Below are 72,089 nucleotides of genomic sequence, written 5' to 3' on the forward strand. Positions count from 1 at the left end.
TCCTAAACAAAGGCATGATGTAAGAAATGTTTACACCAACTCAAAGACAACTGTTGCGAGCGAGTTTCTTCAGGGGTGTTCTTTACTGTCGCCATTGCTAAAATAACTCCACAGAGGCCACCAAGTCACCTTTTATTTATACATGAACAGTCCTTGATTTTAATACTGCCTCTTCAATGTCAGCTATCAGCTTGCCAGAATCTCTGACACTCTTTACCTTTCAGCCAGGGCCCCCTGATTACAACAGATTCCTATTCAGGGAACTCATATTCAAAGATGTCCAGCTGGCTGACCTCATCACAATCACTACAGTTACATTAAGCTTCCTGATTATCTGCTGCACCTGTGTGCTAGCTTTCTGTGATTCGTGCACACATACACTCAAGTGCCTTTGTGTTGCAGCTTTCTGAAGTTTTTCTCCATTTAAATAACACTGTTCTTCTGTTTCTCTTCCGAAATGAACAAATTCACATCATTCCATATTATACTCCATATGCTAACTTTTTGCCCATGTACTTAACCTATCAATATGTCTCTGTAAGCTGTTTATGTCCCTCTCACATTAGCTTTCTACCTATTTTTATGTCTGCAAATTTGGCTACAGTATATTTGTTTCCTTCCTCCAAGTCATTAATATATATTGTAAATATTTACAGTCCCAGCACTGATCTCTGTAGAACCTCACTGGTTACAGTTGCCAAACTGAAAAGAACGCCTTACTCCCACTAGCTGTTTCCTGCCCACTAACCAATTCTCTACCCATGCTAATATACTACCTCTGAAAACATAGGCTATTATCTTATGACTTAAGCCTTTATGAGGAACCTTGTTGAATGCCTTCTGGAAGTATAAATACAACATATCTACTGGTTCCCCACCAGCTATTTTGGCTGAGACTTCCTTGAAAAGCTAAATAAATTAGTCAAACACAATTTCCCTCTTGTTATGCCATGCTGATTCAGCTTGATTATATTATGATTTTCCAAATGTGCTGCAGATGTAGAATGGAAAAGAAAATAAGGATGAATTAGTGTCAAATTACATCTGAAAAATAAACAGAGAGGGAGAAAGAGTATGGATTGAGGGAGAGAGGAAAGGAGCAAGAAAGGAAATGTTAACAAAATTTTAATTTTAAATTTAAAAAGCTTCTTACAATGACTTACTACAGGAATGAAATTCTACTTTTACAATTGTTCTTTTTCTGGTCTTCTAAGATTGAATGGCTTTGTAGGAATTTCCTGAAACTCATGGAGAGATTGAGACCAAGATCCCATTTTTTCAAGACCAACAATAAAGCAGAACCATTCAGAAATAGATGATGATTTGTAATTCATAACATGTCTCTTTCTTCCCACAGACTGCTGCAATTTTTTAATGTATCAATAATAGAATATGCCTTTAAGTAAGCATCATTTTGTTAGCATCTTCTGAATTCAATAGGCAATGTTTATTATAAATTACAAGCTTTTATCTAACTGCTTGTAGTGCAGTGAATTACTTCTTGTTACTACAATGAAACTACAATAATAGAGCATACTGTTCTTCTACCTCCTGCATCCAAATCTTAATTCAGTTTGGACTGATAAAGGTTCTGCTCTGAAGATTGCCAAAATGCTACATGAAACAAGTTTGGGCAATCTCAATCTAGTTTCAGTTGAACAGAAGATCAACATACCTCACACCTATGCGTTCGAACAAAAGAACAAGAAAATAATAACAGCACACAATTTTATGATGTAAAAGCAAACCAAATGTGTTACAGTGATAAAAGGAAAATTGAAACAGATCGGGCAAAGTTAACAGTTTAGGACTGTTCACGTTAAGCAATTGTGAACTTAATGTGGACACCACCACAATGATTAACAAGTCTTATCTCGTAACTGAAATGAAACTGTACCCTTACATAGGATTAATCAATGTGTAAACAAATTTTTATCTGTGGTACTTGTACAGATTGCATTTATCTACTAACACATCTACTTTCAAAATTAAATAAATATTTCAATGAATCACAAATTTTGAAAAAGTATGTATTGAGGTCATTTGCAGAATTTTGTTGTTGATAATTACAACAGCACCCCCCTGTGGATTGAAAAGATAACCATGTTACCTAAAAGCAATTAGTAAAATACAACAAGTGGAACTTTTAAAACAAACACATAAAAAGCTGGAAATGCTCGGCCAGTCAGCCAACATTTTTGGAGAAATAGAAGTTAGTTGGAATGCTTCAGGTTTAAGATCCTTCCTCTTGGAGTTCATTTTCAATCTCATCTACTGAAAGGACATAAAAAGTAATGTTACCTGATATCCTTACATTCTACCAACACCCTCCCAGGCAATGAAGAAATATTAAGCATTTTCTCGTATCGAGGATCAGAACAGCACAAGTGTTAAGAGATAAATTTAAATACATTGAAACCAAAAATAATCATAAGTCTAAGTTTATCATGAGACTAAGTATTTTAATTTTGTTTTCAATAAAATATAGGAGCATATGAATCAGGTGTAGGTAAATAAGCTTCTTGACCCTGTTCCACAATTTCATAAGGCCAAGACTAGTGTCTACAATCCTGTCTATCCCTTACCCTTTGGCTCCCTTGTCAATCAAAATTCTATTCAACTCAGTCTTAAAAATATTCAATAACCCTGCCTCCACTGCTTCTCTGGGGAAGAGAATTCCACAGACTTACGACTTGCTGTGAGAGAAAAAAGAATTTTGCATCTCTGTCTTATCTGAGAGCTAGTATTTTAAATCGTGTCCCCTCATTCTAGACTGTCTCACAAGGGTAAACATTTTTTCAACATCCACTCCAAAAAGTTCCCTCAGCACCTTGTTACTGGGAAGAGTGTGTCAATAACTGGACTCCAATATTCCACAAGCCATCATAAACACTCAATTTAAACAATAAAAATAAGTAATTTGCCTCACTGGCTGCTATTTGGGATAAAAGCATCACAAAAGGTTAAATCATTAACAGGAAAATTATTAAATTTATTATAAACACATTTATTCTCTAACTGACAGCAGAGAAAGAAGAATGGATTACTGGTCTACTCCAATGTGACTTAAACTATACCCCTTTAAAACCCAGAATACACACAAACTCATTCACAAATAAGAGGGACAAAAGACATGCAGTTTGACACACGTTATGGGTGGTAAAAGTACTGTCAGGGAAAACAAAATTCTGAAAATAAGAAGTGCAGACCACAAGGTGGGGAATAACCTCTCAGGGTTATTTTAGTTTTAGCAATGATCACACACTATTGCCTGTAGACAATGAGTGTTCTTTAGTTCAATAGTTGCTTGGTTGGACTTAGGTGTTTTCTTATAGTAAAATTCTTTCTTTTAATATCTTGTTTTGTTTTTTGCCTTTTCACTCACAGAAACAGAAGGGACAGAGTGTTTCTGTTTGCTGGGTCTGGATGGTTGTCCCCCTCCAAACCCTTTTCCCTTAATTTCTGTGGACAGACCAACTGAGACCCATTCCCTGAGCGATATAACTGGTCAAGCCATGGACAAAAAGTGACCAGACCCATAAGTGATGCTAGTACTTCTCCCCGACCCATTAGTTGTATCCCCTGAACTGGCCACTAAGGAGCTACAGTACTGGCCATGACCTACTCCCCAGATTGCAAGGACACATTCAACTGTACCCTGCACATTGAGCAGTCATGAGAATGGCGTAGTACAATATCATAAGCAAGATGTATGCATCCTTGAATGAGGACTGCTGACCAACAAGGCAAGTTGGCTGGTTGTTTGACTGCACTATTAGACATGACAAAGCAAGGTAGGGCATTGATACTGCAAACATGCAGGTAAATGCTAAGCGAGTGATCACTAAGAGAGATAACGAACAGCCATGACATGCAGTCTGGTGCAGTCTGCGAGCTGCGTGCTTGTTCATATGTGCAAAGTGTCCTTGCAGCAGCCTTTGAATACTAGTTTCGCCCTGCAATACAATTCTGTGCTTCCTAAGTAGCCTGCAAGTGAATCAGAAGGTATCAGGAGGACGACGAGATGTTGGCAAATATGAATGTGGCGAAGGTCTTTTGGACTGACATGAGAAGTTTATTCACCCTGAGAGTGGTAAGTCTATGAATGTTTTCAAGAGGGTATTAGATACAATTCTTAGGGCTAAAGGGTATGCAGAGAAAGCAGGAACAAGGGGGTGGATTATCAGATATGATCATACTGAATGGCACAGCAGGCTTGAAAGACTGTATTGCCCACTCTTGCTCCTATTTTCTATGTTTTTATGACAATGTTCGTGGATGAAGGTTGCATATGGCTCATGACCATGCATCATGCCCTGGAGTGCTGTTTGGTGCTGAACAAAATAAAAGCTCCTTGTTGCCACTTGCTCTGACATCTAGCCAGCTCAAGATATATGGTAATACAGGAAGCTGAATATTATAGGGTGAGTTGTGGCCATAACAAGGTATTTAACAAGTTATAATGCCCCTTAATTGGCAACCTACAAACGTCTATGAAAAGTTTGCCTCACCACTTGGCAAATGCATGAAAATGTCATGAGTTGCTCTCAACATTGAGATAGACCTTGCTGCACTTCTTATCTGATTTTGCCACAAATCGCGCTATAGCCCAGGTCATTCAGGTCACTACAAGATTCCACCCAAAATATCTGTTCATTGCTTCTGCTCTTTCTTTATTTCCCATTATTAATTCTTAGAATCTCACTCCAATGGACAGAGACTTTTCTTATTCTGTAGAAACTTACTTTCTTTTTATACTTATAGCTAACTTTCTCTTGAATTTTAATTTATTTTCCTTTTTAGCCTTTTTTTTTCTACTTTATATATTATGTCCAATCTTCTGACCTGCCAATATTCTTCATGCAACTGTATTCTTTGTCTTCTAATTTGATATTCGCTTGAAATTTCTTAACAATTCATCCTTTTCCTGGAGTCCTTCTTTCTCACTGGAATGTTACAAAATATCTTTAAAATGTCTTCTATTGCATCTCTTTTGACCTATCCCTAACCTAATCTTTCAGTTCACTTTAAACAGCTCTCTTCATACGCTCATAAATGTCTTCATTTAAGTTTAAGGCATTAGTCATCCACTTGGTCCTCTCTCCCTTGAACTGAAGATGAAAGTAAATTATGTTATGATCACTGTTACTTTTGTGGTGCCTTCAATATAAGGTCATTAATTACTTCTATTTCATAACACTTATCCAGTTCTAGAATGCGCTGCTCTCTAGGGTTAGGCACATGGGAGATTGGGAGTGGAGTAGACATGGAGAGATTCAAAAACAAAGGTGTTTTTTGTTTGCTTAAAGCATGTGAACATTACTGGCTAGGCCAGTATTTACTGCCCATCCCTAATTACCCTTAAGAAATTGTGGTGAGCTGCCTTCTTGAACCATTGCAGCCCTCAGGATATAAGTTTATACTTTTGCGAATGATCGAGGCTAGACTGATTGGGCAGTAATTGGCTGGGTTGGAATTTGTCCCACTTCTTGTCAATAGACCATACCCAAACAATTTTCCACATTGTCATGTTTATGTCAATGTTGTAGCTGTGTTGGAACAACTTGGTTAGGGGCGCAGCTCGTCCTGGAGCCCATGTCTTCAGTACCATTGCCTGAATGTTGTCACTGCCCATAGCTTTTGCAGTATCTAGTGGTTTTAATAATTTCTTGATGTCATATGGAATGAAGTGAATTGGCATTCGTAATACTGGACTTCCCAGTAGGAGGCCAAGATGAATCATTCACTCAACAACTCTGACTGAAAATGGTGCAAAGACTTCTTTTGCACCTATGTACTGGTTCTTCTATCATTGTGGATGGGAATATTTGTGCAATCTCTCCTCGTCCTGGTGATTGGTCACAAAGAAATCCTGCCTGTGTAGTTTTACCAATGGGGCAGTGCCATACTATAGGATGCTGAAGGTGATGCTCTATCTGAAGAAAGTTCTCATGTGCTTTCCTTTTCATTTCTTTTATTTTTTTCTCTCTCTTTTTCTGTTTTATCTTCTACTTCTTGTTGTGGTGACAGCATCGGTGGCAGCAAATGGGTCCTGCACAGACTCTTGGCATCAGAGGCAAGTTTGGGTTCCCAATGGATTCTGCATTGACAAGGCGGTTCTAATGCTGACTCATAGCTGCTGCGGCAGAAGCGAGTTTGTGTTCTGGGCAGTGTCAGCAGCTAGTGCAGATTCATGAAGGTGGCAGTGGAGGTGAGTTTGGGCCCAGTACAAGACCTAGTGGCATTGGCAGCAGATGCATCAGTGTAGTGGGCCTGAAACAGACTCATGGTGGCAGCTGAGTTGAGTTTGGCCTGTGTGGTACCCAGTGGCATCGGCAACACCTGCATAGGGGAGGTCCAGTAAGGACTCACAGTGATGAGGGCTTCGCTGGAAACGAAATGGCGCCAAAGATTGGTGACTTTTGTTCCAGTGGCAGTGGCACAGCAAAAGATACTCAAAGGAAAAAGAACTGCAGATGCTGGAGTCAGAGTTGATACAGTGTGGAGCTGAGGAATACAGCAGATCAGGCAGCATCAGAGGAGCAGGAGAGTTGACATTTCAGGCCTCAACCCTTCATCAGGACTCCCACTGAGGTCTTTCCAGAGGGAGGAGGACAACTTCTTCAAGGTGGCCATCCCTGGAAGAGGCTTCGCAGTGGGGTTATAAGTCATTCGGAGAGAGCAAGAACTGCAGACGCTGGAGTCAGAGTCGATGCAATGTGGAGCTGGAGAAACACAGCAGATCACGCAGCATCAGGGGAGCAAGAAGTCGACCTTTCGGGCCAAGAACCTTCATCAGGACTGGATAGGATACTCATGCCTGGCCACCAGGACCACGCCAGAGCACTTAACAAGAAGGACTGTAAAGTCAAACACTTCTTCTTTATTTCTTTATTTTTCTGCTTTTATATTCTACGTTTTGGCTTATTTTTCTGTGTTTTAAGATGGCGCCAGACAGTGGTGACACAATGCAACACTTTTCACTTTTGTAACAAAATACACGTGACAATAGATAAATCAAATCATATCAAATCACTGTATGTAACAATCATAGTCATACAGTTATACAGCGTGGAAGCAGTCACTTCGATCCAACTAGTCCACGCCGACCTCATTCCCAAACTTCAAAAATGGTTTCATGTTCGCCATATATCTGGCTTTATAATTCAGATTTATTATGTGAATTTAAATTTCACCATATGCAATGGATTTGAACCTATGTTCCCAGAGCAATAGCCTTGGTCACTGGATTATCAGTCTAATGGATTTACTACAATCCACCAGCAGGTTAAGTAGAGCTAGTGAAAGTCAGCAAGGCCAGGGTGATTAAAGAATGGATTCAGTGAAAGTAAGTACAAGGGCAGCAGCATTTTGGATTACCTTTTTGGATGATGGAGGTCATTGTGGAGGGCAAATCACGGTCCATCAGCTGAGAGTGTACTAGAACTATCAAGTCTAGAGTTAATGAAAGCATTGTTGAGTGTTTCAGGTGCAGATGAGCTGAGGCAGAGGTAGAACTAGAGGAATGTTACAGAGCTGGAAATAGGCACTCCTGGTGCAAAGAAGAAGAAAAAGAATCCCTACAGTGTGGAAACAGGCCATTCAGCTCAACAACTCCACACCACCCTTTGGAAGAGCATTCCACCCAGACCTATTCCCCTACCCTGCATTTCCCCATGTCTAACCCACCTAACCTAAACATCCCTGGACACTATGGGCAATTTAGCATGGCCAATCCACATACCCTGCACATCTTAGGACCGTGGGATGAAGCCCATGCAGACACAGGGAGAATGTGCAAACTCAACACAGACAGTCGCCCAAGGCTGGAATCAAACCCGGGTCCCTGGCGTTGTGAAATAGCGGTGCCAACCACTGAGCTACCGTGCCGCAAGCTCATTCATCATAAGGTCAAACATTGTGCCAAATTATGTAGTCTAACGTAAAGTTACAGGGTTCAACTGATTATCTTAAATTGTTTGTCAGTACAGCTATTGGTACACACAACAATGTTCAGTTAGTGCTGCCCAATTATGGAATCACATCTAATAGCAAGTTCCTATTGATAAATTACATAGCCAGCTTGATTTATAAAGATATCAGTCATGGCATAATTTAATTTGAACCTAGAATTCAGGTAATTTAAAAAACAGCAACAATTATATATTTTGCATCTTTCAGTAAAGGCTACAAGTTGTAGCCACATCGGGAGCAGTGGATGCAGTCGACCACATTAGCGGATGTGCAGATGAACATCTGTCTGATGTGGAAGGCTTTTTGGTTCCTTGGATGGAGGTGAGGGGGTAGGTGTAGGGGCAGGTGTAGCACTTCCTGCGGTTGCAGGGAAAGGTGCCAGGGGTGGTGGGGCTAGTGGGAAGTGTGGAGTCGCAGAGAGCACAGTCCCGACGGAAGGCAGATAGGGGTGGGGAGGAAAATATATCTTTGGTTGTGGGGTCAGATTGCAGGTGCGGAATGGCAGAGAATGATACGTTGAATCCGGAGGTTTATGGGGTGATACATGAGGACAAGAGCGATTCTGTCTTTGTTTTTGTTGCGGGGAGGGGATGTGAGCGCAGAGGTGCGGTCGAGAGCATTTTCGACCACTGAAGTGGGGAAGTTGTGGTCCTTGAAATAAGAGGATATTTGGGATGTTCAGGAGTGGATCGCCCCATCTTGCGAGCAGACGTGGCGGAGGCAGAGGAATTGGGTTGCCTTCCACAGTTGATCAGCCTACCAATTATCATCTCGACTAACAAATGAAGAATTACCATTTTGATGAAGCATTGACAGCTATTTGCACTCTAAAAAGAATAGGGCACAACACCAAAAGAAGATTTTATTTCCAGATATTACCTAAAGAGATCTCACATGAAGTCACGAGTATGGTCTGTATTCAGCCTACCACAAACAACTGAAAGTACATGTTGTTTGATTCAATCAGCCAATTGTCACATACTGGCTTCCCAACCGGAACTACATTGGCACTAAAACTCATGCACAACATTGCTCAGTAGTGTGTAGGCAGAATTTCTTAACAGTACCCTACTAATAGAAATTACCACTCAAAAATACCAATACACAGTAGCAACATGGTATACTTGTGTAACCTATCGTTCAATTTTTGAGATATTTTGCCTTTCCAGAGTAACTTGAGCTTTGGTTGGCACAATAGCTCAGTGGTTAGCACTACTGCCTCAGACTGATGAGGCCCAAGTTCAAATCCACCTTTGGGCAGCTGTCTGTTTAGAGATTGTATGTTGTCCTTGTGTCTACATGGGTTTCCAGTAGGTGCTCTGGTTTCCCCCCACAGACCTAAGATGTGCAGGTTGGGTGGATTGGTCCTGCTAAATTGCCCCATTGTGTCCAGGGATGTGTAGGTTAGGTGCATTAACCATGGGAAATGCAGTGTTAGGGTAGGGGGTGGGTCTGGATGGGATGATCTTTGGAGGGTTGGTTTGGATTCCACACTGTAGGGATTCTATGAAAAGCCCAGTTACTGGTTAGAGAAATCAATAATAATCAAATTCCTCCTCTAATTTACTTGTTGAATTGCTCTCCACTTATAATATTCAATTATGTAAAATGTGAAAGTTACTCATCTAGAGTTTTCAAAAGGTCAAACCTGTAAATTCCATTTCAACAAAATCCAGAAGAATAAACAATTGTTTGTTACCCAAATTATTTCACTAGCATATTTCAAATCTTGATCTGAGGAAAAAATATTACTTTTGAACCTAAAGTTCAGGTAATTTAAAAATCAGCAACAGTTATACATTTTGCACCTTTCTGTAAAGGCTACCTGGTTATGCACCGGTTCAAATCTCAAAACTGGTCATGTTAAATGTTTCTACTTGCACCAGAAATTAATTTCAGCAAGGATTTCTATTGAAAAATTACATAGACAGCTTGACTTATAAAGATATCAGTTTTGATATTTTGACAAAGCATTGATCGTTATTCACACTCTCGGAAGAATAGGGCATAACACCAAAGAAGATTTTATTTCCAAGTGTTACTTAAAAAGATCTCACATGCAGTCACAAGTGTGGAAGAGACTGAGCCCAGCATGGAGGAGATTGAACCCTTTAGTGGAGAGTGTGAGTCCAACATGGCTAAGCACTTAAGCTCTGTAATGTTGAACTTCTAACATTATTTCTTTATTTTTCTACTTTACACTAAAAATGACTTTATTGTTAAACTTTTAAGTTTATTTCCTTATTTTTCTACTATTTTTCTACCTAAGTTTTTGTACCTACATACCATTGTATCTAAGATGGTGCTAGAAGTGGTGACTTTGTACACTTTTCACTATTCCTGTATCCTGTACTTGAGTACACGTGACAATAAAATCTAATATTAATTCTAAAGATTTCTAATTCTAAAACATTTTCTCTGATATCTCAGCATTGAATCAAGGCATTAAAGCAGTTGGACCAATCAATGTGGTACTTTTGTTTCAAGTTCCTTACATAAAACACACTTACATACAAATGCTCTGGTGGAAGGACATTCTCAGTATACAAATAATTTATATTATAAATAAGGGCTGGGATTAAATTTCCAGAATATTGAAGTTTTTGCCGTTTAAAATGAAAGACCTTAGATGATTTTTGGGGATTTACTTTTTTCAATCTCCTAATCTAAACAGTCTTTTTAAAATAAATATTCTGAAGATAGTCAAATACAATGTCCACATTCATACCTGGAGTTGCTTTTCATGATTTCTGTGAAGAAACTGCTGGTTATGTACCGGTTCAAAGCTCATGTTAGTTGTCATGTTAGTTGTTTCCCAAAGTTCAATTCAATAGCATGTCAGATCAATATGTTAGTGGCCATATCTGTAATGCAAGTATGACAGAAATTTGACTGCTTTTTTTTTGTCCCCAGTGATACATACAACAAGGTTTACAGCGCAGGAGCACAGTACAGCATTCAGAATTGATGATTACAATGAAACGAGTTTAAGTAGTACCCCAATGCTGATAAAGTCTTAGTAAGTAATGGTGTAAATTATGTCACTTAATTTTTTTTAAAGAGGAGAACCTCCAGATTAAACTTTTTTAGCTACTTTCTTCCAATTTCTCACCTGAATTACAGATGACCAGCAAAGGGAAAACTGGTGGGGACTGCTTACTGATTCAGTTGCAGTGAAATTCAGTACACGTGACAATAAAATCTAATATTAATTCTAAAAATTTCTAATTCTAAAACATTTTCTCTGATATCTCAGCATTGAATCAAGGCATTAAAGCAGTTGGACCAATCATTGTGGTACTTTGCTTCAAGTTCCTTACAAAAAACGCACTTACATACAAATGCTCTGGTGAAATTACTGAATTTTCAGGCAGGTCTTCAAATAGAATTTTTAAAATTCAGTCATGGGATATGGACATCATGGCTGAACCACAATTTATTTATTCACAAAAGTATAATTACAGTTCTACTTTCCATATCTACTTGAAAATTGCGATGGTCTTTTGCGGTACAGATTTGGTGATACAGAAGATTTAGCTAATGGATCAGCAAAATGTGGAGGGTAGAGGGGAAGGGGTTTCTATCATAGCAGTGAAAGCAAGTTCACCCAAACATATTTTCTGTATCAGTTTTAAATTGAAAACTTACATCTTCGATACACAAATCGCCATGCCAAGAAATGCGCGGGTCATTTTGCATATGACAAACTGACCGGTTCTGTTTAGAGTAAACATTGAGCGAAGCCGTGAGTCCGTTAATAAGCGCGAGCGTGGTTGCCATGACGACGGAACACGCTCGCGCGAATTCTGTAAACGAACATATGGGAGGAATCAGCTATTCGGGCAGCAAGAGCTCGGCTGGATAAATGTAAACAGTTTTCCCTCGAGAGAAAAATCAGATGGAAAAATGCACAGATATTAATCAGAGACGGAGAACGTTACTGAACGACCGAAGAGTTCGGGGGAATCCGGCAGCGCAGCAAAAGCAGGTATACACGAGTTCCCGGAAATGGAATAGTTCGCACGCGACTCCAATCCTTCGTATTTAATCCCCATTCTCAATAAAAATTGGTAGTTTTCCTACTTGCCAGCACTTTAGTCTTGTATGTTGACTTGCATTGATATAGTGCCTTTCACCATCTTGGACTGGGCGTGGTCACACACAAACTACACTATAATGAAGTGGAAGCCTTTGTAATCTCCCCTGTTCGTGTGAGGGAATAATGTGTGGATAGCTGTCCACACCAATGGCAAAGATGTGCTCACTCCTAATTCTCTATGAATATAAAGAGAAGGTGCCATGGTTCTGGCACACTGAACCTCCATCATCTTTTGGCTAGTGCGATCAATGACAAAATTGTGAAATGTTTTGACGAAAGTAGGATGGTTCTGTGACCACCTCTGGCGAATCACAAGTGTCTCAAACGTTGCTCCTAGCTGAGGCAGCGGTATGAGACATGCTTCCTGAAGCCCTTTGATGGATAGGGCCTTCAAGGAAAGCCTGCTTCCTCCTCCCTCTCCACAAAAGCTCCCATTTCTGTAGCCTCAGCTACAGAAATCTTATTGTGGTATTGCAGACCCAGGTCCCTCAACTATAGCAGCCTCAGTGAGGACAGGTCACAAAATTCCTCTGACCTCCAATCAGGATGCAGCAACACAACCATCTAAAACCAACCAAGCACCAATACTCCTTCAATTCACATCACAGTACTTCCCCAGACTTTGCAAGAGCTAAAAAGAAAGTCAAAAGCACCCTTTACCTATCATTTCAATGGGTAACCATATCAATGGTGTGAATCCTTCCTGAGACTGAATGCACATTCCCCTTTGAGTGACTTGGAGAGGTTGTTAAGTGCATTTGTGTGAGCTAGGTTTGCAGAATATATATCAAATCAACCTGAAAGGTTGTTGACACCATGAACAACGAACTCAGTATATTCCTCATGCAAGCACAACATGGCATGCTAGCATCCTGCCAAACGTAAACAACAGTGTAGGTCATGAAGTTAATTTCTAATTTTAAAATCAAACACCTTCATTACTTTAGGATACGAGCATCTTTGGGAAATTCCCAATCGGTTTGAATTAACTTTTATTTTTTATTTCAAAAGGGTAATGAAAAATAACAAATCTTCATGGCCCCGAAAGGTGGTGATGTTCCTATACATCTGCTGCTCGGCCTTCTAGGTGGTGGATGTTGTGAAATTGATATTTGCAATTGAAGAAGGCTTGATACGTTGTCACAGCGTATCTTATATTATGATTTCAGCTTATGGTAATATTGGACAAGTCATATCTCAGAGTGAGACCTGGCTTATTCCATCATACGTTTTATTTTTGCAGTTTGGTTACTATGGTTGTCAGTTTCTGAACATATTTATATGATACTGCAAATCTCGTCTTAACAAAAGAACAGTAGTTTATTACAGAAAAGAAATATATATATAATATATAGTACATATAAAAGACAATTTGGAAAGAAAAATAATCTTTTCCTAGTAATATCCTTTAATACAATCCCAGTGAAGAAGCTTGATAAGAATCCAGGACAAATTTTTTTTTGTTATTCATTTGTGGGATGTGGGCATCACTGGCTGGCCAGCATTTCTTGCCCATCCCTAGTTGCCCTTGAGATGGTGGTGGTGAGCAGCCTTCTTGAACCGCTGCAGTCCTCCAGCTGTGGGTTGACCCACAATGCTATTAGGGAGGGAATTCCAGGATTTTGACCCAGCGACAATGAAGGAACAGCGATATATTACCAAGTCAGGATGGTGAGTGACTTGGAGGAGAACTTGGAGGTGGTGGTGTTCCCAAATATCTGCCGACCTTGTCCTTCTAGATGGACAGGTGTCGTCTAGCATCTTTGGTGAATTTCTGCACTGCATCTTGTAGATAGTACACACTGCTGCTACTGAGAGTCAGTAGTGGAGGGAGTGAATGCTTGTGGATGTGGTGCCAATCAAGCGGGCTGCTTTGTCCTGGATGGTGTCAAGATTCTTGAGTGTTGTTGGGGCTGCACTCATCCAGGCAAGTGGGGAGTATTCCATCACACTCCTGACTTGTGCCTTGTAGATGGTGGACAGTCTTTGAGGAGTCAGGAGGTGAGTTACTCGCCACAGTATTCCCAGTTTTTTGCCTGATCTTGTAGCCACTCTGTTAATGTGGTGAGTCCAGTGGAGTTTCTGGTCAATGGTAACCACCAGGATGTTGATAGTGGGGGATTCAGTGATGGTAACACCATTGAATGTCAAGGGGCGGTGGTTAGATTGTCTCTTATTGGTGATGGTCATAGCCTGGCATTTGTGTGGCATGAATGTCACTTGCCACTTGTCAGCCCAAGCCTGGATATTGTCCAGATCTTGGTGCATGTGAACATGGACTGCTTCAGTACCTGAGGAGTCATGAATGGTGCTGAACATTGTGCAATCATCGGCGAACATCACCACTTCTGACCTTCTGATGGAGGGAAGGTCATTGATGAAGCAGCTGAAGATGGTTGGACCTAGGACACTACTCTGAGGAACTCCTGCACAGATGTTCTGGAGCTGAGATGATTGACATCCCACAACCATGACCATCTTCCTATGTATCAGGTATGACTCCAACCACCAGAGCATTTGCCCCCTGATACCCATTGATTCCAGTTTTGCTAGGGCTCCTTGATGCCACACTCGGTCAAATCCAAATAGGCAGTATCGTGGAGAGTGAGGAAGGCTATCAGAAATTGCAGCAGGATCTTGATCAGCTGGGGAAGTGGGCCAAGAAATGGCAAATGGAGTTTTATACAGATAAGTGTGAGGTGTTGCATTTTGGAAAGTCAAATCAAGGTAGGAGTTTCACGGTGAATGGTAAGGCCTTAAGGAGTGGAACGGAGGGACCTTGGAGTTCAGGTGCATGGTTCTCTGAAAGTGAAATCACAGGTAGACAGGGCAGTGAAGAAGGCTTTTGGCACATCGGCCTTCATCAGTCATGGCATTGAATACAGAAGTTGGGAAGTTGTGTTGCAGTTGTACAGGACATTGGTGAGGCCGCACTTGGAGTATTGTGTTCAGTTTTGGTCTTGCTATAGGAAGGATATTATTAAACTGGAAAGAGTGAAGAAGTTTACAAGAATTTTGCCAGGACTCAAGGGACTGAGTTACAGAGAGAGGTTGGACCACCTAGGACTTTTTTCTTTAGAGCATAGGAGACTGAGGGGGTATCTTATAGAAGTGTATTAGATCATGAGAGGCATGGATAGGGTGAATGCACTCAGTCTTTTTCCCAGGGTTCGGGAATCGAGGGCTAGAGGACATCAGTTTAAGGTAAGAGGGTAAAGAATGCATAGGAACCTGAGGGGCAACTTTTTTACACAAAGGGTAGTAGGCATTTGGAAGGTGTTGCCAGCAGAAGTGATTGAGGCAGGTACATTAACAACATTTAAAGGCATTTGGACAAATACACAGATCGGAAAGGTTTAGAAGGATGTGGGCCAAGTGCAGGGAAATGGGAAAAGCGTGGATGGACACTTTGGTCGGCATGGACCAGTTTGGGCCAAAGGGCCAAATCACGGAAAGGAAATGCTTGCAACTTTGTCAGTTAAGTAAGAAATTAAAAAGAGTTAAGATAGGAGTGATACATTTTTTCTTTATTCATAGGATATGGGATTGCTGGCTCAGCCAGCATTTATTGCTGATACTCAGTTAGAAAACACAAAGAGGATGGTGATAGATTTCCAAATCAGGGTGGTGAGTGCTTGGAGGGAAATTGCTAGTGGTGGAGTTCCCATATATCTTCCTTATCCTTCTAGATGGTAGTACCTCAGGGTTAAAAGGTGCTGTCTAAAAGCTGGGTGATTTTCTGCACTGCATTTTGTTTATCTTCTACATGCTGCTGCCAATGTGATCGGTAGTGAAAGGAATCAATGCTTGTGAATGTGGTGCCAATTAAGAGAGCTATTTTGTCATAGAGTCATAGAGTCCTACAGTCCTACAGCACAAAGACTGGCCCTTTGGCCCAAACTGGTCCATGCCGACCAAAATGTCCATCCACGCTAATCCCATTTCCCTGCACTTGGCCCGTATCCTTCTAAACCTTGCCTATCTGTGTATTCGTCCAAATACCTTATAAATGTTGTTAATGTACCTGCCTGAACCACTTCCTCTGGCAGCTCATTCCGTATGTGTACCACCCTCTGTGTAAAAAAGTTTAAGCCACATGCTTTCTTGGAAATGAGATTTGAACTTACTGTTCAAAAATAGCCTTCTCTTTTAAAAAGAAGAAATCACTTTCACAGAATTAAGGCCAAAATCTATTATTATAGCTTTTTAGTTCATTTATCTCCACATAAATATTACTTGTTCAATTGAATGGCCACATGAAATATCAACAGTTGGTTCATTTTCTCCTCAAATACCGCAATCTACCGTGATATTCGAGTCGTCAGGTGAAGGTGAGATTGAGAAGGCTCTCTGCCGGTAAGTTTTATTTAAGGCAAAGTTACATTATTATTTAAGTAGTTTATGTTGCAAATAAAGTGTAACAGTGATGTATGTACCCCCGAATTACATTTCTATTACTTAGTGTGTGTTTTTACATTGATTATGTGGACCTCTTGATTATCCAGAATATTTGATCAACTGGCAAACTCCTGGTCCCACAGGTGCCGATTAATAAAACATTTGCTATAATATGTTATAACCCTTTATCACTCTCATACTTGATACAGACTACTGCCACTGTGCGCTGGTAGTGGAGGGAGTGAATGTTTAAGATGGTGTGTGGAGTGCTGATCAAATGAACTAGTTTGTCGTGGATGGTATTAAGCTTCTCTAGTGTTGTTGGAGCTGCACTCATCCAAGCAGATGAAGAGCAGCTCTGATGAAGCGTCATCTAGACTCGAAATGTTAGCTTGCTCCCTCGCCATGGATGCTGCCTGACCTGCTGTGATGTCCAGCACTTGTTGTTTTCAGTAGTTGTCATAACACTGACTTGTCACTTATCAATGTTGAATTGGTTTTGAGCAGTCAGAAGCAACGTTCCCTCTAAAGTATGCGGCTACATGCGGATGCAGCCACTCCAATGTTCCACACATGGTGATCGGTGTCCGTACGTCGATCACAGCATTGATTTCCAGAAGTCACTATGGTGTAGGGGCCTTGAAGGCCTGCACAGCCAGTAAAATAAGTAGAGGAAATGCTTGTTAGGAATTCATAACCTCTGATCTCCTATTGTGGCAATAATATTTATATGAATAGTCCAGTTCAGTTTCTGGTTGATGAGAACCCCAGGATATCTATGGTCACAATTTCAATCGATAGTTATGCTGCTGAATGGCAAACAGACAGTGACAGCTCTATCAATGGGGCTGAAAACTGTGCAATTATCATTGAATATTCCTGCTTCTGACTTTGCTGTGGAGAAAAACCTAAGTGATTCACCGTTGAAGATTACTGAGTCTAGGACATTACTGGAAGAGATGAATCAGGATGCTCCCACCTATCCGCTGCTCCCACTTCATTGACCAATCCCCACCACTACCTACCTGCTATCACCATCCCACCTACCTTTCCCAGCCCAACCCCCCTCCCCATTTATTTCAGAGCCCCCTTCCCCTCCCCCATTTCTGAAGAAGGGTCCAGACCTGAAACATCAGCTTTCCTCCTCCTCTCATGCTGCCTGGCCTGCTGCATTCCTCCAGCTCCACACTGTGTTATCTCAGACTCCATCATCGGCAGTTCTTGTTGTCACATCAGCGTAATATTGTTGGGCTTAGATAATTGGCCTACAACAACTTTAACTGTCTCTTTTTATGTTTGGTCTAACTTCAGCCAGTGAGAAGCTTTCTCCCAACTCCCATTGTCATCAATTTTGCCTGGGGCCCTCAATTACAGACTCAGTCAATTGCTGGTTTGATATCAAGAGCATTCATTCTCACTTCACCTGTGTAGTTCAGCTCTTCTGTCCATATGTAGAGCAAGGGTGTAACGAGATCTGGAGCTCAATCACTCAGATGGAGCCAAAAAGGAGCATCAATGAGCTAAGTTGTTCTTGAGCAAGTGCAGATTGATAGTGCTGTCAATATCACTTCCTTTCCTTTGTTATAATTGGGAGTTGACTAAGGAAGCTGTAATTGACTGCTTTAGACTTGATATGCTTTTTCTGGACAAGACTTACATGCTCAATTTTCCATATTGCCAGGTTTAGCTGTACTGGAACAGTTTGCCTAGGGAAGTGGCTAGTTCTGGAGCACATCTTTTGTTTTACAGCTGGTTATTGTCAGGGCCACAGACTTTGTATCTAGCGCCTTCAGCTGTTTCTTAATATCACATCGAGGCAAAGTGTTTGAAGACTGGTATTTGTGATGCTGGGACCTCAGAAGGGGCCAAAATGAATCAATCATTCACTTTGCACTTCTGGGTGAAGACTTTGCAAATATTTTATTCTTGTTTTTTGTATTTGCTTAACTCCCACGTAATGAACGATGGGAATGTTTTCAAGAACTTCCTCCTGAAAGTTGTCCAACTATCCATTACTATTTACAACTGGATGTGACAGAACTGCAGAGCTTTGATCTGGTCTGCTGGTTATGGGATCATTTAGGGTCTGTCAAAAGCTTGCTGCTTCTACTGGTTGTAGTATTATAGCTTCACCAAGTGGGCACCTCATTTTAGGTGTACCTAGGTACTGCTCCTAGCATACTATATGTCTGCTCATTCACTAGTTTGCCTTGAAGTGTCAGCTTTAATCTGTAAAAAAAAAACAGTAAATTTGGTTTTTGGTTTCATTGTCTGTGTTTTTCATTAGAAGTGCAGCTTACTAAGAAATGTTTTCTGAATAAGACTAAAAACATTGTTGCGGTTTTTTTGTAATAAAATCAAAAACTTTTAATTAATGACAGAAGAATAAGTTGAGTATCATGAAAACGCCCTATCCATATAATATGATTCTTACCATCTTCACCACATACATATGAAAACAAGCTAAAAATAGAATTTTGTGGCAAAATTATATTTTATTATTCATTGTGCCAATTTGAAAACCCATCATTTTGGTTTGAGTGTAGCATTGGATTATAATGGAAAGATGCCAGTTAAATGTTGGTCAGGCAGCAAAATTTCAGAACATTCAGGCAGGTATAATTTGCATTAATATTTGCATCCACTTCACCTTTGCAGCACTCCCAAAGCTTGTGATTTCAAATAAACCTGTTGGACTATAACCTGGTATCGTTTGACTTCTGGTATTAGCAAGACTTAGTAGGTAATTTTCTTTCCCTTTATAGAACCAGTTAAATTCTTCAGTAAAGTGTGTGCAGAGCTTGGAACCGATCAAGCCAACAGTCTTTAAAGTTGCCATTAAGAACAAGTATGACATTAAAGCAACAGACCAAAACCCATCTCTTAAACAGCCTCCTGATTCTTCTCAACTAAATTTACGTAAAGTAACAGCATGGTAAGTGATCAATGCAGTCAACCTATTTTGTGAAAATGAAATGTAAAACTCTTGGCAGAATTTTTGAATTTTCAGTTAAAAGTATTTTATTGACCAGATTCATGACTCAAAATTTTATCGTGCAACTTTCTGCTCTTCACCTCATTAATTATGCAGCTGGGCTGTAAGGGCCCTTTCTCAGGGAATCACAAGGCAGGGGAGGCAGAAATTCTTACTACTGCCAGGACTTTCCATCATCATTTACATTTCTGTTGTCATATATAAAGCCCAGCTGCACACTACTAAAGACACTGCAAGTAGGAATAGTCATAGAATCATACCATACAGAAGAGGTCCTTCAGCTCATCAAGTCTGTACTGTCAAAAATATGTTACCACCTACATTCATCCTTTCCCACAGAGGGCCCATGGACTTGAACGTTATGACACTTTAAGTGCTCATCCAAGCACCTTTTAAAGACTGAGGTTTCCTGCCTCAACTACCCTCCTAAGCAGTGTATTCCAGACCCCCACTACCCTCTGGATGATAAAGTTTTTCTTCAAATCCACTCTAAACCTCCTGTCTTTCATTTTAAAGTTATGGCCCCTTGTTGTTGACCCTTCAACTAAGGGGAACAGCTGCTTTCTATTCATCCTGTCCATGCCCCTCATAATCTTGCACATCTCCTTCAGGTCCCCCTTCAATCTTTTCTGCTCCAAAGAAAACAACCCAAGCTTAGCCAGCCTCTCTTTATAGCTGAAGTGCTGCATCCCAGGCAACATCCTAGTGATTCTGTTGATTACAATCACATTCTTCCTATACTGTGGTGACCAGAGGAGAGGAAAACTTATTCCCTTCTTCACAGACAGGGACCTGTAGGTGCTAGTGGACAGCTTGGTGGAAAGGAGAGCAATCCTTCTTCCTGCCACAGGAGGCCATGCCACTTGGCCAAGCTAGTCTTGACCCACGTTGCAATCCAGGCAATGTTGGAGTCAGTGAGTGAACACTAGAAAACCAATTTGAAGAATACGGAGGCTGGCAGCCACCAAGTAAATGCAAGTGAGTAACTGCTAAGAAAGCAAGCTAAGAGCCATAACATTCATCTTGTGTGGTGATGTCTATGTCTTGACACACAAAGTTATCTGGCAGAATCATGCAAGATGTAGATGTCTCTGAGCTCCAAAGTTTTTTTTTTTATAATGCGTCCATGGAATGTGGGTGCTGCTAGGCCAGCATTTATTGCCCATCCATAATTGCCCATAGGACTGTTAAGAGTCAAACTGCATTGCTGTAGGTCTTCAGTCTCATGTAGGCCAGACCAACCAGAAGGGGGTAGCAGATTTTCTTTCCTAAAGGATATTAATGAACAATATGAATTTTTACACTAATCGTATGTGGTTACGTGGTCACCAAATCGGCCAGGTTTTATTCTATATTATTTAATTGAATTCAAATCTCACCATTATCATTGTAAGATTCACAGTTATGTCCCCAGGACATTAGTCTGTCGTTCTGAATTACAGTGACATTACTTTGAAATAAGGCAGTGACAAAGTGTTCAAGTGTTGAAAGGCGTTGAGTTGGTCTGAAAGAAAGCATCATGATGCACTGAGGCTGGTGTTTGTCAATGCCAATTTGCATGGGACAAATGGTCAATGAGGATGGTGGCCATGACATGTCAGGGACATTGTTGTGAAGGAATAGTTTGGCTGATGGCCAGGACAGGTATTCAAAGAGCTGCTGCCACTGGATACCCACTCTGATTTACATGTTGAAATGTGCACCATCTAAATTCTTGGAGAAGGTGAAGAAATTGAAAGTGCCATTTAAAGAGAAAGGGTTTTAATGACCTGCAAATTAACAGAAATAACATACTGACCACTCAATTTCAAGGTTTTGAAGTTGTCATTTAAGGCTGAGGAAGATAATCACAAAACATTTTCTCAATGCTGAACTTCTGAATTTTTCATTCTCCTTATATTTTCCCACCTTTCTTGCCATTGCCTACACCACAACAGAAAGAAGAGAATTCCAGTTAATTTTGTGGGGTTGGAGTAATCCAGGATATCGTAAGTGATTGCCCTATTTATCTTGTTCATTCCTGAAATCTTCAGGCATATGTCCATCACCAACTAATGTGGCTCTTTCCATAGTTCCAGATAACCCTGTAAGTAACAGATTATTACTGACTAGATAAGCAACCACGAGCAGCTTAGACATGTTATACAGTGCTAGATGAGCAAATTACAGAACTGCTTGCATGCCCTCGAGCTTGGCGAACCTACACTTTTACTGATAACAGCGTGGAACTGGAGGAACACGGTAAGACAGGCCGCAGAGGAGCAGGGAAGTTGACGTTTCAGCTCAGGACCTGAAACGTCAACTTTTCTGCTATTCTAATGCTGCTTGGCCTGCTGTGTTCCTCCAGTTCCACACTGTTAACCTGACTCAAGCATCTGCAGTTTTTGCTATCTCTACACTTTTACTGCCTGTTTTTAGGTTAGTGAGAAATATTCATACAAAGGAAAATGGCAATGACCAAGCCACCTAGAATATAAACTGGTGAATGTAATACATGGTTGCATTGGGTTGAAAACATCGACCATGTGAGAAGAATTACCTCACACATCGCCAGGGTAATGCATAAGTAAAATTCTTTGGTTTAAGCAAATTTGATCGCAGTTAGTACAACCTTATATTTACATATACAAAACCAAAAACAGACCATTTCAGGACAATGAGGAAAAAGCTTAAGCAGATTAACAATGAAGAAGATTTCACTTATGGATATCTTTTAGGAACCAAATACTAAATGCAGGAAAAGGTGTGTGTCAAAAAAATTGCATACACATTAAACAAGTATAATTGTTAGCTGGATTCTACAAAAGGTTCTGTCCATGTAGGGATCAATCTTTGTTGAACTTTGGGGCTGGAAAGGTGGGATGGGAAGGAATACTTCTACTAACTTGTTTGACTTTCATATGGTTAGTCTGCTTTTCTTGGGTAAAAGTCTAACAAATGTTGGGGGAAGAGTGAAGGGCTTACACTATGCAAGCTTCCCAAAAAAGGACTGATATTGCTTTCTTTTTTCTAATCTCGAATTGACATACATTCTCTATGCATTTTACATTTGGCTGTGATTTTACCTTCTTCAAAAGAAGTAGTATGAGAGCTGGCTTGTTAGGTATCAACTAACTTGGCATATCCACTGCTAACAAAGCTTGCCAAATCACATGCCAGTCAGCTTCGGTGCTGACCGGCAGGATTCTTGGTGAATTACAGCCCTGATAGTGAGGTCCCAGCTCACCAAAATGTGCTGCCAATAAGACACTAGCAGCTTCTGGATCCTATAAACTGTTAGTGAAGTCTACACCTCAGAAAATCTAATGCCAAGAAGATAGGTCTTTTTCTTTTTCTCACAAGGTACAGGTCACAGACAGAGAGAGAAAAAGAGAGAGAGAGAGAGAAATCAGGGGATCAGAGGCAAGAGCAGTGCAGTGGCTTTCAGAGGCTACCTCATATTCCCTTAACAATGCCTCCAAATTTGAGTAAATGGAGTCCTTCCCTTCCAAACACACAGCAGTTTGCCTTGGCTACCCAGTTGAGAAACCAATCACTTTTCTTGGGAAATTTCTCAGGAAATTGAAGTCCTTAATGGACTATTAAATCAATCATTAACAGCCTCAATTGTTGGTGAGTCAAGAAAATTCCCAAATGAACCTTCTTACCCAGCACTTAATTAGTGAGGTGCCAAGAAGGGAGCAAGTATCTTTCCAGGGCCAACTCGTCCAATTTGCTCCCCTTCTCACCACTTCTGCAGGATGGGAAATTGTGCAACATTTGTTGGGAAGGATTGCTCTCTCTCAGTGATGGCTGCACCCTCTTGGAAACAATAACAATAGCAGTACATTCTATTTTCTATCAAGCATTTATAAGTGGTCGTAACTTATCATGGTACTTACTCGTCAAGTTTCTTTCTGCTTTAAAGATAAGTGAATAAAACATGGAAATATGTACAGTCAAATCTAAATCAAGAAATGTAAAAACAAAAAATCACTGACACTCTCCAGAGATTGATGACACTTGTTTTTGTGCACGAAATTATGAATAGGGTAGAGATTATATTTATTTTCACGGGGACAAATAAAACACAGAAGATAGGTTTATTGGGTTACCATCGAGTGGCTTTTGTACCTAATTAACAGGGGCATTGTTGGCAGTTTTGAAGCAAGTTACCTTGTACATTTAACTGCAGAAATGAATATAACATACCTCTGTTGGAAGGCAACATATGATTGTTAAAACCTGATAAATAATTTCTATCCATTTGTTTTAATTATAAGGGGTAATGCAAGTTCCATGTCAGCATCATTAAAGAAGCAATGTACACTAACAACAACAGAATCTCAAAGATATCTTTCCAGATCAACAAATCCAAAAGACAAAATGCCAGTTGAGAACAACATGTTTTATATTACAGGTAATACCAGCAATGTAACATTTATTTAAAAAGTTTATTTGCCAAAAAGTGTTTTGTTACCAGGGGAACCATGCTTTAAATTAGATTTTATTAAATTATATATTAAACTAAATGTTGAATTTTCTACACAGTGGCTGTAATGACAAAGTTTCTTTTCGTAAAGATTCAAGCCCTGTTTAGGCTTAAATCCCTTGAACGAATGTGTTAGGGCAGTAAAGTTGCCTGCTGCAAATTATTTCCAGAATTCAGTGTACAAAAATCCATGTTCTGAATGTCTCACAATTATATTGGATTTTTTTTTCCCTCATAATGCACAAGCTGTAAGGATGAACAATAAGTGTATGCTTGCCTAATAGTCACCAGTTGGATTCCTCCGATCAGAATAGGACAGTCTATATGCTTCACCTCAAAAAGAAACATTTAATAGAGATTTTCTCTTTCTTGCTTTTGTTCTGCTTGGCCACCTCTCCCAAACCCCCAACTTCCAAATGCAGCACATGCAACGAAGTGTGGCTTCTGGATCAAACAAGTCTCAGAACTTTTCATGCCATAACCTATATTCACCAAAGAATGAATCTGAAATCAATATTTAAAATTTAGATGATGAACTAGAAAAACTTATTCAGCATATTATTGATGAACAGTATATTATGTTTATGTATAATCATTCAAAACTATGTTGAAGTCAATTAATGTGGGTTTAAATAAAGAAGGTGAGTAAAGAGTGGCCCTGCACATGTACTGAGCACAACATTTCCCAGTAATATGTTCAACTGGGAATTATTTCTCAGTTACGTTTACCATATTGTAACACAGGAAAAGGCATAAAGATTGATTTATGGTGAGTGGACTGAGATCTTTGTTGCAAGAATCAGTCAGATCATTATTATCCAGCCTAGAGATCAGAGAGATAAAAGAACAAGAACCAGGATAAATCTCCAATGTTTTCAAATAACTGATGCTTTAAGAGTGAATATCACCACTTATCAATAACAAAAAGCTTGTTAACTGTTGGTATCTGCTACCAATATTGACTCAAAAAAAAAATCGGAAGCTTAACTTTAACAAACTCATACTCTATATTCCACTGCAGAACACTTAAATTTTTTTAAAAAAAGCTCCCTTCACAATTTTACAGGAACCCACCATGGATCACTTTTTGGAACCAAACAAATAACCCAACCCTGCACAAGTGACAAAATTATCACTGTGGTATATTAGCAGGACAGATATCCAATTAAACATTGTGGCCTGCCTTTCTGAACTGTTGCCAAATGTTGAAATGCCCTCCCACAGACACTATAAGAATTGGAGATGTGCTATGGCCAAACCATTAGGCCTCAGAGATCAGAGGGTGAACTTTACAGCAACAACAGAACGTGGGGTTCACAATAACGGCCGGAATCCCATATGTTTCAGCCTCAGGAAATGAAGGGCCTGTCAGTAACAAGATTTCGAACTTCACTTCCTACATCTTGCACTGCTATTTTACCATCCCTCCCATAGAACAGTACAACACAGTAGAGGCCCTTCAGTGCTGACCTATTATCCTACTAAGATCAAACTACACAGCATACCCTACATTTTACTATCCTCGAAGTGCCTATCCAAGAGTCGCTTATAAGTCTCTAAAGTATCTGACTCCACTACCACTGCTGGCAGCACATTCCATCCACCCACCACTCTGTTTAAAGAACCTACCTCTGACATCTCCCCTATACCTACCTCCAATCACCTTAAAATTATGCCGCCTCGTAATAGTCATTTCCGCCCTGGGATAAAGCCTCTGACTATCCACTATCTCTGCCTCTTACCATATTGTACACCTCTATCAAGCCAATTTTCATCCTTCTTCGCTCCGATGAAAAAAGTCCTAGCTCCCTCAACCTTTCCTCATAAGACCTGCCCTCCAGTCCAGGCAGCATCCTGGTAAATCTCCTCTGCACCCTCTCTAAAGCTTCCACATCTTTCCTATAATGAGGTGACCAGAACTGAACACAATATTCCAAGTGTGGTCTAACCAGCGTTTTATAGAGTTGCAGCATAACCTCGCCTAACCCCATGTTCCTAATCATTTGCAATGAGCTGGTAAACCCCATCCTTTGTGAATGAAAGGCTGATTATTCTTGGTATCCCTTCGTTTTCTGTAGAGTCAACACCAAACAAACTATCCTGCTGACAATCTTCATACAATATCTTAATGAAAATCTTGCATTTATAACACAATTGTTTGTCCTGTTGCACAAGTGTCAAAATGCAAAGGCACAGTGTTTGCTGACAGCCAGTTTCTTGGATATTTGCTGACCATAGAGGAAACAAATCAAGATGTAAAACTGCAATGTATATAATAGGATATTTGAAGGTTTTAGTACATTATTAATTGATTTCCAATTCCCAGCTTGACTAGTGCTAGAGACGAACGGGATTCCTACAGACAGACAGCTGAACTGTAGTGCCACTTCTCTGATGCATTTTAAGCTTTGCACAGCTTTTCACTTAGAGCACAGGATCAGTAAATTGCCCTGTAATGAAGTTTTCAAATGCTGAGTCAGCTATTTGCAAAACATTTTTATTGATCGAACATTCTAAATCTGCCCAAAAATAAAGCCAATACCAAAAAGCTGCCTAGACAGTTTTAATTTTTTAATCAAATTACAGAAAACCTGTGTATCGGTCTTATTCACTTTCTGTAACTTAACCATTTTTAAAAATTGTAGATAGTAAGAGCTGCTGGAGTTAGAGATAACAGTGTGGAGCTGGAGGAACGTAGCAGGCCAGGCAGCACCAGAGGAGAAGGAAAGTTGACATTTCGGGTGGGGTCTTTTCTGAAGGGTCCCGACCCAAAATGTGAACTTTACTGCTCCTCTGATGCTGACGTAGGTACAATTGACAAGTTTTCATTTTACAGAATGTGGTGACTGTAAAAGTTTACAGCTTTGAGTTTAGTTTCATTTTAATGGTGCGAATGGTAACGTTTATGGAGACTGGTGCAAACGTCAGTGGCAACTTGGTACTCATAGCAACCCTTGTTGTGATGTCCTGGCACAGAGGTGATTGACCTCCAACAACTGTAATATTCTTCCTTTATGTAAATCAGTTGAAAATTTTCCCTGACTTCCATTGATTTTAGTTTAACTAGTGTTCCTGAATACCACACACAGTTATATGCTGATTTGATGTCAAGGACAGTAACGTTCACCTCCATTCTTAGACTAAATAAAGCTCTTATTTATGCTTGAACACAGGCTGTAATGATGTCTGGACTCAAGCAGTTCTGGCAAAATCTAAACTGATCATGGATCAGAAGATTACAGGTCAGCAGGTGCTGTTTGATATAATTGTTGATGACGCCTTTAATTTCTTTACTGATGATGGGGAGTAGGCTGATCGGACAGTAACTGGCTTAATTTGGTTTTATTCCCCTTTTGTCAATAGAACATACCTAGACAATTTCATTTTGCCAGAGAGATGCCATGTTATTACTGCACTTAATGGCTCAGCTAGAGATGTGGTCAGTTCTGTAGGTTTTCAGTACTGTAGCCAGGATGTTGTCAGGGCCCATGACCTTTATCATATCCAATGTACTCAGCCATTTCTTACTATCAAATGGAGTGAATGAAATGTGATGTTAGAAAGCTTAGAAAGCTATTTATATTTGAAGATGATGCAAGTACTTGTAGTGATTCCAGCTGGGAAATGGACCTTTGAACATTGGGTGAAAATTGAATCAGTCTCAGCTGTGATGCTTCTTATGATTTAATATCCTATTGACATTCATTATGTAATTTCATATACAAAGTCTGGGAATGTGAGTTCTATTGTTCTTGTGGACTTGAGCAAGATATCAAACAGCTTGCAGTACCTCCAACACCAGCACATCAAGCTTTACTGGTGGAGAAAACTGGAAATAAATTACTTAAAATCGTAAAAAATGGTACATCTGAAGTATTGCGTTCAGTTCTGACCACAACATTTTAGGAATTTTATTTCTGCCTTGGAGGGACTACTGTACATGCTTTCTAGAATGTTACCAAGGCTTCAGGGTTAAATTAGAAGATCTGTTATCAACAAGATTTGTTCTGTTCCCTTGAGCTTATGAAATGGAAGCATTTCAAAATAAGAGGACATAATCTTCAGATTAACATTAGGAGTGAAATGGATGCAATTTTACACTCAAAATAGTGACATGTGAGGTTCTTCCTCCAAAAGGAAGTAAATGCTGGGTCAAATGAAAGCTTTAAGACTGAAATCAATGTATTTTTAAGGCATTGGAAAATGGATTGTAGATATAGTGCAAATCAATCATAAATCTGATTGAAAGGTGGAATAAGTTGCTTTGACAACTATTTAGAAATCATTCAATTCTTTTCACGATTTGAAGTAAAACATTCTAGGATTGACTATTCTCACCTCTTGATATCTGAATAGTCTAGAAAAGTCAGCAAGAGAAATCAAATTTTCATTTAGTGGAGGTACAATTAAAGAATTAAGAGTATCCATTTTGATAACCAGTGGTCTACAGCACAAATCCTGCTTCAATTCTGATTATAATCCTTCATCCTCTTATTTTCATATCACAAGGAGAAGTCTATAGTTCTGCGAGTCTAGACCAAACTTGATACTTTGGTTCAATTTTAATAGGAGAAGATAATAGACGTACTAAACATGATGCTGAAGACCATGTTTCAAGGAAAGAAGTTGTATTGGAAATGCCGTGTGAAACAGCTGCTTCATCTGTGACATTTGATTCAGAATTTCAGCAAACTGAAATAAATAACCGTGAAACACTTCACTTTTACCTGCCTACCCATGACATTCAAGACGAGGAGGAGTTCACAACCACTAGGTAAATCTCATTACGTTATATTCTTTTTTTTTAAAACCTTCCTCTTTCAGCTTTTACCATGTTACCAGCATCACAACACTTGATCACCCTGGTGTTTCAACAATCTTTTTTTTTGATGGATTTGATGAGTTTTTTTCCAGCTGGGTGCCCTTCCTGCCACTTATCCACCCCACCTTGTTGTCTTAGCAAGTTTTTGTTTGCAAATAAAGAGATAAAGGAATGTATATTCCTTTCACATTCCCAAAACTTCTCAAAGTGTTTCAGGCACAATTAGGCATATGTGAAGTATATTTCCTGTTGTAATATAGGGTAACACAGGAGCCAACTTGGTCACTGCTAGATCCCCAAATTTGTGAAATAAATGACTGTATAGTAAATTTGGTTTAGGAATAAATGTTGAACTGGAAACTGGCTGTATTCTTCTGCGGTGCTTCAAATGGTGTTGTGAGATCTTTTAATGTCCACCTCACAGGACAGAAAGTCTTGGTTTAACCTTTCATCTGAAATTTGATTATTTCCAAAGTGCTGCACCCAAATAATCCATTGTGACACTTGATTATAAATTGTATCTGTTCATTTTAGTGTTCTTTATTGTGATCATCGGGAACTTCAAACTGATAAATATATTAGTTTTATATATTTATAAGTATATGATTGTAAAAAATAAATTTGAAAGTGCAGTTTGAAAACCTAAATTAGAAAGAAATATCCTTTTTGAGGTAGATCCCTATTGTATTGACATTTGTATAATAATTGCTAATGTTTTAAACTCTCTCAAGCACAGTTGAAGAAGTGACAAAGTTTAAACATATCTCATTGGTCTACATGTTGTGAATTCAATTGTGTGCTACATTTTGATGGACCACATAATATAAATTATCACCAGGGAAGAAGCAAATACATCTTCCAGCATATTTTCTGTATTTGCAAAGAATACAAGGAGCAACTGTTATACCAGTGCAACTTGGCATTCGATAGTTGCAAGTAAATAGGAGTTCCATTTGTGATACACAGTCTTAGAGTTAATTACAGTAACACCATTATGACATACATAGACTAGCAGATTTGACTTGACAAAAATTCATTTCTTGTCTATAATCTGTTCTGTCATTCAAGACAGGTATGTTTCCCTACTGGTTATCAAAACCAATTTAAATGGCAAATCACATTTAAAACATCATGTCATGCATTCTACATTGTTTTGTATGTTAAATCTAATTGTACACAGTTGCAGATAATTACTATGTACATTCTTCAATGAAATTAAGAGAAGTTACAAATAACATCAGAAATAGTGATAAATCAGGAAGTGGAAAGGAGAAGTGGTGCTAAACAAACTGTTGGCGCTGAAGGCTGACAAGTGCCCAAGTCCTGATGGACCTCATCCTAGGATCTTAAAAGGAAAAGAAAATAAAAGCTTGGGTGTGCGATAGCATATTGCTACAGTTAGAAAATTGGATGGCTAGCCGGAAGCAGTGTAGACATAGGTTGGTCTTTTTTAGGTTAGCAATATGTAATGAATGGTGTATAAATGACTTGGATGAAGGGAAGGAGGGTATGGTTGCCACGTTTGCTGACTACACAAGATAAGTGCAAAAGTAAGTTGTGAAGAGTACATAAGAGTCTACAAAGCTATATAATTAAGTGATTGGACAAATATCTAACAAATGGGGTTTGAGCTATAGGGAGAGGCCAAATAGGCTGGGACGTCAGAGGCCAAGAAGTGACCTTATAGGAGTTTATAAAATCACGATGGGCATGCATGGGTGAATAGCCAAGGTCTTTTCCCCAGGGTAGGTGAGTCCAAAAATAGACAGTCTAGGTTTAAAGTAAGAGGAGAAAGATTTAAAAGGGACCAAAGGGGCAACTTTTTCATGCAGAAGGTGGTGTATGTGTGGAATGAGCTGCCAGAGGTGGTGGTGGAAACTGGTGCAATTACAACATTTAAAAGGCATCTGGATGATATGAATAGGAAGGGTTTTGAGACATATGGCCAAATGCTGGACTAGATTAATTTAGGATATTTGGTCAGCAGAGATGAATTGGACCGAAGGGCCTGTTTGTGTGCTGCACATTTCTATGAGTCTATATGAAAAATGATGTTGGAAATTGTAAAATTGTCCTCTTTGGCAGGAAGAATAAAAGATAAGCATTTCATCTAAATGGTGAGAGATTGCAGAGCTCTGAGATGCAGATGTGTTTGTGCTACTGCACGAATCACAAATTTAGAATGCAAGTACAACAAATAATTAGAAAAGCTGATAAAATGTTATCATTTATTGTGAGGGGAATTGGATACAAAAATATTGAGTTTATATTTCAACTGTACGAGGCACTGACGAGAGCGCACTATTTCAGGAAGGAGGTAAATGCATTGAAGCAGTTCAAATGAGGTTTGTTTACTCAAATGAAAAGTGGAATTTTTGGGTTCTTTTGATGAAGGCTTGGGCAGGGGATAGACTTGTAGCCACTGAAGTTTAGAATACTAAGAGGTGACCTGATTGAAATGTACAAGATTCTGACAGCTAAGGGTCACTGTTTCAAAAATCAGGAGCCACCCATTTAAAATAGAAATTGGTGACTTGTTTCTCTCAGAGTCATGAGTGTTTGGAACTCCTGTAAAAGGTAATTGAAGGAGAGTCCTTGAATATTTTTAAGCAAAGATAGACAGATTCTTGTTAAACAAGGAGATGAAATGCAGGTAGGCAAGGATGAGAATTTGAGGTTCCAGTCAGATCAGCCATGATCTAATTGTCTGAAAGGCCTACTCGTGCTGTTTGTATGTTTACATGTAATCAGATATGACTACATCAGTTAATCTGTTAGATAAATTGAAATCAAATTTTAAGTGGAGATGGAAATAGAGCTTTTGATGATTAAAGTGGGTAAACTCAGGAATTAGGAATGCCTAGTCGATTTTAATGGGAAAGTTTTTTTTTCTATTTATTAGGCTTCAAGGTTTCCCAGATTGTTAACACATCTATGGGTATCCTGTCCACATATACATTTGTGTGGAAACCCCAGCCTCAACTTAAAGTGTCAGTGCATTGCCAGCAAGGGATGCTGATGTAAGCTAGGACTGAAACCTGAAGAGTTGCCATTACTCATGGAAAGCTTCCACATACCTGCAATAAAAACACATTGTAGACCACAGATTCTCTTAGCACACTAATCTGTAAGCTGCAGTAGGGCTAGAACAGAGTTATTCCAGTTAAGTTGGAAAACTAGCTGTTTCCACCACTAGGATGTGGGTTGAGAGTGTAGAGAAAGTCAGCAGCTGGAATATGACACTGAGGACCTGGATCCAGTCTTGAAAATGATTCAGTAACTTCAGGAAAGCTTGGTACAGATTCTTCTTTACCATTTCTTGTAATAGGTCTACTTTATTTCCCTCTTGTCCCTCCTATACCATTCATTCCAGTCCTCACACCACCTCACGCACTCACCAATCACATGTAACATATGACCACATACCTCATCCTAAAAAAAAAGTTCCATATTCCTCGTTTCACTGCTGCTCTGAATTAATTTCTCATCTATCTTCTCTAAGTTTTTCAACCTGCCTCTACTCTTGACAGCCTTCCTCAATTTACACTAATCATTGCAAATGGTCAACATCTCCTGCCATAACATATAATGGTGTCCTAGCAATTTTTCCAGAAGAGAAAACAAAATAGAAGGGAGAGGCAGCACTGGTGAAAGACGACGTATATTGCTATGACCCTAGTAGAAATGGAGCAGTGATGTTAAATGACCTATATAACACTGACAAACATTGATGATAGTGAGATTGCAGCTTAAATCAAGCAGATTGACTGATCTGACCTTAAACTCTTTCATTACTAAAAAACTAGCAGTACAGTAAGCTGATGCAATACTTTTCCTCTAGCAATAAAATCAAGTGTTCCAAGCATCATTTTTTAAAAAATTATCATGATTAACTCTACCTATCCTTCTATCCTTCACATTAAGAACACAAACCATTGCTTATGGAGGACACAGGCTCCTCAGACGAACTAATCCCACCCAAGGATGCACTGTCAAATGTTGCATCCATTGTAGAAATCAGTGCAGAGATTCACTGATAAGGTTACTTATTATGCCAATTAGACAGTCAGGCATCCTTCAAGCATAAAGACACATGAACATGAGCAGATCATGATGATAGGCACAGCAGAGGAGAATACACTCCAGAAGGTGCTATCCTTTCTAAGCTCTGTTAAGTAGGACAGAAGTGTGCAACCCTGGTGTCCAGCCCCGAAATGGAAAACATTGGAGATGCAACTGATGTGTGAATTTTGGCAGTCTTCCTGGGCACTTTCTCTAGTTTTGCAGGGAGGGTGAAGAAATGTATTCCACAGCGTGTAACTGGCAGTCACTGGTATTTTCTATTCTACAATTCACCACAGAATTTGTGGTCAGCTCGATGGACACGACAGCCAGTAGCAAACAATAGGAATTGCCAAGCCTTTCAAACTTGATAGAGACTTGAATATCTGTCTACCTTGGTAGAAGAGGGGAACCGTGTAGGTCAGAGCTTCCAAAATAAGGAGACATCTTCTCCAGTCTGTCACCCTCCAACTGGTAGAACTAATGAACTACAGCTTCATAAAAGGGATTTTGGTGGCATAGAGATAACATATCAATCTCTCTTTCTCAGGATGTTAGCACAAGTCCTTGACAACATACCTGTCAACAAACAAAAAACATGCCATACACCCACATTTTATAGTGAGATCTCTAGCAATTTTAACGAAGGCTTAAAATTGATTCACCACAGGGATATTTTCTTTGTCTGAATTGAGAAGCAATAATCACAACGAAGTAAGTTTAATGTAAACCAGAGGAGAATAACTAAAGAAGCAAAGGTGCTGGATCATAAAGGCAAGATTCAGTGAGGTATGGAGTGATCTGACCCAAGTAGAAAAATATTTTAAAAATCCAGCATTTAAAAAAAAGTGTCTATGACAAAACTACAACTAAAAGTGCTAACGAATACAATGAATATGTATTTAAATGACTGTAGTAGTGGTGTAAAAGGAAATTACAAGGGCCAAAAAGGAACAGGAAAAACACTAGTGGATAATTTTAGAAGCAGATTATGAGTTTTAATAAAAATCTAGCAAGTACTATAGATATAGGGCAGGCCTAAGCACGGGCAGTGGAGGAAGCCTCACGGTCGAGGTTAAAGGGGTGATTGATATATTTAGTGCATGTTTTGTATCAATTTTTATAAACAAAGATGCAAGTGCAAGTTGTAAGGGTATGAAATTCATTTGTGTACTCCTGCTACAAAAGTCTAGCTGATGTTTTATTATGCACATATTACCACTGGCTACTTCCTACACAGCATTACTGAACAGGAGTAATAGTTTGCAGGTGCATTCTCTGCATGTACCCAAACGCATTGAAAGAGCAAAATAATTGCACTTTTAACATGCAAAGCCTGATGCAATATGGCCCGTTTTCTGGTGTTCTTTAAAAGGGCCACTCAGCAGGTTGCAACCAGTTACTTTAGACTTACTTTGGCTCAGGCAAAGGTTGGGGAATTCCGAGGCAGACCTCAGGAAGGCAGAAAATAATGCTTTACATTGGTATGTGGGTAGTAGTTGCAATACCATAAACTATAACACAAGCATGGCATGCAGAGGAGGAGACAGTGAGGGGAAGCTCTGTGAAGAATGAGGGATCTCCAAAAAAACCCTATCGGCAAGGAATTTCCAGATGCATCACTCCAGCCTAGCAATGAGCCGGGAACAGTACTTAATGACACTGTGTTGCACAAAGCAGTAGTGATAGATTTGTGTCACTTTCTTCATGATAAGCTGGAGGCTCAATCCAGGGTGAGGATAGTCCTCCCAATGGTTATCATTGTCCTTGCACTCTATACCATAAGATTCTTCCACATGGGAGCTAGCAGCATCAACAATGTGACACAATCAAATTCCATGGAAGATCAGAGGCATGCACAGAGGCGGAAAGACAAAGGTGAAAGGGTACATTAATTCACCAGGATAGTGACTTTCAAGATGGTGCAGGCTTAAGCTTTCCCTCCAACCCTGCCCTGTGAAGTCAACAATAGGGATACTGCAACCATTAGAGCCACAACCTTCTCATTTTTCATTTGTTGTCTGACTAGACCAGAACCTCAATGTCATTAAAAGCCTGTTATCCTAGCAGCAACTATGATGCATCTAAAAAATAATAGTCAGCTATATCAATCATCTTCAGCTATCCAAAACACAGTAAGGCTGCTAGGTGATAAGGATTAACGCTTCCACACTCTCATGATTGCTTTCCATGATGATGAGTAAGCTCAGGCGCACTTCAATAATAACATGGAGTTATTTGCAACACTGGAGCAAGACATTGGTCTACTATACCAAAGTTTTCCTGCTTAGATTACTTGGGATCCCAGCAGTACATGCCGAAGAGGGTAGCCATGTTTGAGGTGGTGCTTTGCTATCCCTAACCTTCAATTGTAGGGACATAGCCACTACCTCCTGAAAACTTGAAATAATCTAGGGAGAAGAAAGAAGAGACCACGTGCAGCTATACAGAGTGAGGGCCTGTGCACAGCTACTGCAATGTCTGCAACATGGCTAGTGGTAGGCTGCTGACTCTCACTGGAAAAGACTGCAGATGGGCTTTCTGCATTTCCTCTGGGTTTTGTGGATCCAACTTTGGATGTTTCTACTTTAGCAGGGGCAACAGCAGTCTGGGCTGGTTGGCTGGGAGGCAACAGTAAAGATGCTGGTAGAATAGGAGTGGAGAAGGAGTAATACTGTTATCCTAAGAAAAGATTCGCAGGTTCACAGTCCACAGTTCCACTACTATTTCTATTTCACTTCATTAATCCTCAATTTGCTGGAGCAAAGATTGTAGAAGTGCCATTGGAGCCAGCATGGCTCATATATTCCAGAAGTATATTCCAGTGATAAGGAAGAACTGTAGGAAAAGAGAAAGCCAGCCATGGATGTCTAAGGAAATAAAGGAAAGTATCAGATTAAAAAAAAACAGATACAAAAAAGCAAAAGAGTAGTGGGAAACTAGTAGACTGGGAAATCTTTAAGGCTAACAGAAAGCCACAAAAAAACGTTATAAAGAAAAGTAAGATAGATTATGAGAGTAAACTAGCTCAGAACATAAAAACAGGCAGCAAAAGTTTCTATAAATATGTAAATCGTAAAAGAGCGGCAAAGGTAAACATTGGTCCTTAAGAGGATGAGAAGGCAAATTTAATAACTGGGAATGAGGAAATAGCCGAGACATTAAATAGTTATTTTTGTGTTGGTCTTCACAGTGGAAGACACAAATAACATGCCGAAAACTAATGGCAAGAAGGTTATAGCAGGTGAGGACCTAGCAACTATCATTATCACTAAGGAGGCAGTGCTGGACAAGCTAATGGGGCTAAAGGTAGACAAGTCTCCTGGCCCTGATGAAATGCATCCCAGGGTACTAAAAGAGGTGATGGGGGAAAATAGCAAATGCACTAGTAATTATTTACCAAAATTCACTGGACTCTGGGGTGGTTCCCGCAGATTGGAAAACAGCCAATTTTACGCCACTGTTTAAAAAAGGAAGTAGACAAAAAGCAGGTAACTATAGGCCAGTTAGCTTAACTTTGGTAGTGGGGAAAATGCTTGAATTTATCATTAAGGAAGAAATAGCAAGACATTTGGATATATATTGTCCCATTGGGAACACCCAGCATGGGTTCATGAAGGGTAGGTCATGTTTAACTAATTTGGTGGAATTCTTTGAGGACATTACTTGCATGGTGGACAATGCGGAACCTGTGGATGTGGTGTATCTGGATTTCCAAAAGGCATTCGACAAGTTGCCACACCAAAGGCTGCTACATAAGATAAAGTTGCACGGTATTACAGGTAATGTATTGGCATGGATGGAGGATTGGTTGATCAGTAGAAAGCAAAGAGTAGGGGTAAATGGGTGTTTTTCTGGTTGGCAGTCAGTGGCCTAGTGATGAGCCTCAGGGATCAGTGCTGGGACCTAAATTGTTTACAATTTACATAGATGATTTGGAGTTGGGGACTAAGTGTGGTGTGTCAAAATTTGCAGATGACACTAAGGTGAGTGGTAGAGCAAAGTGTGCAGAAGACACTGAAAGTCTGCAGAGGGATATAGATAGTCTAAGTGAGTGGGCAAAGGTCTGGCAGATGGAGTACAATGTTGATAAGTGTGATGTCATCCATTTTGGTAGGAATAACAGGAAAATGGACTATGTTTTAAATGGTAAAAAATTGCAGCACGCTGCTGTGCAGAGGGACTTGGGTGTCCTTGTGCATGAATCGCTGAAGGTGGGATTGCAGGTGCAGCAGGTAATTAAAAAGGCGAATGGAATTTTGTCTGTCATGCTCAAGGGATGGAGTTTAAAAACAGGGAGGCTATGCTGCAGCTGCATAGGGTCTGGGTGAGGCCACACCTGGAGAACTGTGTGCAGTTTTGGTCTCCTTACTTGAGAAGGGATATACTAGCACTGGAGGGGGTGCAGAGGAGATTCATTCTGTTGATTCCAGAGTCGAGACAGTTGGATTATGAGGAGAGACTGAGTAGACTGGGATTATACTCATTGGAGTTCAGAAGAATGAGGGGAAATCTTATAGAAACATATAAGATTATGAAGGGAATAGATAAAGTGGAGGCAGGGAGGTTGTTTCCGCTAGCAGGTGAAACTAGGACTAGAGGGCATCGCCTCAAAATAAAAGGGAAGCAGATGTAGGACTGAGGTCAGGAGGAACTTCTTCACCCAAAGGGTTGTGAATCTGTGGAATTCTCTGCCCAGTGAAGTGGTTGAAGCTACCTCACTGAATGTTTTTAAGGCGAAGCTAGATAAATTTTTGAACAGTAAGGGAATTAAGGGTTATGGTGAGTGGGCGGGCAAGTGGAGCTGAGTCTCAAAAAGATCACCATGATTTTATTAAATGGCGGGGCAGGCTCAAGGGGCCAGATGGCCTACTCCTGTTCCTAGTTCTTATGTTCTTATATAGCATTGCAAACTGCATCCACAGTAGCAGCTGTCTTTACCTACGTCCCAGCAACTTGAGCTGATATGCCAGTGGCCAGGAATATTATGACCTCCACCTGATCTTCAACTGCAGCACTGAGACATCAGGAGGCCTCCACCTATGCTATGGTCGAAGCCAACATGGCAGCCGTGGCTCAGTTGCACAGTCCTGCCACGGCAGTGTTGCCCATTTACAATTAAAGAAAAGGAACCAGTTCTAGTAAAAAAAACTTGTAGAATTCAGATCAATAAGACAGTAAGTCCCAAGGCACATCGGTCTATCAAAAGAAGCTAGAGAATGCATACCAGAGATTCTGATTACAAGTTTTGCTATAAGAGGAAATGTGGCAACACCGAAATTTAGTTGATAGAAGTAAAACAAATACTCAGATTAGAGAAAGCTTGGAAATGAAATACTAAACATTCAGAGCTGGATCCACATATTTGTTTTTGGCACCAGTAAACCTGATTAAGACTTGAGCTAAGAGATCACAAAATTCAAACTGCAAACAATACTAAAGTTAGAGTTTTGGCAGACAATGAAGAAGACTATAAAGAATAAGTGTTAGTGATAAACAGTTAGTTGATAGTTTAACATTAGGAAGTGTGATTTCATGTATGTTCTGAGGGAATAAAAAGAATAAAGCTGGTAGTACATGCTGAAACAAAAGACATTAAAATGCACGAAACTGAGACCTAGACTTAAAAAAATAATTTTTAAACTTTGTATACAAAGGTGATAGGCCAAGTAATGTATACAATCTTGGTGGTATTTTACAGGAATTTCATTGAGATTGTAAGTTACAGGATCATACCAGGAATGAAAACTATAAATATGAAGCTTGACATATTGGGATTATCTCCAATTGTTTTGGATTTCTAATTCCTATTTAGAAATATATTGTTTAGGGAATCAGTAATGAGGGGTTGCCAATTTAACTTTATCACTAAGAAAATGAAGAGGATAATAGGAATTTCTTGACACAGAGAAGTGTCAACATATAATACTCTGTCATAGGGAGTAATAAAGATAGTAACGACCAAGTGGATGATAAGTAGTTGAAACAGAAAGGATTATAGGGCTAAGATGAGAAAGCAAGGCAGTAAAATTAGTTTTGAGTGTTTTATCAACATGCCAGCACAGATGCAATGGGACAAATGTTTTTCTTCTGTATTGTAGCCTATTGTTCAACCTATGTTGATAGTTTTCTAATATGGAGTAGTTCTGACCCTTGTTCTCTGTAGATTACAGTACAGTACAGCTAGTGAAAGTATCAATGAGCATACAAGAACATACAAGTAGCTAGAGATCATCGCACAAAAATATAGAGCAAACACATAACATGATAACATCTGGTATTGACATTGCTCAGCAGGAAAACCTAGCAATTTAGTATTTATTTGTTTTAAACAGTATGCTGAATGATGTGGATTCAACATAAGCAGATTTCATCAAGGAAGATATATTGAAATTAATAACGGTTTCTAGGAATACAAGGTTTATAATAATCTAGATGCAATACTTGAGTTGACTCGAATATTTAAGTTAAAAATCATGTTTAAACAAAGTAATTTTCACATAATGAGGGTTAGTTATATAAAATAATTAATGGTAAATTACTTTAACTGGTACTTGTGTAACTGTATTTTGTTGGAATTTTGCAGAATGTCACTATTAGTAAAGGTAATTACAAATAGTCACTATTTTTTAACCATATTTTCAAACAAATTCTTTATTCAAAAATTCTATATTCCCACATGTATAATATTTCTAAATTAAGCATCAAACTCAATCTTAAATCATCTCAACAGAAAATTTGAAATAAAACTAATTTGAAGTCATGTTGACTTTTTTTAAATTTCATTTGTTTTGCATACAAAATGGAACATACTGGCTCCTGTAACATCTTTGTATGAATTAAATCTGTTTGGCAATATTAGAATAAGATAATTTTTTTGTTGTTAAATCCAGAATCCCCTGAATGAAGGCCTTTATTTAACACAAGTTTCTCAGTAGCAAGCTAGAAAGAAGTGTATACTTAGTCTTATTTTGATCGAAGAGGGGAAATGCTGGTCTGCTACATGTTAACTGCAAGTAACTATTTAACAGTTTCTAGATGCCAAGTTTTCCACAAAACTATCTTGAAGCTCATCACAAATTGACAACGCATGCAAAACAATTTGGAGTAATTCCCGAATTTTTGTTTATACCTTGTTTTTCCTGAAATGATGTTGAACTGCCAAAGTTGAAGTACTTTGTACTCTAATGTCAGGACATATGTTCAAACATGCAAGTGTTGAAAGAACATGTTATTGGGCTGTAAACCATTCTTAGTCCTTAGCTTTGCAATTTTGCTGGAAAGAACCTAAAGTACAGTTCAATGATGATCAAATAATGTTATGAAATATTTGATAGTCAATGCCCCATAATGCTGAAGTGCAACCTGTAAAACTCTGATTTATAATACTTTGAGAATCCAGCAGCAGCTGGCTACTTGTACAAGGTCAGTTACACTAAGACTCTGAAAGCTAAAACTTGTAGCATTAACTGAAAAATATTTGTTTGGATGTCATGCATTTGAGAAATATTATTGTCCCTTAAGTTGAGAATGTCTGTTTTATATTTGAAGTATGAATGCCTGACAGCTGGCAGCATCAAAAGATAATATTATGACTAACAAGTTACAAAAATCAGATAATCAGTTATTGCTGGTTTCCTAAATGTAATTACATAAGTGCAATATAAAGTTTTATTGTTTTCTTGTCCACACTTTCCAATATCCATTTCCTGCACTAAAATGCATCTCTAAAAGTAAAAACCATTTCAAAATGCATATGCCCCATTTACTGTTTTGGGCAGATCAACAAAAATGTTTTGATAAAATTAAAGTGCAATTTTATCTAACAAAAATATCTGTAGTTTGGTGTTTTATTTAAAACCTTTTAAGTAATGAGAGATAACCATTCTGAAATTAGATAAAAATCATGTCACATTTTTAAAAACAAATTCCATGATAATAAAAGTCCTATCTAATTTTAAACACCAATTCCATTATATTATGTCACAAAACATTCAAACGAACTTGCAAAATGGAAAATAGCAGTTAACATTCAATGCGAAATCATCAATTGAAATGTTAAAAATTAATTGCTACTCAAAACTAGACGCTACAGCAGTCTTCTAGTTGCAGAGAAGTCAATTTTTAACACTAAATTATTCATCTGCTCAATGACTTGTACATCTATATTTCACAATCCCTTCCTCTCTAGCTACTTCAGACTTGTACAAAATGTTGTTCTTTCCTTTAAAATTTACTACCTCACCCTTACTAATAAGAAATTCATTTGTCACTTAATTGTCTATTCTGTAATCTCATTAATATCTGCCTGTATTTTGTTACATTCCTGTTTTGTATTAACTGCACAACCCTGCTCAGTATAGCTGTAAACTTTGAAAATGCACTTCTGATTCCCGCGTCTAAGTCATTAATATAAATAGTGAACCAGTGGTCCCAGCAGTGATCCCTATCGAACACATCTACTCACCAATTTGAATAGCTACTTTTAACGACTACTGTGTATTCTGCAATTTTTCCTGGACGCCACATGTTCTAACCTTAGTCATGATTCCACCATACAGTATCTAATCAAAGGTCTTTTGAAAATGCAAATGTATTTCATCCACTGTATTAATCTATAGAGACATTTAGCAAAATGAAACCTGGACAAAGACATGCCTTCTCCTGAAGAAGTGAAATTCATGCTAGTTCCAGGGATACTGGCAGCAGCATTGTACCTTAGCAAAGTAATTATTTTTCATGTGAAAAAGTGTAGATATCTATGTATTTTATTGCACGAGATCAGCCATAACAGCTTATAGAGTCAAATAGTCTGTCAACACTATAAGCTCTTATGACTAAGTCTGTTCTCATGCAAAATTCACATAAGTAAATTTGTAATGGAAAGGTTGATGGCATTGAATAGCAATCAGAAGCATAAATGCTGGCTCCCTATTCTGCCTCTTTCCAAGTGCTCAGTTATCATGCCAGCACCTCTCCCATCTTCATTCTGATGTATATGAGCTTAACTCAGCACACAGCACAAATTGAACTTGAGACCTTGCCTTTGTAATATGAATGGTTATGTACTTCACTAATGACAAATTAAGCTTTTATCCGGTCAGAAATTTTAGCAAAGCATGCATCTGTTCAGGATCATATCTATAAAGTTATGAATGTAAATGAAAATTTCTGGAAAAAGAAAGAAAGAATAATGAAAAAGCTGGTATTTTGACATTTGAGAAATCTTTGTTTTAACTTATCTCACAGGGAACCATCTGCAGATGTTTCACAGGATCCTGACATAACCAATGGAGTTTTAAACAGAGAACAAAATTGCAAAAGTACTAAACCAAAGCAAGAAGATAAGAATGGAAACAGGGTTAAAGATTCTGCCTGGGCATCTGCACCTGGTAGTGGGCTCCGGGATCAGATGCAGAGAAGATTAACATGTGCAAGGAAGACTGTTCCTGTTCCTGTAGTTACTGTTTATTCTGTAGAACAAAATGAGTATTCTGAGATATCAGAGCATCCCCGGAACAGACTAAATCAAACACAACCATTAAAGCACAATTATGTCAACCATTCAGTGGTTGATTTAACAATATATGACTTGGAAACTGAACTCGATGAGGACCACAGTGTCCAGGAGAACACACATGTTGACAGTTCACAGTCAAATGCTAATGAAAATCTTACTCTTATTGCCTGCACAAAGAATGACAGAGAAAAATCAAATACTTTTGGATCCAGTACATGGAAACCACAACGCTATGTTGTCATTGACCAAACTAACTTCTTGGCTAGACCTCAGAATATTCAACATAAACCATGTATTTCAAGTGTACAAATGGTCCGAAATAAGCTGTCACATACCAAACAATAATGCTTCCTTTTAAAAAGCTGATTATTTGATTACATAGGAAGTTCAGGGATGATTAAGGAAGAAATTAATGAAGATTTTTAAGTTTGAGGGGTTTTTATAGGAAAGGAAAAACTTTCCACTTGCAGGAGAATCAATAACCAGAATTTGCACATTTAAGATAATTGGGAAAAGGACCAGTTTGGGTTGGAAGAGGGATTATTTTACAGAGTGATTTATAATGATCTGGAATTCACTCCCAGGAAGATTGGTAGAAGTAGACTCAATAGTAAATATCAGAAACCATTGGACATACACTTGAAAAAGAAATATTTACAGGGTTATGGTCAAAGAGCAGCAAAATTATTTGGACAGCTGTTGCAGAGAGTTATCACAGGCATAATGAACCAATGGCTTCTGCTGTAGTCTAGGATAGTATATGAGCATTGTTGTGTAGTAAGGATTTTTTTTAAAAAGTTAAGATCGCTACCAAATCGGGAATGGACATGACAATTTATCAAGTGAGGAACAATTCATTTCGTAGATGTCTGCAATCTTTAAATCACTACAAGGATGTACTTGTTTCAAATAATCCATTCATAACCATTTACAAGTACTGTTTTAATCATTTATCTTGTGACTAATGTGAAGACCCAAAAATAAGCTTGGAGAAGTAGATTTAAGTATTACATGAGTATCTTAAGCAGACGATAGTTGGCGGTCATGGTCATGCTTTGGCACACAAGTGACATTGGAACAAAAAAATTGTTCAAAATTGAACTGGTGCCAGTCTTTTCTAGTTTGTTTTAATTACATTCTAATTGGGAAATGGTGTGATGAGCTTTAAGTTACCCTTATGAATAATCTGGAGGCTGCAACAGTTTCCTTGGATACTGTTCTTTTCCAGTTTGACCCTGCTAATGGACTCCCGTGAAAGATAATTGTGTCAAATACATTCCACCTGCTTTTGAGATTCTGTTAATATCAGCCAAATTAACTACTGCGAAAAGTAAGCTCAGGTTAACAACCACATTATCACAGCTCGCTTTAGCCAAGAATTCATCTTGATGCTTGGCTTTAATGCAGCTGGTAGGAAGATTACAGCTGTTATGTGCTATGCTTTAAACTCTGCATTGTACATGCAGTTTGTCAGTTTTAGAAATTATTTCAAGCAATTTATTTTGATTGAATATTTCTATCTAATTTAATCTGAAGGAGCAGAATAAAAATTAGTACACAAATTCTGATGTAAAGTATATTGTCACAGTCAAATTTCTTTTCTTCAGGGGACTGTAAATTCCATTAAGCCCTGAAAAATCATATGATTATGTTTTGTTGTTAATGATTAATATCTTTAACTGCAACATAGTTGTCGATTTTTGATTGCCTCAGAAATTAAGAATTATGATGATACAATGAGATGATTTAATCCCAGGTCCAGAAGCCATGTGATAGAAGGTTCGCTAAAATTATTTTAAAAATTAAACATTTTAGTTGTTCACAACCATGCTACTTTGTGCACAGGATTCGCTATTTTCTTTTAATGAGAACAGTGAGTTGTGCACCATCGCAAGTTGTGTTCATTAGACAGCTATATACCAGACTTCTGCAATTACATTGAATTAACAACTTCAGACTGAGATCATAATAATTATCTACAGTTTTATCTATTGTACTGAATGGATTTCAAAATATAATAAAGCCAACAAGAAAGTTGTCATATTTTGTTAGTTAGCTCCAATGTTTTGTCAAATGGCAAAGTCCAACACTTGTGACCAGTGTTTGTTACACAATATTGCAGGGCAATATCAATCAACAGTAAATAGTGTTCTAATCCAATAAGTTTTAAAATTAGGTAAGCATTTGGATATGCAGTATTCAGCAGAGAAGCATGCTGATGTAGAGGTCTGAAACAGCCATTTATCAATACTTTATTCCACATACTCTGTAACCTTAGTCATCATGTTGAAATCTGCATGTTATTCTTTTACATCTAACCATAGATACAGTGAGGCAATTGGCATAAAATAGTCAAGTAGTAATAAAGGGCTGCAAATATGGCCCATTGTTCATATAACATGCTCCAAAACATATTGGTAACCTTCTACAAATCTCTATGCATTTATTCATGCACAAACCAATGCATAATAAATAATTGACCAAACCTGCATGGAAGAAATATGCATGATGCCCAGTGAAAGAAAATAGTTCGTCAAGCTTCCCAGAATATTTTAATTAGTTATTCTTAAGAGAGTCATTTTTGTGTGGTGCCAGCAAAAAAAAAAAGAAGAATTCAAAGATATTCATTACTTGCCAACCTCAGCTCTGCTGTGCTTTTAATGAAAAAGCCATTGCTATGTTTTTCTGTATACAATTAGCTTACAAGAAATTCCAAAACAATGGTGAATCGTGACTGTTTGTCAACACTATGGGTGTAATCTTATTGAAATGTCAGGACTGTCACCTGTTGGTTGGAAGGGCAAAAGATTCACCCTTTTCAGTCAAGCTCACCAACCCATAAGTAAATCAGGAATGTCAAAACTAACGAATAGGCCTTCTCCTAAGAGCAAGATCCTGAAGGAAATGTTTTACCAAGAGTTGCCAACCTCTCTGGTGCTGGGGAGGCAATGGGTGTTGCGAGAAGAACAAGCATTAGAATCCCAGGATTACTGAATGACCCAAATCACAGATATAATGTTGAATTGGGCATGGCTAATTTCACAAGATAAGGGTCATGGGAAGAGGATTTCAGCAGCAAGGGCAAGGGGGTTTGCTCTCAGCAGCTTTCACTCCCCACCCCTTCCCCAACATTGAGTCGCTCAATCAGGTCCTAACCACAGTTGATCAATGAATTTAAACAAAGTTAAGTAGCCTGCAGCTGAGTTAATTCTGTGGTGATGGGATAATTTCCTTAATGGTCAATTAAGGCTTTCAGTTGACAGCTGAATGGGATTTTGCGAGGATCCTTCTGCCTATAATTTATTTAGAGGTGGAGATGAATAGGCAGCAGTGTTCAGATATATTATCATTCTGCCTAATTAAATGCCCTGTCCATCTCCAAGCTCATCACCAGAGAGAGCACAGTGTTGTGTCATGGAGCTTAATCATTTTAGTTAAAAATGCATTTGTGCAATATGTAGTTCATTTAATTTCTCTGAAAAGTTAATTCAGACAGTAGATGAGAATTAAGAAAATGATTGGAGGTACATGGAAGAATTTTGTTTCTATTCCATCAATTTTGCATTTCATTTACACCTATCAGCATTTTATTTTAAAAATGAGTAATGAGGTTTTTTTTAATTCATTCATTCATGGAATGTGGGCATTGCACATTGGGTCTGAATTTATTGCCATTCCCTAGTTGCTGTTGAGAAGGTGGTGGTGAGCTGCCTTTTGTCCATTTATTGCAGGCATGCACATAATGCTGTTAGGAAAGGATATTGACCCAGCTGAAGGAATAGTAATATATTTCCAAGTTAGCACACTGAGTGGCTTGGAGAGGAAACTTGCAAACAGTGGTGTTCCCAGGCATCTGCTATTTTTGTCCTTCTACATGGTAATGATCATGGGTTTGGAAGATTTCTTATAGATGGCACACGCTGCTGCTACTTTGTGTCAGTGGTGGAGGGAGTGAATGTAGTTGTGTTGCCAGTGTGTTGCTTTTTTTTGGATGGCATCAGACTTCTTGAGTGTTTTTGGAGCTGCACTCATTCATGCAGTCCTGATCTGTATCATGTAGCTGCTGGACAGTTTGTGTGTTCTGAAGGTGAGTTACTCACTGCAGAATTCCTAGCCTCTGAGCTGCTGTTGTAGCCACAGTATTTTTAAGGCTCATCCAGTTGGTTTCTGGTCAATGCTTATTCCTGAGATGTTGACAGTGGGGATTCAGCGAAGTTATGCGTACAGGCAAGCCATTCCAGGAGATTAAACTGGCTCATTAAAATGCCTTATACATTTTTATTGGTAATGAAACAAACGTTGCAAATCACTTAATGTGCAATTGGTATGTGACCACACTCAAATCTTCCTTGCCAATCTCCACACCCTGGCAGCAGACATGATGTGTTCGTTTTGCACCAACCCACTGATCTATTAATATTCAGTGATCAGGTAAAACCAAAACGTGGCTGCTAGGCAACAAAGATTTGCCATTTTAAGACTGGCTCCCATTGTAATCCAACCACATATTGTCAGCACATTGGCAATGAGAGACATGCTGCCATGCATCAACTGGCATGCTGAAGCATGATTCTGGTGCTTCCGTAATCTGGAGGAGTCTTCCAGTGGTCATTGGAGAGAAGATATGGATTTATGGTGCTCCATTGTCCACATCCAGACTATCATAAGAGCAGTGTTTTGCCACCGGTGATTCAGTGACCATCTCAGAACAAGGAGAGGGAAAACAGGAAATAGCCAGCACATCCATATTCCAGTCTGACATTGTAATTAAGTTGAAATCAGTTCCTGTGAACACAATCCGGAACTTCCTTGTGTTCCAAACCTCATCATCCCTCAGACATATCCCATAAGAACATTCCCTTGACCACAAAATGCAAAATTGAATTCCTCACAAGACAACCATTCCATTGCTTTATCCAATGAAACAGCCAAAATTCCATCAAAACTCAAAAATTACTCTTGTGTATTCGGTCAGTTGCTGTTTTGTGGTGTCTTTGCCTGTCCTAATGCTCTTACATTGTGTTACCCCTATGATCACAGCAAGGTTAATGATAGCTGAACTACCACAAGGGAAACTGCCAATTCTAAAGAGGTTGGTTTGGGTTCAGTATGGCTATCCACCCACAAGCGTCGGGTAGCCAACTGAAGCCAATTAACAGGTCTATTAATACCTCTGTCATTTCTAGTTAGCATGAAAACTTTTGTACCTTGGACAAAACACAGCCTGTGCATCATGATTGTATATGGGCAGGGAAAAGATGGTCCATAATTAATCTGTAAGGGACACCCCACTACTCAAACCTAACATAACTGCTTACTTTCGTATTTAAACATAATCAATTGAATATATGTTTATGCTGAAACATATGTCATCACAGTAACTGATGTAATATCACATGATTCAGTTTCCTTGCACAGCATGAGCAACAAGTCTCCATTAAAACTCTATATGTTCTGCCCTTCAATTTCATTTGTATCAACCTAAACGTATATGAAACACTGAAGTTTTCTTCAGAGTGCCTGTCTATCATGAGGCTTCCTCTTTCTGTCCATAATGAATTGGAGTCTCCAACCTAGACCTTTGGAACTGCTAACGTGTCAGTAATGAAAGACATTCCTGCCATCTATGGGAGCCTGCTGTCATCCTTAATTGAACAGCAAGCTCACTCCCAGCCGTTAATTGGCTGACATTTTAAAAATTGAGCTTTTAGGAATTAGCAACACCCCATGCAGAGTTGGGACCTGGAACTGGCCCTAATATTGAGTTACCAATTCCTGGAATGGAAAGCCACCCTAGGTTTTCTACATTATAATATTGACTAAACCTCAGAAATGGTTACATTGGCTGTAGTGCTTCTGTTCGTTAAAGGTACCAAATAAATGCAAGTTCTTTCTTTTTTGACACCAAAAACATTCTCCCATCTCCAGTTCTAAAGAAGGGTCACTGGACCTGAAACGTTAACTCTGATTTCTCTCCACCAATACTGCCACATCTGCTGAGAGTTTCCAGCAATTTCTGTTTTTGCTCCCATCTGAAATTTTTTTTTAAAATCTGCTGAAAGCAAAACTGGTAATCCAAAAAACATCAAAAAACATAATTATTAGCACTTATGGGGAAATATAAAATAAGTTGGCAATAATCATTTCTGCTTATCTGCTGAATAGGTATATCTTGGAATCATCAGCTTGAGCTCACTCAATCAGCACTATGCACATAAAACATTTAACATAATACATTAAATCTACAGTTGTTTCAAACATATCCAAAAATATTACTCAATTTCCCAATTGAGTAACACACGTGGGATCTGCCAAGAAAAAAATAAACAAAAGTGACTGCTATACAGAATAACCTCCCCAAGTCTTCAAAAGAAAGTTGAACAAATGATAAACAGCAGGAGATTTCTCACCAGAAAGTATACACCAAAATTTAGGTTGATAAAATGTATAAACACTTAAATTCTATGACCAATAGATTCATTCATTCTTATCTTAGAATTGTCAAGGGACAAGGTGACAAATAATTTGTCTTTTCTTCTCCCCCCACCCACCCTTACAGTCCCACCACTGGCAGACAGTGCTGAGTGTAGGCAAGGCTGTTCTCTGCAGAGAAGACGAACATAGAAGGGAGTAGCATTCCATGCTGGCATTTCAGATCTCCTAGCAAACACTTTAGAACATTAATGAGGGAGGCCATTACATTTTGGCTTTCTTTAAAACCTTTTCTTTACTTTGGACAGCTTTACTTTTGGATCAGGGTAATTGACCTTTCTTTTCCCCAAATTATCAGAAGTCAAGGAAAGCACATTTTTAGAAGAAAAATCCTATTTCTAATTCTGCTTGGTCTGCCATTTTAGAATTTCGAATCCATACAGCCACTTCATTCTGTCAAGCAATTCATCTGATGCTAAATGGCATTTTATTTGACAAGTCCATATATTAAACTGCTTTAAGAACAAATCCTGTTTCTGAAAAATTACTAAGAGGAAGAACTACTGTGCCTTACTTAATTAAAATGCCCTACATCATTTTTTGCCATATTATTTCTTAAGTAAAAAATTAGCAGATGTGGTAGAACATGTTTGCTTAGTTATAAAGGTCAATATGTTTCAAACTGTGGGAGTTTTTTTTAAATAAACTGGTCTTGACAAATCAGTATGCATTTTTTTTAACGAGAAAGTACATCATTCATTTAGGTTTATTTTCAGCTATTCCATTTAGCAAGTGACAGCTTATTCAAAGATAAACTTCTTTTGCTTCTATTTCATTCCATAAACTGCCATCATTACCTCTTGCTAACAGCAAAGAAAACTCAATGAACTGAAATAATTGAAATGAATCATTGAAACATTTAAGTCTATATTTGTCTACTTCCTATTCTTTATTTTTGATGTTTCAGTAGCCAGTATTTTCATTTTTGCAAAAATCACATCTAAAAAGGTATTTACTCTTAGTAAAGAGGATTACACTGATCCCATGCAACACTCTTGATGAGTGCAGACCAATAATCAAGCTTCTGCCTCTGCAGAATAAGATAACAGGATATAAGGAACAGTGGAAAGGATGAGGATTACTTCCACGGAATTTGATTGCCTGCCCTTCAGAGCGTATAATGTGGGGAAATCACTAGTATAAACAATTCTATATCACCATACTCACCTAGAATTACATTTTAAGTATCAAAAAAGAGACAAAAGTACAAGATAATGGGAGAAAATGATGCAGCATATTTTGAGAGGGGGAGCAGATTACGAATGTGTACATCTCTTTAACGGAGCACATTCATTTAAAAACTGAGGATTCACAGATATGGAAGTATGGGTTCATTTTAATCACCACAGTGGTAGCCCCATCCACTAGCCATAAAACCACAGCCAGTTCCTGGAGCCATGATGGAATTAAAAGCCAATCAGGCAGGTTAACTGCCTGTTGTTAAGGTTCTCGTGCCTTTAAATAGCATTTTAAAGGAGATTGAGGTGGTCACTAGCTCTTCAGTACAATCAGTGCCTCTGCGAGTCGTAGACCCTGCTGGACTGCAGGAGGGTCAGAGCGGCAGCAACAATCAAGCCCCTAGCAGATAGGTAAGTGGTGTCAATCAGGCAGGCCTGATGAGGGATACATTTGATGTGGACATCGGAGGGACAGTGGGGCTGTGTTTCAAATATGGCACTAGCAGCCTGAACATTGCAACATTTTGACAGTGGCAACCCTCCAACCTCTTTTACCATGTGATTCCACAAGATGGGTGCCATAGACCCAGTTGCAGAATCAATGAGTTGAAGAGCAGAAGATATCATGAGTAAAGTTGCTGTGGACTGTAGTGGACCAAGTGTCTTGAACCTGACTCAAAAAAAGCACTTTGCCTGAAGGTGAGAAAATGCAGTCCAGAATTCTTACATGTGTCACAATTCCACTTTAATGAGATTTCCAAATTAGTACCAAATTATAACTTAGCTTTCTGTAGTGATTCAATTTAAATAGATTGAAATTGCTGAATTTTATTTCACTAGCAAGGACTGGAACTCTATGGAAGTGATGCCAGTCTCTGCCATCAATTCTAGTAAGGGCATGGTGAAAACTGAAGGATGTGCCAGCATTTGTTGGCTCAACAGAACAGAAGGATACAATAAGCTTGTCAAAGATGAAGTGGAGGAATAAAGATTGGGAGTGAACCCAGCTTTTGGATCTAAAAACAACCTATGCTATTAGTGTAAAGGACATTTACTTGTTCCTACCAAGATGTATAGAATGAAATATTCCAAATCAATGAGAAAAAGCTGGTGCAAAGATTAGAAAGCTCTCAAAATCACACACTCTGCAAAAAATCAATGACTTTGGCATTCTGGAATTCCATAGCTTCTGTAACATCTGCAGAATTTTCCCATTTGCTACAGTATTTACCAGGTGGCATGGATTAGTGATAGAAAATGTAAAATGACTGCTGCTGGCTCCCTGCATCCTCCTATGAGCTTCAGTCATTCTCAGGCATCACAGCCATTATCAAATTACTCTTCTGTTACATTTTACTGTGATTTGTTGTGGATCCAAAATTGAATACTCACTTCATGTGAATTATGACAGATTACATATTTGGACAGTGTGTTATGTTAACCCAGCTGTCACAGCTTCCAGCTCAGGCATGTATATTTGTGATACTAATCCCACTTGGAGTCTGTTTATACTGCACAGCCAAGTAGAGGCATTGATTCACATTCCAAAATGTATTTGTAAAGGCAGAAGTATTCTCATCAACAAGGTGTGGTGGTGCATCTTTGCTATGCAATGGACTAGTGGAAGAGAATAACAACTTTGTTTAAATTTTTTTCATGTGGTGTGGATGTTCCTGGACAGGCCAATATTTTGTTGCCTATCCCTTGATTGTCCTTGAGAATGTGATGGTGAGCAACATTCCCTCTAAGCTGCATGGCTGTGTATGTGTGCAGTCATTCCAATGTTCCATGCATAGCAATCAGTGTGCTGACGCAGATCACAGCATTGACTTTGAGTTCCAGAAGTTGCTGCCATGCACAGATTTCAGAGATCTGCACAGAAGATAAAAAAATATTTAGAGTGAATCGTACTGGTGAGCCATTGAGATTTAAAAGTGTCATTGGACTCGAAACATTAACTTTGTTTCTTTCTCCGCAGCTGAAACCTAACCTCCTGAGTTTCTCCAACCTTCTTTGTTTTTGTTTCAGATATCTAGCATTTGCAGTATTTTGATTTTACCAGGACTTTAATCCATGGACAGTAAAGGACTGATGATATAGTTCAAGTCAGGATGGCATGTGGCTTAGAGGGGATCTTGCAGTTGGTGGTTTTCCCATGCACTTGATGCACTTTCCTTCTATATGAGGTTGGAGGTTTAGAAGGTGTTATTGAAGGAACCTTAGCGAATTGCCACAGTACATCTTGTATATAGTGCATAATGCTGATACTGTGCATTGGTTATGGACAAAATTAATGTTTAGTTTGGTGGATAGTATATCAATTAATTGAGCTATTTTGGCCTGGATGGTGCTGAGCTTCCTGAGAGTTGTTGAAACATTGTTCATGACTTGCACATTTTAAAATTCAATATAATTCTATGTACCAATGTTTCAAACATAATAATGAATATATTGACAAATTGGAAGACGATTTAAGATTTCACTGGTGTACAAGCATAAGAAAAAGTTATTGCGATTGGACATCCAAATCATTCCTGTCTTACTTCAAATGGAGGTTTTGCTAGATTATTAATCCAGAAACTCAGATAATTTTCTGGGGACCCAGGTTCAATCCTGCCACAGCAGATGGCAGAATTTGCATTCAAAAATAATATTAAGAATCTACTGATGACCATGAAATCATTGTTGATTGTCAGAAAAACCCAACTAATGTCCTTCACGGAAGGAACTCTGCCATCCTCAACTGGTCTGGCTGACTCTATCTCTCCAGACCCACAGTAATGTTGTCAACTCTCAATTGCCCTCTGAAATGCTCCAGCAAGCCACTCGGTTGGATCAATCTCAACAAAGAAATGAAACTGATGGACCACATGGCGATGAATTAGACACAGGAAAAGACAACGGCAGAAACAGTTCTGTCGAGCCTGCCAACTCCTTCTTACTGATGTTCGGGGGCTAGTGACAAAATTGGGAGAGCTGTCTCATAGACTAGCCAAGCAATGGCCTTACATTGCCATTCTCATGGAATCATACATTACAGATAATGTCCCAAATACCACTATCACCATCCCTGAACATGTCCTGTCTTACCACAAGCCAGAGCCCACAGAAGTGGGGGTACAGTGGTAATCAGTCAGGAAGGAGTTGGCCTGGGAGTCTCAACATTGACTCCAGGATAGAATCTCATGGCTTCAGGTTAAACACGGGCATCCATCAACCTCCCTCTTCTCCATGTTGAACAACACTTGGAGGAAGCACTGAGGGTGGCAAGTGTGCAAAATATACTGTTGGTGGGGGTTTCAATGTCCACCACTAACAGTGACTTGGCAGCAGCACTCTTGATCGAGCTGATCGAATCCTAAAGGACATAGCTGTTTGACTTGGTCAACAGCAAGTGGTGAGGGAACCAACAAGAGGGAAAAACCTATTTGGCTTCATCCTTACCAATCTTCCAGCTGCAGGTACATCTGTCCATGACAGTATCAGTCCTTGTAGAGATGAAGTCCTGACTTCACAATGAGAATCTGCTCCATTATGTTGTGTGGTACTATCATCATGCTGAATGGGACAGACATTACACAGATCTAGCAACTCAAGGCTAAGCATCTATGAGTCTTTATGGGCCATCAACAGCAGCAGAATTGGACTCCATCACAATCTGCTATCCTGTTTCTCAGCTTTTCCCCCACTCAACCACTACCACCAAGCCAGGGGATCAACCCTGGTCCAACAGATAGTGAAGGAGGGCGTGCCAAGAACAGCATCAGGCAAACCGATAAATGAAATGTCAGCCTAGTGAAACATGACTATTTGTGTGCCAAACAATATATGTGCAAGTGATAGACAGGGCTAAGCAATTCCATAACCAACAAATCAGATCTAAGTTCTGCAGTCCTGCCACATCCAGTCGTGAATGGTGAGGGACAATTAAACAACTCACTGAAGGGGGAGACTTCACAAGTATCACCATCCTCAATTATGGAAGACCCCAACACATTACTGCAAAAGATAAGGTTAAATCATTTGCAGCAATCTTTAGCTAGACGTGCTAAGTGGATGATCCATCTTGGCATCTTCCAGTGGTCCTCAGCATCATAGATACCAGTCTTCAGGCAATTTGGATCACTTCACATGGTATGAAGAAACAGCTGGAGGCAGTGAATACTGCAAGGGCTATGCGTCTTGATAACATTCTGCAGCAGTACTGAAGACATGTCTCCAGAACTTGCTGCTTCCCTAGCCAAGCTGATCCAACACAATTGCAACACTGGCTTTTACCCAACAATGTGACTAGGTATGTTCTAGATTCATAGAAACTCTACAGTGTAGAAGGAGGCCATTCAGCACATCAAGTCTACACCGAACCTTCCAAGAACATCCCACCCAGACACAGCCCTTATCCCTGCAATCCCACATTTACCATGGCTAATCCACTTAGCCTGGACATCCTTGGATACTATGGGGCAATTTAGCATGGCCAACCCACCTAACTTGCACATCCTTGGACTGTGGGAGGAAACCAGAGCACCTGAAGGAAGCCCATGCAGACATGGGGAGAATGTGCAAAATCTACACAGTCACTCAAGACTGGAATTGAGGTCCCTGGTGCTGTGAGGCAGCAGTGCTAACCACTACACCACTGTGCCTCTCTCCTGTATGCAAAAGTCAATCAAACTCAGCCAATTACTGCCCATTCAGTCTACTCTTAGACATCAGTAAAGTGATTGTCATCAACAGTGCTATCAAGCAGCTCCTGCTCAGCAATAACCTGCTCAGTGATGCCCAGTTTGGGTTCTGCCAGGGCCACTCAACTCTTGACCTCATTACAGCCTTGGTTCAAATATGGACAAAAGAGCTGAATTCCAGAGGTGAGATGAGAGTGACAGCCCTTGACATCAAGGCTGCATTCAACTGAGTATGGCATTAAGGAGCCCTAGCAAAACTGGAATCAATAAGAATTGGAGGCAAACTGTTTGGAGTCATACCTAACACACAGGAAGATGGTTGTGGTTGTAGGAGGTCAGTCATCTCAGCTCCTACATTTCTGCAGGAGTTTCTGCAGGGACGTGTCATAGGCCCAACTATCTTCAGCTGCTTCATCAATGACCTTCCCTGCATCATAAGGTCAGATATTAGGATGTTCACCGATAACTGCACAATATTCAATGCCATTTGTGACTCCTCCGATATTGAAGCAATCCATGTTCAAATGCATCAAGATGAGGACAATATCCAAGCTTGGATTAACATTGGACTAACGTTCACACCACATTAGTGCCAGGTAATGACCATCTCCAGTAAGAGACAACCCACGTCTGCCCTTGATATTCAATGGTGTCAGCATCACTGAATGCCCCACTATCAACATCCATTGACTAGAAACTCAACTGGACATGTCATGTAAATACATTGGCTACAGAGAAGGTCACAGGATAGGAATACTGCAATGACAAACTCATCTCCTGCTCCACAAAGCCAGTCCATCATCTACAAGGTATAAGACAGGGGTGTGAAGGAGTATTCCCCACTTGCTTGGATGGGTGCAGCTCCAACAACACTCAAGAAACTTGACACCATCCAAGACAAAGCAGCCTATTTGATTGGCACCACATTTCCAACAATCCATACCCTGCCCCACAGACATTCAGTAGTAGCAGTATGTACTATCTAAGATGCACTGCAGAGATTCACCAAAGATCCTTAGGCAGCACCTTCCAAACCCACAAGCACTTTTATCTAGAAGGACAAGGGCAGCAGATACACAGGAACAGCATTACCTTCAAGTTTCCCTCCAAGCCACACCGTCCTGACTTGGAACTATATCATTATCCCTTGACTGTCGCTGGATCAAAATCCTGGAATTCCCTCCCTATGGGCATTATGAGTTAACCCACAGTACATGGACTGCAGCAGTTTAAGAAGGCAGCTCACCACCACCTTCTCAAGGGCCACTAGCGACAGGCCAGCCAGTGACGTCCATGTCCACGGGTGAATTAAAAAACATAAGAGTAAGCAAATTGCATGGAGTTCGAGGTCCTCCCCCGACTTCAGCATTCTGCCTTCTACGTGCAAGATTGCAGAGGACCTATTAGCTGATAGTTAAGGAAAATAGAAACACTAAGATCTGTGCTATAAAGATAACTTAATGACATGCAGTAAAGAAATAGATGACAAGACCATAAGTATTTGGAGCAGAATTAGGGTATTCACCCATTAACTCGGCTGTGCCATTTGATCACAGTTGATATGTTTCTCAACCCCATTCTCCTGCCTTCTTCTGTAACCTTTGATCCCTTTCCTAATCAAAAGCCTATCTATCTCCAACTTAAATACACTCAATGACTTGGCCTCCATAGTTTTCTGCAGAATGGGTTCCATAGATCCATCACCCTCTGGCTGAAGAAATTTCTCCTCACCTCAGCTCTAAAAGGTTGTCCCTTCACTCTGAGGGTGTGCCCTCGGATTCGAGTCCCTCCTACTCGTGGAAACATCTTCTCTACATCCACTGTCTCCAGGCCTCTCAGTAGTCTATAAGTTTCAATGAGATCCCCTCATTCTTCTAAACTCCATCGAGCACAGGCCTAGAGTCCTCAAATGCTCCCGATATGACAAGCCGTTCATCGTGGGATCATTCTTGTAAACTTCCTTTGGATCCCTTCAAATCTAGCACATCCTTCCTTAGGAATGGGGCCCAGTACTAGTCCCAATATTCCAGATGTGGTCTGACCAGAGTCTTATACAGCCTCAGCAGTATATCTCTGCTCTTGTATTCTTGCCCTCTCAAAATGAATGCTAACATTGCATGTTCCTTCCTAACTGCCAACTGAACCTGTATGTTAACCTTAAGAGAATACTGAACCAAGTCTCCTAAGTCCTTTTGCACTTCAGATTTCTAAGACTTTCCCCATTTAGAAAACAGTCTATATTTTTATTCTTCCTACCAAAGTGCATTACCTCACTTTCCCTTACTGTATTTCATCTGCCACTTCTTTGCCAACTCTCCTCACACACCCAAGTCCTTCTGCAGCCTACTCCCTTCCTCAACATTATCTGTCCCTCCACCTATCTTTGTATCATCAACAAACTTAGCAATGATGCCCTGAAGTTCCTGCATCCAGATCATTAATGTATTACATGAACAGTTGTGGTCCCAACACTGACCCCTGCGGAAGTCCGCTAAGTCACCAGCTGTCATCTTAAAAAAGACCTCTTTACCCCTACTCTCTGCCTTCTGCCAGTCAACTAATCATCTATCAATACCTGTATCTTTCCCTGACATCATCGGCTCTTTTTTTTTATTTTTCAGCCTCCTGTGTGGCACCTTCTCAAAGGCCTTCTGGAAATCCAAATAGAGTGTTGCTGAACAAAGAGACTTAGGGCTGCAAGCACATAATTCCTTGAAAGTGGAATCGCAGGTTGACAGGTTAATGAAGAAAGTGTTTGACATGCTTGCCTTCATTGTCAGGACATTGAGTACAGGAGTTGGAATGTTGTGGCTGTACAGGACATTGGTGAGGCCACTTTTAGAATACTGCATACAATTCTGGTCGCCCTTCTATAGGAAGGATGTTGTTAAACTTGAGAGTGTGCAGAAAAGATTTACAAGGATGTTGCCATGACTGGAGGGTTTGAGTTAAGGGAAGAGGCTGAATAGGCTGGGTTTTTTTTCCCTGGAACGTCGGAGGCTGAGGGGTGACCTTTTAGAGGTTTATAAAACCTTGAGGGGCATGGATAGGGTGAATAGTGAAGGTTGTTTTCTTAGCATGTGGGAATCCAGAACTAGAGGATATAAGTTTAAGGTGAGAGGGGAAAGATTTAAAAAAGGACCTGAGGGGTAACATTTTTACACAGAGGGTGGTGCTTGCAAGGAATGAGTGGTCAAAGGACATAATGGAGGTGGGTACAATTACAAAGGCATCTGGATGGGGATATGAATTGGAAGTGTTTAGAGGGATATGGGCCAAATGCTGGTAAATGGGACTAGGTTAGATTGGGATGCCTTGTTGTTGAAGATGAGTTGGACTGAAGGGTCTGTTTCCGTGATTTGTCAGACATGACATCCTTTGACAAGGCCGTGCTGACTTGACTTTATTTTACCATGCACTTTCAAGTACTCTGCAATCTCATTCTTAATTAATAGACACTAAAGTCTTACCAACAGCCAAGGTCAGGCTAACTGGCTTATAATTTCCTGTCTTCTGCCTCCCTCCCTTCTGAAACAGCAGTGTGACATTAGCCATTTTCCTGCCCTCTAGGACCCTCCCTCATTCCAATCATTCCTGAAAGATCACCACTTTTGCCTACACTATATCCTCAACTGTCTCTTTCAGAACGCTGGGGTGTAGTCCGTCTGGTCCGGGTGATCTATCCACCTTCAGACCTTTCAGCTTCCCCAGCACCTTCTTCTTCACCTCTCCCCCTGACTCTCTTAAAGTTCTAGTACGCTACTCGTGCCTTCCACTATAAAAACGGATGCAAAATACCTATTCAGTTCCTCCACCATTTCTTTTCCCCATTGCTACTTCTCAAGCCTTATTTTCCAGTGGTACAATGTTTACTATTGCCTCTCTTTTATCTTTTATATATCTAAAAAGACTCTTGCAATCTCTTTTTATATTACTAGCTAGCTTACCGCACCCCCCCTCCCCGGCCTTACTGCTTTTCTAGTTGTCCTCTGCTAAATTTAAAGGCTTCTCAATCCTCTTCTCAATTCCCACTAATCTTCACCACATTGTATATTTAGATGTTGAGCAATCAATTCCTGATCTATATAGGAAAATAATTGAATACAAAACAGTGATTCTAGTCATAGCTCCACTGTATTAACAAACTGCAAAATGGTTAGAAAGATGAACTCAGTGCATATATGTTGTTCAGGAAAATCCTGTATCTTATGGTATAATGCAGTGTGAAACTATTCTGCAATATATTTTCCACTGAGTTCAGAAAGCATGTTAGAATCCTAAGCCTGCCCTATAAATATAAGAAAAAAAGGTTATTTTTAGTTAAAGCTAAAGCAAACAGTATTAAAAATGTGTCTTCTTTCAGGTTCTCATTTAAGGCAAGAAAACAATTAAACCTAATAAAATTGTGATCATGGCTGTTCTAACTTGAGAAACTTGAGAACCATGCACATGATCAATCAATTCGAGACACATTTTACACATCAGCTTCAGTTCACACAGATCCCATTGCTCATTATAATTTATTCAGCATGGGGAGAAGGAAGTGGCCAAATCCCAACCCAAGACAGGAGCAGACAACATTAAGTACCATCTGTCAAATATTAAACTAATATTCTGTCAAATGAGGATTCCATAAATCAGTTGAAACAGGAGTGCTCATAATTCTTTTGTATAATACATGTGACCTGAACATTTTCCAAGTTCTCATGTTCACTTAAGATTAACACAATTATAGAGCAAAGATGTCAGACAATTTACAATTTCTGTGCCAGTTCTTTGAAGTGCCATCCATTTATTCCACTTCTCTGATCTTTACTCATAACCCTACAATTCCTTTTTTCTTTCAAGTATTCATCCAATTCCCTTTTGAAACTTGTATTGAAATTGTTTCTACACTCCTTTGGACATGGTATTTGAAATGTAACAATTGTAGGGATTCTATACAACCAAATTTATAGAGTCTTATGTTTATGAAAGGAAAGTAATCTAAGAAAGGAACGTCTTACTAATGTGTTAGCTCTCTTACCACCCTCCTTCATCCCTAATTTTCACAATTTGAACTTTAACCTGTAGTAGCTTACCTTAGTTTAAATGGGAAGGAAGATATGACACTTGGTTGTATTCAATTAGATCTTTCTATTAGGAAGAAATGAATGTGTCTATAATCTAATCTATCAAAACATCCTGAAACTTACAGTCAGAGGTTCCAAACAAAGACAGATCAAGTGACCAATAGCAGAGAAATCACTGGCTATGTTAAATATCATGCTGTTTTTTATATTGTTACTTGCTCCATTATAAAATTGGTGGGCTAATTTGTAATACTGTCATAATTTTAGGAAAGTTATGAAAATGTTTGCCAGGTCACAATGGGATTAATTTTGACATGTCATTAATCATACTGCACTGATTACGTATATGTGTGAGAGTTCGAATGATCCTTTTGACTAGCTCCAAATCTTGCTGCTTACAGAACTTGTGTTTAGTATGGTAACAATTTCAATTTTTAAGAAAATGAAGGTGATTGTTTTACCAGCAGATATTCTACATATCAATGTAAAGTTGTATAGTGATCCTGGAAATGTTCATTTCCAGCATGTTTGCTTTCAATAAGTCTTCTAAAATAATTTTTAGAATGCAGTAAAAAAATTAAGAATAGCCACCAGCTACAGCAACAATTCATCTTATTAATTTGTAATTTCCCCAAAAGTCATATCTCTACAATTAGGGTTCTTCATAAATCACAGAAAAATCATATTTTATACATCTATCATGGTATGAGTTTTAATTGCTATGTTAATATTATAGAAAACCAAGTTTTTATAACAGATTACCTCTAACCCTTAGAAACACAAATTACGTCAATCAATATAAATAGGCTGCCTTATTTATTGAACGCAAATGTGCTCTTTCCATCAGCAATTCCAGCTGACAGCCTCTGTATCTGTGAGCTCATGACCATAGACATAAAACATGGACTATGAATTTTCAAATTCCATCATCCAATTTTAATATCAGAGACCTTCCTGGATCAAAATGGATTTGAAACAAGGAAGAAACATGAACGTAAAACGGCTGCAGTGATCACCTAACCACAAATTGAGGCATGTTCAGAAGACCAACATGGAATAAACAAAATCATCTGAACTAAAAAAAAACTTTATCTAAAGACATTTAAGCCAGTCAACTCAGTCAGGTGTCAAGAAACTTGCATCTACTGTTTTAATTTCATTTGATATGTTACACTTATTATACATGAAAGCATTGCCTGCAATTTTTTTAGCTTGGAAAGACAATGAAACCAGACTTGGAAATACAAAACAAATTCCAGTAGTTGCTTGGCAGCAGAACAGTCAGTGAGGAAGAAAATGGATTGGTGTCAGCAAGTTCCAGAAAACGTTCTCTCTCTTCCTACTTCCTTCTCATCATCTCAAAAGCCAGAACTGGTGATAAAATAAATTGGAGAAGATTCACTGAGGAGATATTGGTTTCAGAATCAACTGTAACAACTCAAGAACTGAAAGTACTTTTTAAACTGCATATTCTTCATCATCTTATTATACCAGACCCTCTCACTTTCTTAAACCTCATTCATGCATGTGAGCTGTTTTCTTTCTTGGGTATATAGGTAATAAAATTCTTCTTTCATTTTACTCCAGAAAAACTTGCAATTGGCTCCTTGCTTCTGATTCAGTGAGTACATTTTAATTAAAATGTGATATATCTGCATGTTAAAAATAAATAAAAATCTTTGTTGCAACAAACCGCAGGGAAGGTTTTGAGAATAAAGGAGCAATTTCTGCCCTCCGCACCTGGTCGTAACAGTACACTGAGATCGCAAATTCTGCAAACACTGAATTGACTGAAATTATAAGACCAACTTGCCTCTGCCAACTTGTGGAGAGGAGGATACTGGTTTGAAACAGTGTCACTTTTCACAGCAGGTGGTATTATACGGGTGTGTTAATTAATGTCTAAATTGGTGTAATGTAACACTTTCAACCAAATAGATGTCACGTGTTCAGCATTTCATGCAAAGTATAAGCACACTGACTGAATGAACCATTGACTATTATATATTATATGATAATATAAAGAAGGTAGTAAAGTGCTCCTAACCTAGAGATCATAGAATACAGTTTACTTTGAATAGCACTTTGAAGTCGATTTCAAGGACTATCTGTATTTCATGATTTCACTAAAATTGAGAATTGAGTGGAGCTCAATTACTATAAATTGGAAGCATGTTACATCATGTATATTCATCCCGTCTCTGCAGTTCTTGCAATTTGTAATTTTTCACAATGTCATTGCATCCCATAACATTTCATCGTCAATGATTGCATAGTAGTTGTCATTTTGCACAAAGAATAAATTAGATAAAGAGGCAGTTAATCATTTTTTGGTGATACTTGTTAAGGATGTTGGCCCAGAGGATTTTTTTTATTTTTTTTCCAATAACACTATGCAATCTTTTGCACACATCGAAGAAGGTAGTTTTTCACCTGCACTTATCCTTAGATTTTTAAAACTGATTTAACCAGCAGTAAATTCCAGTGTAAAAACTAAAAATACTTTAGAGTATTTAAAGAGCATTTGTAAGCCACTTGAACAGTTGAAGCAACAGTGCATCTCCTTAACTGATCAGTTTAAGAAATTATGAATGAACATCTAAGAATCTGAAAAAGAAACTGATTGTTAGAATATTTAATTCAATGCTGAATTGGGTACAGAAAGCAAAATATAGAGAAGGAAAGAAAGTAGATATTAAGGTAGGGACATAAAATAAATCAAAATAAAAAAATCATGTAAAATTATTTTCTATTTTTTTTCAAAAGCTCCAAGCATATCTAAAATCTGAATGAGTGTGATCCTACGATTGTGACAGTTAATTCTCAGTGTCAGAGAGGTTGTTTCACAATAATTAAAACTTAATCATGCTGTTAATAGGGTATTTACAATGGAGTAGACAATCCAGATTGTTTTCTGGCATGTTGAGTTCCCAGTTCTGAAGTGCAGAATTTCATTGCCTTTCAAAGTATTTGAATAGTGAGTCTAACTGCAGGATTCCACATTATCGTTGCTCGATTTTGCTGTCCAATTTCCACATAAGTAATGTTGAATGCTAATAGCCTTAACAGCATTTCTGCAACAGAACTAACTCATTATACATTCCAATGGGAAGTACTTCTGACCTTAAAATGTGAAGTTTTGCCTTAGTATTGAGCTGATATGAAAATTACCAGTGTATGTTATTTCAGTGCTCCAAAGAAAAGTCATATTGGACTTGAAATGTTAATTCTCTTTCTCTTTCCACCTATGCTGAGTTTCTCTCACATTCTATTTTCACTTTAGATATTCTGTATCTGCAACACATTGCTTTTATTTGAGTGTAGATTAATCTATGTGGTGACTCCGACAAAACAAATCCGGTGTTGAAAGTACTGCCATGTGATTCATAGCATTGGCAATGTATATGAGTTAATATGAGAACACCTATCTCCATTAAATTCCTTCCTTCATTTGAAGATCTACAAAATTTAGAACTTAATAATAAAGCACTTAGCATTATAAAAATCACTGTGGATAATTCCATTGGAATGTTTTTCCTGACTTTTCTACTTGTTAGTTTCTGGCTCCATGTTAAATAATACAGTGAAGAGATTCATCCAAGTGATCCTTAAAAATGTTGATTTTTTTTGTTTGTGTTTAAGAATATTTCCTTGCTTTTGTCCTGTAATGTTTTTCCGACTCTTGGTCTGGCTCAGATAAGCAGCAACATCAACAATATGACATAATTTGGCATAAGCAGTTTTCAGAAGTTTAATAGGGAAATACTTATCATTTTGCTGAAGTCTGCAGACTGCAAGATCAAACTGATCCTCCTGGGTCCAGGGCCAGACCACCTACCTACACTATCATACATTCAAGAGGCTATTTTATTACAGTGCCAAAAGTCAAACTCTGCTGGAAACCTAATCATCTGCACAAGAAATACATGCTGAAAGCTTTGAAAGTGAATAATAAGGGTCAAATAATGCAGTAAAGACAGTTCTTCCCTCCCAAATCCATCTGCTGAGGTAATTACATTGAAAAAGCTTTTTTCTTCAGAAAACCTGCATGATCTTTGGATATATGTGTAATGTTTACTACAAGTCATTCCTATCTTTGCAATTAAAAAGTACTCAATTTCAACATGCTTTAAAAAACACCATGGACTGTCAGGAAGTCTCTTTGCCATAAATATGGATACTATATAAGCCATTGGTGTAAATTCAGACTGAGGCAGCCATAAAGGACAGCATCAGAATGATTGAGTAGGGGTTTAGCAAACTCCTAAGCCAAAAAACTTGAGACAATATCAACATCAACTTCCATTTCTGTGTATTTGATGGAGTGAAACATCCCAGAGCATTTCACAACTTGGGTGTTAAACAAAATTTGATATTGAGCCACATAAGAAGTTATCAGAAAAATGACCAAGAGCTTGATCAATGTAGAGTCATAGGGTCATACGGCAGGGAAACAGACCCTTCAGCCTAACTTGTCAGTACCGACCAGGTTTCCTAAACTGAACTAGTCCCATTTTCTTATGTTTGACTCATATACCTCTAAACCTTTCCTATCCATGTACCTGTCCCAGTGCCTTTTAGATGTTATAATTGTACCTGCCTCTACCAGTCCCTCTGGCAAATTGTTCCAATATACGCATCACGCACTGTGTGAAGAAGTTGCCCTCAGGTCCTATTTAAATCTTTCCCCTCTCACCTTAAACCTGTGCCCTCTGGTTTTGGACTACCCTACCATGAGGAAAAATCTTTGCTATTCACCTTATCTATACTCCTCATGATTTTATAAACCTCTTTAAGATCACCCGAGGGAGAAAAGTCCCAGCCTATCCAGCCTCTCCTTATAAATCAAACCCTTCAGTCTTGGTAACATGCTTGTAAATCCTTTTTGTGCTCTTTCCAGTTTAATAACTTCTTTCTTATAGCAGGGTGATCAGAATTGTACACAGTAACTCCACATTTGGCCTTATCAATGTTTTGTACAGCTGTAATGTGACGATCCAACTCCTGTACTCATTGCTCTGACTGATGTAGGCAAATGTGCCAATCGCCTTCTTTACCACCCAGTCTACTTTTGATACCACTTTCAAGGAACGATATACCTGCACCCCTCGGTCTCTCTGTTCGACAACACTTCCCAGGGCCTTACCATTAACTGTGTTAGTCTTGCCCTGGTTTGTCTTACCAAACTGCAACATCTCACATTTATCTGAATTAAACTCCATCTGCCATTCCTCAGCCCATTGGTCCAGTTGACCAAGAACTCATTGTACTCTTAGATAACCTTTGTCACTGTCCACTATACCACCAATGTTGGTGTCATCTGCAAACTTACTAACCATGTCTCCTATATTCACATCCAAATCATTCTAAGAAATGTATTAGAGGAAGGAAAAGAGAAAGTTAGGGAGGGGAGTCCCAGAGATTTTGGCCTTCGCAGCTGAATGCATAGCAACTAATGGTAACATTTGGAGTGTTTATGAGGGCAGAATTGGAGGAACTCGGATAACTTGGAGGACTGGTAGGGCTACAGGAAATAACAGAGATAGAAAATGGTCAGAACATAAAAAAATGTAAAATCTAAATTAAAAATTTAAAATGGAGGTGGTGTTTACTGCTTTAGTAAGGTTTTGTCTGTTTTTCAGGGAAGCTCGGGCCGTACCTCAAGGTGTTTCTTTAAATAACATTTATTAACAACATATGCATGATGATAAGGCAGCAGGCATCTCTGTCTAGAGTTGCACTTGTCCTAAATTTTAGGCAATATCTCAGTTACATGAGTACTGAGGTCATGGTTACACTACAACAATCCTTGGGGGCTCATTGGATTTTCCTTAAATCCTATCTCGACACTATCAGGAATCAATGTACATCGGCGAACACCAGGGTGATGGGTCACCAGAACTTAGGGTAGGTAAGGACACTGACAGCAAAGGTTTGAATAATCTCAAGACTACATAGGACAATATATAAGATGTCGGCTAGCATTGCAATAGAATATTCAAATCTAGAGATAACAAAGTTGTGGATGGGGATCTTAGCAACAGTTGGTTTGCGGTAAGGCAAAGTTGAGCAATGCTACAGAGGTGAAATAGATGGGTTTTTGTGATGGCATGGGATGTGGTCAGAAGCTCATCTTCGAGTCAAGTATGACACCAAGGTTGTAAGCAATCTGTTAAAGTCACAGACAATTGTCAGGGAGGGCAATGGAGCTGATGGCTGGGTTTTGTCTCAGGAAACAAAGACTTAGACTTTGATCTCCCCAATATTTCCTTGAAGCAAGTTTCTGCTCCTCCTGCACAACATAGAAATAATGGAAGGTTCAAGGGAGCTGGTGACGATATTTTTGACAGTTCAATATACAAAATACAATATACAGCTATACAAAAGCCTGGTTCGGCCACATCTGGAGTATTGTGTCCAGTTCTGGTCACCTCATTACAGGAAAGATGCGGAAGCATTGGAAAAGGTGCAGAGGAGATTTACCAGGATGTTGCCTGGAATGGAGGGAAGGTCTTACAAGGAAAGATTGAGAGAGCTAGAGCTTTTCTCTTTAGAACGACGAAGGATGAGCGGTGACTTGATAGAGGTGTACAAAATGATCAGAGGTATAGACACAGTGGACAGCCAGAAACATTTTCCTAGGGTGGAGGTAGCTATTATGAGGGGGCATAGTTTTAAAGTGAGTGGAGGTAGATATAGGGGAGACGTCAGAGGTAGGTTCAGTGGTAGGGGCGTGGAATGCATTGCCGGAGAGCGTAGTGGAGTCGGCCTCATTAGGGGCATTTAAGCAGCTATTAGATAGGCATATGGATGATAGTATAAGGTAGGGGTGGAGGTTAGATGGACCTTAGGATTAGCGTAAAAGTTCGGCACAACATCGTGGGCCGAAGGGCCTGTACTGTGCTGTACTGTTCTATGTTCTATGTTCACACTAACATATGAAAACTGATAAGCTGTTTGAATTGTCTCATACTAGAGCATGCATATATTAAATATAGGAGGAGGCCATTGGTAGTTCCTCTTGGGTTAATAATGCATGAGCAGGAAGAGAATCCATTTCAGCTGATTCTCTGCCTACAATTATATAGATAAAAATGGAACTGGACAAATGTAATCCACCCAGCTCAACAAAGATGGAGATGTTGGAGGTAGATGGTGTGGTCAGTTTGAGAAGAATGAGGAGGGATAACTTACCTTTCTGACAGTCATGAACAAGAAAGAAGCAATCGTGATGAACGTTATTGCACACTGTGTGAAAAAGAATGTCAATAATTATAACATAATTTATTCTTAAGTAGAATTTAATAACATCATCTGGTAACATTCAACGATTGTAAGGGGAAAGGGTGACATTTCTGTGTTTCAGAAGGACAAAAATAGACTTTTCTTTCTTTAGCTATATTGAGTCAAGGGTTTAATTTAGATTTTGCAACAAATGCAATCAAAATTTATTTTCGCATTGAGGAAAATATCGAGGAAGTTTTTCAGAACCATTCTGCAATGATGTCAGCCCTAAATGCTACAGTGCTCTTATAAAGAAAGAATCTTAAAACATTCCCATTACACAGAGGAAATACAGCTGTATTGGTGACCAGAGGGTACTAATGGGTTTATTTTGCTTGTTGGGAATTTCTCTTGCTGCAGTCATCTGCTATAACATGACTCATTTCCTCTAGTCAGGGCTTACTTTTTTAAGCATCAGTTAATGTCTGGCAGATTGTCCAAAGAAGCCCTTTTGGGTATTTAATGATAACTAAGTCATTAATCAGGAATAAATATTTTACAATCATTTTATTACCAACCTAACAGAAACATGAAAGACATACATTTATATAGTACTTCTGATGAATACCAAGCTCCTCAAAGTACTTTACAGATAATTAGGTATTTTTGAAGAGTGGCCACATTTTTTATTCTTTCATGGGCTGTGAGCAAATTTAGCAAACTAGCATTTGTGTTCACCTCCACATGCCCTTGACAAAGTGATAGTTGACTGCCTTTTGAGCTGTTGCAATCCATCGGTACAGGTAAACCTCCAGTCCTGTTAGAAAGAATCAGGCAATGAGAATCAGATAATAAGCACTCTTAGATAAGATAAATATAGAGATGCAGCAGACTTAGAGTAGGGCCAGTGTAGCTACGTAGAGCAGTCTCCAGAGCACAAGTAAAAACACCCAACGCTCAGAGTGCATGAAGGCAGAACAACACAAGCTGGAGTCTATGGAAACAGTGCAACCCACTGACACAGCTGTGACAGATCAAACACAACTTGACAAGGTTTGTTGCAGGATCTGAAAATTTGCACAGTGTTCAATACCATTTGCAATCATCAGTAATTATCCCTGCTTCTGAAAAATGATGAAGGATAGGTCACTGATGAAGTGGCTGCAGATGGTTGGGCCAGAGGAAGATGGTGTGGTATTGTTATAATGTAGAACTGGGTTGAAATACTGGAACTTCCTCCCCAGATTACATTGTAGGTCTACCTACACCACATGGGCTGCAGGTCTTCAAGAAGGCAGCTCATTACCACCTTCCCACGGGCAACTAGGGATGGGCAATAAATGCTAGCCAGGCAGCAATGCCCACATCCCATAAGGGAATATAAAAAAAACTACTTGCAGGTATAAGCAACAATAAGAAATGGTGAAATGCTGGGGTTTGGATTGTTCACTCACCAAATAAATTAGCAATTATCCGTCCAAATCATTTTCAGTAATTGAACAAGCAATTAAACAAGTCATACGTTTTGCACCTAAAGTTATCCGACAATTATTAAATCAAAGAAAAAGAAATTCCATGAAGTTATTGCAATTCAGTTTTATTAGCTGTGGATTATGAAAATTGGAAAATGGAAGCTTTGGATGCTTCTTGGGTTGCAAAGGACTTATCAAGTGACTGCTGGAACACCAAAGTCAAAAGGTCAAAAGAGCTTGGTATTATCTGCTGCTGTTTACATGAAACCCAGTGACTGTGGGAGAAAAGCATTTGAAAGAGAGATAAGAGGATGCTTAATGGTCTATAATTGCTGGACAAACAGACTTGGAAAGACACTACTCAATTTGTGCTGTTTGGTGCCTATTAACAGCCTCTGAACATTTGGTTTCTGTTTGCCACAGCCTACTGAGCTGTTCAGTTACTATCTGTCTTTCTCTCTGTCTTTTTCTTTAAACAACTAAACAGATAATCTCAGTGAAGTACTTTCTGAGTATTTCAGAAAGTTCCAGAAATAAGTATCCCTGATCCCCTCATACACTCTAAATGTTGAACTGTTAACTTGATCCTAAGATTGATGTTTAACTGAACATCCACTTGAACTGAAGGTCTTCCATCTGCTGCAGTCAGCAGCAATGTGATTTTGTTAACACTAAACCAAAGGAGCTACGAGGAACCTTATTCCACTCTTTTGATTTAGACTCTTTATCAATAGGGTTTTCCCTATTTTTCCACACAAATTCCTCTGGAGAGCTGTGTCACCTTGTCCTCGGTATGAATGTGTGTGCATCAGTATTAAAGAGGATATAGTTTATGTCTGCATTGTATGTTAATTAACAGCCCATTTTACACTTGTTTAAATAATAAGTTTGTTCTTAATAATCAAGTAATTTTTGAGTTTACTGGAGGAACCTACTGAAAGTCTCTTTTGTTCTGGATATCAGTAATACTGTGAAACAATTTGATTATTTTGGTCATAAAGTTTTGATAAGACTCATGGAATAGTGGGGCTTGATTTCCAGCACATTCTTCCTGTCAGAGTCATAACAGCAATCAGAATGAAAGTTGTGTTCAGGCCAGCGAAATTGGAAAAGAAATCATAAAACTGTTTCTGGAAGAGAAATGGAAGAATTCAGTAAGAAATTAAACAGGTCGGATAAGAGAGATATTACTCTAGGATTGAGTGTCTGCAAAATGACATTGCTGAAAGAGATTGAAACTTTGGTTGTGTAAGATTCGATCTGTCTAAACTATCTTATAGCGTTACGTGTTTTTTTTCTTGCATGTAATAAACTTGTGTTTTTTATTAATGAATATTTGCAGTTTGGTGTGAAGATCTTCAATAACTGACCACTACAGTAACCAACTGCAAAAATTAAACTTACGACCTATTAAGGCAGAGCTCACCCTGAGATCTAGCTTGTCCTGTATTATCATCAGTTGGCCTCATAATAATCAGTAGACCAGACATCATCACAATGTCCAATTCATCCTTGATCTCCAAGTTAAAAGAACAGAATAGTGACATATTAACAGATATATTACAAAAACAAATAAACAAAAGCTGCATGTGTAATATAAATAAAAGAAATGGATCCATTATTTTCAATTCACAAAACACTTAAGTTTTCAATATATCTTTACGCTTAAAGGGTAGATATCCAATCAAAGCATCAGACATGTTCCCAACTGAGGTAGTCCTAACCCCAGCGTGGCCCCTATGGAGACAAAGGACTGAACATGACCCTGTCCCTGCAGCACAAAGGCACAGTATGCCTAAACCACACCACATCAACCTGACACCTGACCATGGCCAAAGATCAGAACTGGCATTGAAATCTGCCTTTGACTAACCGTGCTAGGACCCCCTGACTGAGATATTTTTATCCTCAATAACCACAAGTGAGGTGCCGGAATATTGGAGATTGGCTAACATGGTGACACAATTTAAGAAAAGTGGTAAGGAAAACCCAGAGAACTATAGATCTGTGAGCCTGACATTGGTGGTAGGCAAGTTGTTAGAGGGAATCCTGAAGGACAAGATTTACATGTATTTGGAAAGGCAAGGACTGATTAGGAATAGCCAACATTGCTTTGTGCATGGGAAATTGTGTCTTATTAACTTGATTGAGTTTTTTGAAGAAGTAACAAAGAGAACTGATGAGGGCAGAGTGGTGGACATGATCAATATGGACTTCAGTAAGGTGTTCGACAAGTTCCTCATGGTAGACTGGTTAGCAAGGTTAGATCACACAGGACAGAGGGCAAACTAGCTATTTGGATACAGAACTGGCTCGAAGATTGAAGACAGAGATATGATTGTGGAGGCCCTTCAACGTCAGCCTCTCTGCTCCTATGATGCTGCTTGGCCTGCTGTGTTCATCCAGCCCTGCACCTTGTTGTCTCGGATTCTCCAGCATCTGCAGTTCCTACTATCTCTGATTGTGGAGGATTGTTTTTTCTGACTGGAGGCCTGTGACCAGCATTGTGCCTCAAGGATCGGTGCTGGGTTCATTATTTGTCATTTATATAAATGATTTGAATATGAACATAGGAGGTATAGTCAGTAAGTTTGCAGATGACACCAAAATTGAAGGTGTAGTGGGCAGCCAAGAAGATTACCTCAGAGTACAACAGGATCTTGATGAAATGGGCCTATGAGCCGAGGAGTGGCAGATGGAGTTTAATTTAGATAAATGTGAGGTGCTACATTTTGGAAAGGCAAATCAGGGCAGGACTTATACACTTAATGGTAAGGTCCTGGGGAGTGTTGCTGAACAAAGAGACCTTGGGATGCAGGTTCATAGTTCCTCAAAAGTGGAGTTCCAGGCAGATAGCATAGTGAAGAAGGTCTTTGGTATGCTTGTCCTGATTGGTCAGTACATTGAGAATAGGAGGTGAAAGGTCATGTTGTGTCTGTACAAGTCATTGGTTAGGCCACTTTTGGAATACTGCATGCAGTTCTGCTATAGGAGGGATGTGGAGGGTTTGAGCTTTAGGGAGAGGCTGAATAGGCTGGGGTTACTCTCCCTGGAGGATCGGAGGTTGAGGGGTGACCTTATAGAAGTTTATAAAATCATGAGGAGCATGGTTAGGGTAAATAGGCAGAGTCTTCTTCCCGGTGTGAGGGAGTCCAAAACTAGAGGGCATAGATTTAAGGTGAGAGGGGAAAGATTTAAAAGGGACCTAAGGGGCAAACTTTTCATGCAGAGGGTGGTGCGTGTGTGGAATGAGTTGCCAGAGGAAGTGGTGGAGACTGACACAATTACAACGTTTAAAAGGCATCTGGATGGGTATATAAATAGTAAAGGTTTAGAAGAATGGGCCATATGCTGGCAAATGGGACATGATTAATTTAGGACATCTGGTCAGCATGGACGAGTTGGATTGAAGGGTGTTTCCGTGCAGTACAGCTTTATGACTGTATGACTCTAAGTACCCCCAGGGCTTCACTGTGGAAAACTCCCCTAAGGCTTTCAGACTTTCTGTAGTGCTTGCTACAGATGTCATGGGTTTACTGTGAAGATAGAGGCCACATGATGAAGCTTGTTATATTGATATAAGACAAAATACACTCCCCTTGATCAGCACGGCCGCCTGACTGGT

The 72,089-nt window shown here is 39.1% G+C and overlaps 1 protein-coding gene and 1 long non-coding RNA gene across 2 annotated transcripts; one reads left to right on the top strand and one right to left on the bottom strand.

Moving 5' to 3' along the window:
- Positions 1 to 2,037: 2,037 nt before the first annotated feature.
- Positions 2,038 to 11,728, bottom strand: LOC125486355. The gene is made up of 3 exons (XR_007265035.1): positions 11,623 to 11,728; positions 10,703 to 10,838; positions 2,038 to 2,274 (listed from the first exon to the last, which is right to left on the bottom strand). It is a non-coding gene; the product is annotated as an uncharacterized LOC125486355 (long non-coding RNA).
- A 75-nt stretch (positions 11,729 to 11,803) lies between these two features.
- On the top strand, positions 11,804 to 43,858 carry LOC125486386. The gene is made up of 5 exons (XM_048613729.1): positions 11,804 to 11,962; positions 19,237 to 19,406; positions 23,729 to 23,865; positions 28,507 to 28,711; positions 42,071 to 43,858. The coding sequence occupies exons 1-5, from the start codon at positions 11,873 to 11,875 to the stop codon at positions 42,684 to 42,686; spliced, it is 1,218 nt and encodes a 405-aa protein (XP_048469686.1). The 5' UTR covers positions 11,804 to 11,872; the 3' UTR covers positions 42,687 to 43,858.
- Positions 43,859 to 72,089: the final 28,231 nt, after the last annotated feature.

The sequence above is a fragment of the Rhincodon typus genome, chromosome 28 (assembly GCF_021869965.1).
Source record: "Rhincodon typus isolate 14 chromosome 28, sRhiTyp1.1, whole genome shotgun sequence".
In the NCBI taxonomy this organism is placed as follows: Eukaryota; Metazoa; Chordata; class Chondrichthyes; order Orectolobiformes; family Rhincodontidae; genus Rhincodon; species Rhincodon typus.

Bases quoted from the DNA above. Each gene is read 5' to 3' on its own strand.
- LOC125486386 (XM_048613729.1), top strand. From the start codon at position 11,873: ATGGAAAAATGCACAGATATTAATCAGAGACGGAGAACGTTACTGAAC. The intron at 19,407-23,728 runs GTAAGTGATCAA...TTTAATTATAAG, and splicing joins TTACGTAAAGTAACAGCATG to GGGTAATGCAAGTTCCATGT. The intron at 28,712-42,070 runs GTAAATCTCATT...CTTATCTCACAG, and splicing joins GAGGAGTTCACAACCACTAG to GGAACCATCTGCAGATGTTT.